The sequence below is a fragment of the Ricinus communis genome, chromosome 3 (assembly GCF_019578655.1).
Source record: "Ricinus communis isolate WT05 ecotype wild-type chromosome 3, ASM1957865v1, whole genome shotgun sequence".
NCBI classification, from domain to species: Eukaryota; Viridiplantae; Streptophyta; class Magnoliopsida; order Malpighiales; family Euphorbiaceae; genus Ricinus; species Ricinus communis.
The window spans coordinates 25,123,723-25,174,212 of NC_063258.1; the positions used below are offsets into that span (position 1 = coordinate 25,123,723).

Here is a 50,490-nt window from a genome sequence, read left to right on the forward strand (position 1 = left end):
TAGTACAATTTAATCAAATGGATAAGAAAATAAATATTAGTTATTATTATTTAATTTTAATTATTTAATAATTTCATTTTAATTGAGTTTGATATTATTAAATTAAACTTTACTTATTGATTAAATCCTTTAATTGAACTTTTACTTACTTTTAATTAAACTTTCACTTACTTCGCATGCTGCATTGAATCCAATCTCTTAATTTTATATAAACTGGATTAGCTACTTTCACCAAATTGAATGGTAAAATTATCAAAAAATTTAAAATCCAATTTAATTGATCATTGACACCAAATTGAGGAGGCAAATTGACCTTTAAACCTTAAGAAGTTATTATATGATTAAAGGTTATGAAGTTGGTAAGTTTCATATGATGAAATTGTATACGAAATACTGAAGAAGTTCGAATCCGAACACAAAAATATGAACACTATACAGAATGACCACATTAATAAATCTATTTTAAAAGAAAAAATCGAGACACTATCCAAATATCCTGTCAGTGCTGATAAATGTCGGACATGGAAATGTCATGGAATATGAGCACTGAACCTCTAACAGGATATATTAGCAATAAAAACATCTTAAAGTTTGAGAAATTATTGCAGGTGTAATAACCCCATTGTATAGCCCAAGAAGCTCAGCAGGGGAGGAGCAGGAGGTCAATGTTGCCTACCTGACTTTTCATTAATTTTCACTGAAAATTGAATGCCAAATCTGACATTAACACTGACAGCTGCTACAACCATTGAAAAGAGTAAAATTTGTACAAGAATCAAACACCAATAGGAGCAAAAAAAGAGCAACAATCAATTAAATTACACACCTAATTGAAGGCGTTATGATACAGTACTTATCACTTGTACCACATTTGCACCAACATCACGAAGCTGCAACAGTAGTACGACCAGTGCTCCGTCCAAGTCCAAGACCAAGACCCAAACCCAAGGGAGTAGTACTATCCGTTTTAGACTTTCCATGGTTACTATGGGAGCAATGGGAAGAATGGACATGACCCTGATGAATTTTGCCGTCTGAATTTACATTAATGGCAACATGCCCATTGCCATTCATGTGATGAGAGTGGGCATCCCCATTCTGCGAGCTTGGATTCCTTGTCATATGCATCAACCCAATCCCCTCAGAATGTGCAGAATCTTCAACATACTCAATATCTTCGTTGTAGCCATTGATCAAGAAATCTGAACAGTTCTTTCTGAGACCGTGATCATATGGGTTTCTAAAGCGACCGCCTGGGCCTCTAAGGTAGCTATAACGCATTGCATTTGCCATTTCATTTGTTGTTATATTGCGAGATATCTGATGCCACGAGACAAAAGCATTCAGCAGGTGTTGAAGTAATAATGAAAATCATATTAGAGTTGATAGGTAATGCGCAGCTTGCCCACAAATGCAACATTTTTACTCTCTCTAATGAGTTACCACAACACATTAAACAGCATAGTCCAGCAACTAAAACTTCAGTTACTGCCATATATAGCCCAGAGATGCAACTCAATAGTGCATCACATCAAACATGAAAGGACCGACACACAACTTCTGGTGATAAATTGACTGAGTTTGGTAGTGACAGGTACAGAAGAAAAGCACAGGTATCTATCTACATGACCAGCCATAAAAGAGGATGCTTGACATACCTGAGAAGCTTGCACAACAGTTAATACTGCCACACCAAAGAACATGAGAAAATCAACAATCAGAAATGAAATAGCTCCAACATGATGAGTCCCGGCGTGGTTTATCCATGCTCCAAATGTAGATGGAGCTGCTGGATCAGTCACAACTCCTACATCCAACAAATTATATCTATCAGCTAAGTAAATCAACTACCTCCACTCAACCAACCAAAAAAGGCTAAAAGATAGTTTTAAAGAAGGCAATTAATCACATACTTGTAAGAGCCACTGCACCAGTAATCAACATTGCTGAAACTTCTAGAACAAGAAACATAAAGAAATCCCATTTGTTTTTCTGCATCAGAAGCAGGGAAAAATCCATACTCATTGACACATTAATTTTGGATGAAGCATGGAAAAGTAAACTGATACAATCCTACCGAGGAAATCTCAAGACATACATGTAAGCAATCAATATAATCCTCCAGCCATAATTTTAAATTTGAAAATGACAACCCTATGTGCAGGAAGCAGTCTTAGGAAGAGTGCCATAATGAAAGTATTTAATTATTTCACATGCATTCCAAAAGGAGTACCAAAAGGACATTAAGGTTCTTTTCATCGGGTTAAATCCTATCATACTAATTGCCAGTTCAATCAAATGAGCCCCTTTTAAATTCCATCTCTTTGGTAGATGAGTTGTATATTCTCCTCATCAGTAAATAGCAGGTGGAAAATGTCAGATCTGATGTTTGTGCATTCACCTAACAAAAAAAACAGTGATCATACAATGCTTACGTACCTTGCCAATGCAATTAGACACCCAGGGGCAATGGTGATCAAATTGTTCAACACAACGGTCACATGTGGAACAGTGCTTTGCGCGGAGAGGTCTAACAATCTGGTTATAGCAAAATATGAAATGACACTAAGAAAACAAGCATAAACATGAAACAGTAGCACGTCTCATAAAATTAGACATGAATAAGCAGCCAAGATCAAACCTTGCATGTTGCGCACAGTTGAGACCAATTTCCAGCTAGCAAAGCAGGATTATTTATCTCGATCTTCAAAAGAGGTTCCTACATAAGAAATGGTATAAGAACATTGACATATATTTAGAGAAACAATGCCTTCTTCCCCTCTAACTGGAGGAGAAATGAAAAGACCAGCATGACTTGGATAAAAGAAAAGACTACAAGAGAATATAAGCATCTTCTGTGAAGAACGTGCTAATGAAGCTAATCCAGGAGTACATCATTTCTTGTATGAAAGGTGGATTGTGTGGTCGTGCAAAGGGGGGGGGGGGGGGGGGGGGCGAGGTTTGCGGGTGTGAAGAGTGCAACTTACATCATCTTTCATGTTTTCTGGATCATGCACATTCATTCTAATGTAACCTGGATCCTTCCTGCAAAGGAAAATGGGGAAAAAGACGAAAAGAAATAAAGTCAAATGACATCAACATGTGAATAAAACAATTTTTTTTTTTAAAAACGAAGATACGGGATGTACTCCCATCAACATTGTAATATCTGCATTGGGGTGTGGTGCAAGTATAAGGGATCAAATATAATTGTATCATTGACTCCAAGACATAGAAACCGCTTATGGCAAAATTTTAATAGTTATTGGACATTTCAATTGGAATAATATCTATATCAGCCCATGTGCAAGTATAAGGGAGTCAAATGGTGCACAGGAATGGCAACTGAATTTCAAATACTATGCAAGATTTTAATAGTTATTTGCATTTGCAGAAATATAAAACAATCAAGCAATTTCTTAGGACATAACAACGCAGGCATATATGAACTCAACTGCTCAACCATTACTAAAACTACTATGTAGGGCATACCTGCTACACCTATAAAACATAAATAGTCCAGTAGTTGCTAGGAAAACACCCAACCAGGCAAAAAGACCAAAGCCAGCTGTTAGCTTTGGTAGACTGGGATCTGCATCCATAAAATTAAAAAACAATTACTAAGAAATGGGACTAACAATTAAACTAAAAATGAAAAGCAAATGGGAAATGCAGTCTTGATGATCCAGGATGAGGAACTCTATCAAGAAAAGATAGAGAAAATACCCATAATGACAGAGTGAGTATAGGTCACCAACAGAAGTAATATTATGGACCAAAGTACAGGTGCAAGTCCCAACTTTGCTAGACGTCCCAGGCGGCTGTTTCCATCACAACGCTTGTCAAGCAACCTCCTCGCATTTCCCTAGAGAATCAAATCTATTTAAGCATCGAGTTCATAGAGGCTGAGTTTAACAACACATATTCAAAATTTGTTTAAAAGAGCATCGAAAATAACACTTCAAATGAGAACAGTACATTAGGGTCAGTTGCAGGAAAAATAAAATCAACAGGTTTTATATGCACAAATGAATCGTATAAGGGTGAACTGTATACAGAACAGCATGTTATTTTGCACTTTCCATTTCTCATCACAAAGATAGAACTCTACCCATATTATCAGCAAGGAAATGAGGGTGAGCACTAAAAGGAATAGAAGGTATTTGGACATATCATACCATATTGCTGAATCACAGTAACCCCTTGAGATAGGTGTACTTGGGATAGATAAAATAAAAGGTGCATCTGTCTCAAGATACATACCCATATTAAATACACATACTTAAGTCCAAAGAGCATGGACTGAATGCAATACAACAGAGACAGTACCAATGAGACAAAGGCACAGCTGCAAAGGCACCCATCCCATGTAACACCCTACTATTTGCACATGTGCCAAAACAACAACTTTCAGGATGTGCCTTGGTACAAACAAGTTGTGGCTTAGTCAAGAAATACAAACCTAAACTGACATAATAAAATAGCAAGGAGAGCAAGAAACCATTGTCTTAGTAACTACTAACCAATTTAAAGTATTTTGGTTATGGAGCACCTACAAGGAAAAAAGCAACTTGTCTGTGATTCTTGTCAGAAGCAAGCTGCGCTGGTGTAAGTCCAGTGTTATCAGTCACCATTAGGTCCTCTTTTTTTCCAGCCTGTACCAACACTGTACATGCCTCCAAGTTACCCCTAATTGCAGCCCAATGGAGAGGAGTGCAACCTAATATTCAAATATGCAAATATTGACAAGCGTCAGGATATAGGAAACTTCCCATGGAGCCACACAAGGATGATTCTTTTCCCCCTATGCTATAAACAGAAAAGTAATTTTATTAATATATATAACTTACCTTCTTTATCCTGGCGTCCCCTGTAAGCATCTAGAAACAATAGAAGACGTATACAGTCGGCAAACCCTTTATAAGCAGCCCTAGAAATTCTCCAAATGAGAAGCAATTGAAGGAAATAAAAATCATCATCTTAATTAAAGATAAAAGAAAGTGATAGAAAATATTTAGTCCAACAACAATACTACTAGATACAAGAAAACAACAAAAGAAGTAAAAGATGACTTGAGACTTAATATGTCAAGCAAGGAAACTAACTTGTTGATTTAAGCACATTACACCTAAATTTAATTTCAATGGTCCACTAAGAAAAAAGGGACTTAAGAATCATCAGCAGTAGGCACATCTAAATGGAGATAACTAGGTTCTTCAGAACATGCAGTTTATCACCAATTAAATGCAACCAGATAACAAGACAGCTGAAGATAATCAATTTATGTAGGATTTTAAAAATTAAAAAGGAAATAACTAATAATATAAAAGACAGCAAATTAACAAATTATCATCTTCATATGAAGGGAAGACATAACAAATAGAACTAAAAGTTATCCATGAAACACATGATATCTCACATATTAAGAAAATTACAGATAAAAATAAATGACCAAAATGCACAATCAAGAAAATTAATATGAGACGTTCACAACTATACGCACTGAAACCTATCTTTTAAAAGAGAAGGCAGAATGCAATTTAATGAGATACCAGTGTAAAGGGCTCCTTCCATCATTATCAGGGACATCAGGATCAGCATTCCATTTCGAGACAATGTGATAGAGGAAAGCTGTTTGACCATATTGTGCTGCAACATGTGTTGTCTGCATGTTTAAAAGAAAAAACTAATAATCAATATTATTTCTTTTTCAAACACATTTCTAAGTAGCAAACAGGAAATCAAGAAAAACAAAAAAGAAGACTTGAATCATGCATATTTAGACCTTCATGAAGTAAATAAAAATCATTTTAAAACAAAAGAGAAACAAACCTGATACCCATACATATCAGCCACATTAACTCTAGCACCTTCTTGGAGTAACAGCTCAGCCACTTGAATAGCACCGCGAACCGCACTCCAATGTAATGCAGTCTGTCCAGTATGATCTTTTGCATTCACATCCCCTCCATTCTAAAAACCAAATTGACATACATATATCAATCAGTTTAACACTAAACTCTTTTCAATTAATAAAAGAACCAAACATAAATTTGCTAATTTCAAAAAGAATACCTGAATAATGTATTGAGCAGCAGCGGTTCGGTTATTCAAAGCGGCCCACTGCAAAGCGTAGTAACCCAAACCATCGGGTTCGGAAACCGAACAACCCTCACTTTCAACCAATCTTTGAAGCTTCTCTAAATCTCCGTATGCAGCTGCCGTATATACATCGTTCCTTAAACTCTCCTCCCCAATCCCGCCATTAGATTCCCCTTCGTTGTCATTGTTGTATTGTGTCTGTGTCTCTTCTACGACCTCGATCTCCGATGACATGTTTTTTGCAATTAATGTTGTTCTTTGTGATTGAAAGGATTTGACTTTGATGAGATCAAATTTAAGAGAACAATAAAAAAATTTAGGGTTTTCCTTGGAAGGAGAGGGAAAATGGAGAGAATAAAGAGAGTAACTTTGCGTTCGTTTGTTTGGGTTTGGGTCGTTTAGCCGTCCGTGTTGACTGTTCTTTTTTCTTTCTTTCTTTTCTATTGTGATTTGATTAACTCCATAAATAATATCAAAAAAATTAAAAGATGCATTGGTATTTTCTTTTTAATGTTTTGCTAAAGATTCTAGAGGAACCCAAAAGAAAAAGAAAAGTCAATTCTTTTTTTGTGTCAACAACAATTGATTATGAAAGAATCAAAGCATTGAAATTTCCATTTCATTGTAATAAAAAGAAAATCATATGGTGTCACCAATATTCTCATTCATGAGAATGAGAATTGAAAATTTTTAATTTAGTTTCACCAAAAAAATTAAAATTAAGAATATTTTTATTCATTAATCATTAATAATAATATAATTAGATATGTAAAAAATATTTAAGAATTAATTTCATTTTAGAGTAATATAGAAAATTAACCAAATCAAGCGGAATAGTAAATTATCAATTTCACTTATCAAATATTTTAATTTTTAATTTAATTTAATTGATCGTTTTTTTATTACTAATCATTTTGCTCATTACTAGTTTGGTTTTTCTATTATCGTATTTTTAATTTCTTTTATTTTCTAATAAGAAATTGAAGTGATCCGGTCCAAATTATGCTTTTTCCCAACTTTAATGAATAAAAGAAATAAAAAGAAAAGGCATTATAATTACATTAAAACTAAATGAAAGAAAGGGAAAGGAAATGGCGAATCATTTACGTTTTTTTTTTTTAATTTAATTTTGAGGAAATCCGAATTGTATTGCTAATGAGTTTAAAAATGGTCAAGAAAAAGGTGCCATGCAAAACTTGTATGGGCCGACGTCTGGAATTTATAATAATTGCAAATTGACCAGATTTAAGAACAAATTAAAAAATGTCGAAACTAGTGATGAAGCTTATTGTAAAACTTATGGACGCAATATATTCACATAAATGTATATAACTTTTATTTGGATTTATTGAATTAACAAGTCAGAATATACCATGCTTCTCTTTCTCCACATGCCAACAGGTTATTACCTGACATTTTCTTTCAGAAAAATGGACAGATAATAAAAGCAAAAAGAGATTATATAATTTGAGGTGGATTTATGCGTTAAGAAAAGCATTTTGAGAGAAAGATTAAACAAAACAAATACATTGCCATAAAATGTCCAGATACTAAGTTGCCAGGCTTCGTTCATTTGATTTGATTTTCTTTTTCTTTTTTTTTTTAAAGTTATGCATATATATAATGCCACTTTCTTGGATCATTCTGAATTCCCACAAAATATAAATTCTGAAACAGCCTAATGATAATGTATCAGACTAAAAATGTAACCTGATTTGAGAATATAAAGGTTATTCATATTATTAATTCATCAAGCTGATGATATCATGGTAACAAGTAACTAAATCAAAAGAAACAGAAATAAACTAAAGCATCATACTAATCCTAATGATAATGATTATAAATAATAGATTAATTAACATCCTCCTTCAGGTTCAGGTGATTGTGCAGGACTGGATTCGTCGGACTCGGGGGCTGGTGCAGGACTGGATTCGTCGTACTCGGGGGCTGGTGCAGGACTGGATTCGTCGGACTCCGGAGCTGGTGCAGGACTGGATTCGTCGGACTCGGGGGCTGGTGCAGGACTGGAATCGCCAGACTCCGGAGCTGGTGCAGGACTGGAATCGCCAGACTCAGGGGCTGGTGCAGGACTGGAATCGCCAGACTCAGGGGCTGGTGCAGGACTGGAATCGCCGGACTCAGGGGCTGGTGCAGGACTAGAATCGCCAGACTCGGGAGCTGGTGCAGGACTAGAATCCCCAGACTCGGGAGCTGGTGCAGGACTAGAATCGCCAGACTCGGGAGCTGGTGAAAATATGGAATCATCAGACCCGGGGGCAGGTGCTGGTGCAGGAGGGTAATGTTCAAGTCCTGGTAATTCACTGGCACAATGTTCCTTCAAAAGAATACCGAAAAATGGGCTCTTAAAGTAAGCAAAAACAGGTGCAACGCAATCCTCAGTAATGGCCGAAACAGTGGCGCAACATTCAGGTTCAAGATGAAGCTTATGGGTGAAATATGAAACAATAATGTCATGAATGCATGTTTCTTCAATGTGAATATCTTTCAAGCAGCTGACAATTGTAGGAACAGCAGGAACAGGAGCAGAAGGTTGAGGTGCAGCAACAACATCATCATCACCAAATTCAAATGCAAAATCATTCAGCTGCCTGGCAGCAAGGCTCAGTTTGAGACATGATGATGAACAAACAATGAACAGCACAAGAAAAGAAGATAGTTTGTTCATCACCATTTTTGAGTGTTTGCTGTGTAATATACTATAGCAAAGACAGAAAGAATAATAAAGGGTTTCTTCCTCTTGAAGATGTGAGTGAAATCTACAGCAATGGTAGCATTTTTATAAGGGAACTAAGAGATGAGTGCCAGTGTAATTTTGATATACTTTCTCAAGTTTTTTCTTGTTTTCTTTTCGTTATCTGATCATTGAGATAATAATTATCTGCTAATTACAAATTCAAACTGTGTAATTCATTCTCTTTTTAGACTTAACAAATCCCAAATGGATTCAATTAATGTTTTCATTAATTAGCCTTCAAAGTCTACATTGATTTCTGTTACAAAATGAGCAATGCGTCCTGTTTTCTCTAATGTACAAGGGACTAAAAATTATTGGCATGGGACGTAAATTTTAAAATAAAACAAATTCAAGAACAATATAGAATACCATGTATGATAATTATATTTGTTTGGACCAACCTTTTGTTTTTTAAAGGAAAATATATAATTGTTATATACTAGCAATAATGAAGAGTAGATTATGCTTATTTTATTTTGTTATAGAATAATTACTAGGCTATCAAGATTATTTATTTATTGGATTAATTTTAAATTTACCAGTTCTGAATTTAATTCTCAATGATGAAACTTAAATTTTATTATATAATTTTATCACCCAACTCTAGTTTTATTATTCCATGTTTGTATTGCTTCAAATTCCAGGGAATTAGATTTCTAGAATGTTGATACGGGCGAAAAATTACTAATAATGAAACATAATTATAATATATTAAAGCTTAAGAACCTAAATAGAATTACTAATATGCAATTTAGTCACTTAGAATATAATTTTATGGCCCATTTGTCACTTTTTTCAGAATATGGTGAATTAGACCGCAGAATGCTAAATTTCAAAAAATATGTGATAGAATTAAATTTAAATGACAAATTGTGTCAAATTAAATTTAGTAAGTTAAGTAAAAGGATAAAGTTCAGTTATTAGTTATTAATGGAGTAATTAATTTAAAATTAATTGTTACAGGATAAATGATTAAATTTGTTACATTATTAATCCCAATCTGTTGGACTACTTATCTTTATGTTTGTTAGTTTACTGATACACATCGTTCCACATTAAGTCACTGCACACTGTATATAGACTCAATTTGCTTGTTATATATATATATATATATATATATATATATATTTTTTTTTAAAGGAGAATTTTTAAGAAATCCAATGAGCCGAACTGTACAGATGGAGCATATGGAACCCTCGCACTATATTTTCTTATAAAATAAGGAAAACTATTATTTTTTATTTTAATTTCTTTTTCTTTTTTAATACAAAGTCTATATTGGACCAAAAATAAAACATAATATAATTATGCATGATAATTATATATGTTTAACCACGAAACACGTGGCATGATATGATTTACTCAAATAGTACAGTCAAAGGTGTTCCATGACTTGACTTGGTCTTTTATTTATTTTTTTAGTAATTTTTTGTAAAGCAGTTTTGGTCTTTCCTGAGAAATAAAATAATAATAAAACGAAATTAAGTTGGAGTCAACATCTAACAATTTTTTGTAAAATTATAAAAAAACATAGTATCAATTCAACTATAAGAAACAGAAAGAGAACAAATTAAGTAACAAAAGACCATATAAGTGCAAAGGTATTCTTTTATTCATCTGAGAGGAATGTTTTTTTGATTTCTGCCTATATGGCAGTACTCTCTACTAAGAGAACATATTTATCCTATCTAAAAACCTAATCTAAGGACTAATTATGATAATGATGTTGATAATCATTCTCTAATCACTCAAATAATGACTAAGATCATGCTGATGGAGTTGCTGGAGCTGGAGCTGATGGTGTGGATGGAGTTGGAGGACTAGAGCAATGTTGCTTCAAAAGACCGCCGAAAAATGGGTTGCTAAAATGAGCAAAAATAGGTGACACGCAGTCCTGCTTAATGGCATCAACAACGCTGCAGCAACTGGCGTCGAGATTGATGTTATGGGAAGCATAAGAGTGCAGAATCTGGTTCACACAGCCTTGTTCGACATGGAAATCTTGTAAGCATTTTTGAGAATTGGAATCTGTGGGAGGAAGTTTTGGGTGTGGGAAGCCAGCAGGCAGTGGTGGAAATGCACGGCCATGGCCAATCCATGGGAATGATCGTCGAGGAAATGAAGGAAACGATGGTTTATTGGGTGATCCTCCATCGGAAGGTGGTGCTGGTGCGGCATCATCAGCAGCTGTTGCTGAGTAAACAATGAAAAGTAGCAGAATTGCAGACACTTTCTTCATCATTTTTGCTTGGTAGGTACCAACGAAATGCTTGAGTGAAGTGAAATGAGAAACTTGGTACCCTCTTTATAAGAGGTAAAGGAGCAACTCTTATTGTTTTTGGGATATTATGTTATTGGTTTATAGTCAGTTTCATGTATTTTTTCTTCTAAATATTTCAATTTTAGTGGTAATATCCTAACTGAGATGATTATTTCAAAGATAGATTTTAAAAGTTTATCTTCTAATTTTGCAATTTAGCACTTAAGGATTGAGATACTAGTGTTAGTGTGTACTATGTCCACCTTTAATAACAGTTTTACTTGCAAATAGAAATTAATAAAAGTTTGATTTTCTACGGCTTAAAAACACATGGCATGATATGATATGATTTACTCAAATAGTAATATAACAACTGGGAAGAATTTTCCATATACTAAACTCAAATAGTAATATCGACCTGAATTTGAATTAATCTCAATTACTCAAATATTTTTATCGAGCTAAATTTGAATAATGACGTATTCAAATCAGTTTGACTCTTTTTTTACTCTGATGTGTTTTATAGTTTTTTTTATAAATATTATATTTAAATTAAATAATTTTTTTAATTATGTTTCACATAAATTTTATATAATATATAAAATTTGATATGTATGCATTGCGCATAAATATTAATAATTAAACTTATTATTACTAATTTATTGTATATAATATTTCTCATGTAATTCTTATATGCATGAATTGGAAAATCAAAGAATGTTTTGTTTAGAATCATTATTATAAAAAGATTTAAAATAGTTTCAATTAATAATAAATATTAAAAGAAAAAGTAATCAATAAGAAAATATATCTGCTTACAGTGTTGACTTCAATTAGTTGAAATGATCATTAATAGAAAAATATGATAAAAATTGTCACGACCCCACCCGTGGGCCCGTGACCGGCACTAGGGAATGGGTAGGCTTAAGGCCACCGAAACCCGTAGTAAGCCTGACACTCACTGATTTAAACAAATCTCATCTCAAATTAATATTATTAAAACCACAAATCATCTTAATAGCTGCATTCTACATAAATACTTGGCCCCGAAAAACTAGGCGAGACCAAGCTCGAAAAATTTATAATCGATACATCTACTATTACTACTCATGGAGAATCTAAGATTTACCAATTTACATACCAAATCGACACGCCACCCGATGATGAAGGAGTCAGTTACCGAATAAGAGTCATGGAGAACTAACAAATACAAATCCAAAAATAAGAAAATGAGACTCACCGAGAGTGAGTTAAAATCAAATAATCCTGGGGACTATTGCATTCTTCTCGGAAAACATAGATTATTCAAATCAGATATCAAACCATACTATAATCATACCCTACTATATCCTTCACATAAAATATTAATCATTCGAATCAAAATATCAACCATGCACGTAAATACAATCCATATTATAATCATACCATAATAAATAAATAAATGAATAAATAAAAATATATTTTTATTTTTACGGGACGAGTGGCTCAAGAGAACCCTAACCCCAATTCTAATAGCCTTTCGGCTCTTAATCCAACAGTCCGGGCGCCCAGAGAGCAAGCTCGATCGTGGTCCTTACCTCCACCAACACTTGAATTCCAAATAAGCCGGCCAGAGAGCATCGCTCGATCAGGACCTTAACTCCCAGAATCAATCGAACTCAGCCCAGAGCAATGCTCGATCGTAAGGCATAAATCCATAATAATCTTATATCCATGATCATTACCGGCAGACGCTGTCCCGATGTAACCCATCAAAGTGGCATGTTCTACAAGCCACATTTCCCAAATCGCAATCACCACATTTAATAAATATCATTATCCGATGAACTCATCCAACACATATCGGAAATAAAGATTAAAGATTTAAGATAAAACAACGTGCAATTTGTGAGGAGAAAAATAATAACGTTTGTCTTATTATAACATACTAATAATAATATTTATATTATTTCAAATATTAATAATCAAGTGAAATCATTTATCTTGCGATACTAATAATCATATTAAGCACAAATTCTAAATAGCATATTAAAATCGGACTAGCAATAGCGCGAAAGATTAAATGACTTTAACTCATGTGATTGGGCGACCTCCTAGCTCTCGGTTGGAGCGAGCCGAATGTATGATCATCTAATCACGGAAAATAATTTATCAATACCGAGATAATCGATCATTAATCCTAGGTCTAGACTCCTAGATCGACTGTCTAAGAATCTCGACTCGGAGAATTCTACCGAACATCCCAGAACCTCCCCTACAACACGAACATTACCCCCCGTGAAAACGGGTCCAGGACCCGCCAAGGACACTTCCAATATCCAACAATTTAAACAACGGGAGTCGGGTCCCCAAACTTCACTATTTCCGACCCCGCCACACAAAGACAAAATACGAGGCGCATAAACCGACAGACAAATATTTATGACTCACAAATATCATCAAGTACTCAATATAATCCAATAGACATAATTAAACCAAGAATTTCTAAAATTAACGGGCCAAAGATAATTACCGAGACGCCGATCGCCGGCCGACTACTTCCACCACGGAGTCCGATCGACGATCCAAACACACCATCGGACTCACAACGACGCTACCGATGACGATCCCCGCCCGATTTTCCGATCCGACACCCGATCATCCGGAGAGATTTGCGAACGATCTCGACCGTCGATTCGCGAAATGAAGCCCGATTGCCACGAAACCAAAGGTGCCATCGCGAAGCTTGAAAGGCAGGAGAGTCGGGATATGTCCTCCGATCATCCATCCTCCGGCCGGAGCTCACGGAAAAGCCCAAAACGCCGGCCGCCACCATTATCTCTCTCCACCGGATCTTCCGTCTCCCGGCCACCACAGCGCCGGCCGCTAAAAGAAAGCTCGCCGTAGAGAGCCGATCGCCACCTAACTCGGCCGCCAACAACGCCGGAACGGAACACGCCGAAGCCGCCACACGCGATTTCGCCACGCTTATCGCCGCTGCCGCCGCCTGGCCAACAAGACGCCGCCGGCCGCCCACGCCCGACGGCCACCGACGACGCACGCCGCCTTCCTCCCCTTCTTCTACCATCGCCCTCTCTCTCTCTCCCGATCTACTTTCTCTATCCCCGATTTCTTTCCCTTCAATATCGACATTTGACCCCTGAACTTTTCCTTATTACAATTTGGTCCCTCAACTTTCTTAATTACTTACAATTTCATCCTGCATAATTCCAATTTGACCCCCAAACTTCTTTTTAGCCTTTCAATTAAGCCCCTAGCTATTTAATTTGGGCCAAATCCGAATTATTGAAAATACACAATTACAAAAATACCCCTGACCGACATATTTATTTACAAAAATACCAAGCTCACAAATTTCCATTAAAACCCCATAAAAATAACATTATACTTTCAATCCTTATTCCAAAATAAATTTCCAATTTAGTCCTAACACATAATTAAATTAAATAATCAATTTCCAACTTAAAATTTAATACTACTAATCAATTATAATACCAATTTTCCCAAAATTCTTTTATTAAAACACCCTTTATAATTTCTTCCAAAATTTTTCAATATATAATTTTACTTATATAAATGTGCATTTGGGAAAATTTGAATAACCAAAATATAATCATTTCTCAAATAATTTACTTGAATAATTTCTTAAAATTTCAAACTAATTGGGTATAGAAAATAACTCATTTATTTGATTAATATTAAATTTTTCATTAAATCATTTCAAATTAAACCCAATAATAATGAAGCTAAAATTAACTTAAATAAAAACTCATTATTAAATATATAAAAAAAAAATTCCGGGTGTTACAAAAATACAAACAAAAATATTGTATTCACAATATATTCTAAATAGATTAAATAATACTTTGCTATATTATTAAATCACATACTCAAATTATTTTAGAAGCTTATTTTTATTATTTAATTATAAATTTTATACAATTAATTAAAAATTAACCACTTTTATTAGTGACAACTTAGCACTTATAAATTATTTATTATTCTAATTCTTTAATTATATTTCCATCAGCCACTTGATAACATTGTACACTAATTGTAGTCTTTTATGAGCATAATGTACTATACAGTTTTCTCAGAAAGTTTGTTAGTCTAATTGCCAATCAAATGCTGCCATATCATCATGCTTCATGGATTCTAATGAGAATCAGTTCAACATTTGCAAGAACTAATTCATTTCACCCACTAGATGGACTCAATTTGTGTTTATAATTTTTTTATTTTAATCTCTAATATATTGCTAATATTTATTTATTTTTTTTCTAAATTCTTTTTACAAGAGGTCAGAATTTGCTTAAGGTTTGGAGTTCAACTTAGATTTTTTACTCAACGGCTCAATTCAACTCCCTGTAGTGCAGCTCGTGCCTTTTGCTAGAAAGTACAAAATTATATTTTATATTTAATAATAAATTATAATTTACTATAATATATATAGTATTATATATTTTATTAATATTATATATGTTATGGATTATACGATATAATAGAAAAGACAAAAGTACATATAAATCTTCAAACTTTTAGCCAATAATTACACTTTTAAATTTTGAAGTAATTCAATTAAATCTGTAAAGTTTAAAAACATAATAATTATATTTTTAGAGCTAATTTCTATTGGTATTGATTTGTCTTTATCATTATCATTTTTTTTCTTTTAGTTCCTATTCATTAAAAGCAAAGTTAATAATTTCTCACATATACAAAACGTGAGTTAGAAAAAGTTAAAACATTTTCTTTTAGCATTTAAAATAAACGAAAGTAAAATAAACGAAATCCACTTTAAAAATATAATTATTCTATATATTAAACTTTAATGATGTACTCGCTCTATTTTAAAATTTAGGGATTTATTTACGCTTTGACAAAAAATTAAGAGACTTATGTGTACCTTTTACCAATGGAAAATAATTAAAAATAACTTTTTTAATTTTTGCATATAAAAAGATAGGGTAATATTATATGTACATTTTTTCTTGGTAACCAATATAACCTATTTTTTATTATATTTTATTCAGGAGATCGCTCTTTCTTCTTTCCCATATTACTGTAATTAGTGCATAAACTGATAATGCACAATGGTGTTCCATGACTTGACTCGGTCTTTTTTTCTTTTTTTTTCTTTTCCTTTTTGGAAGTGCTGGTATTTTCCTAAGAAAAATTAAGCTGGGAGTCAATATCTAACAGTTTCTTTTGTTTAAAAAGAGAAGAAGAAAAACGTCATTAGCTTTAAAGGGATAAAAGGCAATGCCTAGTTTCTTCCTGTGCTGTGAATTTGTAATATTTTACTTTTGTAATATATGTTTAATTAAAACATAATTCTGGATATATGCTAGTTGGTGGAAATATTCGATAAATGTTGGAAATCTATATAAAGTAATTAAGGTTAACAGTTTAATTCTCCTAAATAATCTGGTTTTTTCTTTGCAATATTTTTCCAAATGATTCAAATATAAAAACAGAAAAGAAAAAAAAAAAAAAGAGAATAAATGAAGTAACAAGAGAACATAAAATGAAAAGGCAATCTTTATTCATCTGAAAGGAACATTAATTGATTTCTGCCTAGATGGCAGTACTTTTATCCTATCTAAAACTTAATCTAAGGACTAATTATGATAATGATGTTGATAATCATTCTCTAATCACTCAAATAATGACTAAGATCATGCTGATGGAGTTGCTGGAGCTGGAGCTGATGGTGTGGATGGAGTTGGAGGACTAGAGCAATGTTGCTTCAAAAGACCGCCGAAAAATGGGTTGCTAAAATGAGCAAAAATAGGTGACACGCAGTCCTGCTTAATGGCATCAACAACGCTGCAGCAACTGGCGTCGAGATTGATGTTATGGGAAGCATAAGAGTGCAGAATCTGGTTCACACAGCCTTGTTCGACATGGAAATCTTGTAAGCACTTTTGAGAATTGGAATCAGTGGGTGGAAGTTTTGGGTGTGGGAAGCCAGCAGGCAGTGGTGGAAATGCACGGCCATGGCCAATCCATGGGAATGATCGTCGAGGAAATAAAGGAAACGATGGTTTATTGGGTGATCCTCCATCGGAAGGTGGTGCTGGTGCGGCATCATCAGCAGCTGTTGCTGAGTAGACAATGAAAAGTAGCAGAATAGCAAAGACTTTCTTCATCATTTTTGCTTGGTACGCACGTAAAGATTGATGAATATTTATTATTATTATAGCTTGCAATGATTATGAAAAGCTTGATTGAAGTGAAATGAGAAACTCGGTACCCTTTTTATAAGACGTAAAGAGATATCATGTCACTAGTTTATAGTTATTTTCATGTGATTTTCTTCCTAAACATTTCATTTTTAATCATAATTATCTTAGTTGAGATAATTATATTAATTATCTCTTTATATAAGAGACTTTACGATATTTATGGTCTTCTTTATTTGATAAGCATTATCTAACTACTACTAATAATTTGGTTATGTATAAAGAGTATAATTGTATACTTTAGGGTCTCTAAAAATCAAAGACAGTTCTTTGATTTATTTCTATATAAAAATTGTTTGTATTTGAGTGAAACACAAAAAATAATGGATAAATATATAAATTTTTTTCGGATAATATTGGATATATTTTTTTAATGTTCTTATGTCAATTAAAAACGAACATTGTCTTTCTATATTCTTAACTATTCACGGCTTGACAGCTATGGTATATATATATATATATATATATATGTGTGTGTGTGCGCGCGCGCTTAATAGAAATAGATTAATTTTGATAGCTCAAATCTCACCAAATTAAAAGAAAATAATAATTTTTTATTAAACAAAAGTAAATATTTATTTACCCATTAATTGGAAAGTGCTATTAACTAATCGAATTATCATGAACTAATTAAAGTCCTTTAAACAGATAAAAGAAAAGGGTAAATGACATCATATTAGTCACAAGTGGGTATAAGAGTAAAACCCCAAATAATAATTTCATATTTTATAACTCCAAGTGGTAACAAATTGCAAAGTACTAAGAAACGTTAGTATAACACTTAAATCAGCTGTAAAATTGAAATGAACTTAGATGTTGTAAGATGTCAATTATGCATTCACTTTTATGATCTTCCTATTAGGATAACATTCTCTTGAACTTGCCAAAGTAAAAGTCATGTAAACAAAATTATTCTTGACCCAAACTAGAATAGGCTAGGAGCAGATGCCAGTGCAACTCCATTACAGAAACCCTTGAGTAGAGGTGCCAGGAAAGGGTGCAATGGGAACATTTGAGGCCAACAGTTGTCTTCGATTGATAAGATGGCATTGCAACAAGCAGTGCCAATTTCACCTAATTGGCCCTTAATAAGTGCCTCCATAACTTCAACAAAACATCCTTCAACTTTGAATATAGATTACCAACATGCTCCTCTTCCAGGTTGCCCCCCTGGCAATAGTCCTGGCAATGATACTTCAGGTAATGGACCTGGAAATGGTTCCAGTTGTGATAGTCCTACTGGAACCAAAGCTGCTATTCCTACAACAATGGATAGTAGCATGACTATGGGAAGTTTTTTGGATGGTAATGCTAATGCCATGAGAAATATAACAACGTAAAACTGAAATCGTGTTGCACTGACTAATTTTTTAGGAGTTGGAGGGATTTGGTTGTGGTTTGAGAAGGAACGAGGGATCCTTTTATGCTTGCCTGGGGGTTTGGAGTTACTGCAACCTTAGCTGATGCAGATGCAACAGTTTCATAGACTTAAATATATGAATTCGTCTTGATGGTATTAATGGTATATATAAACTGCTAAATTGAATGTTATTTATGTTCTTAACAAACACTAATGGCAATTAATCAAGTGCTAATTATTTCTGGGTTATGAATGAATATCTTAAATCAAAATAACAGGTTAAGATAGCCGTGTCTGCTCTGACCGAGGTTCTGATCGACACTTGTCTGGTTATCTAGACCATAACATGCCTGTTTTCTTGTGCTTGCATGCCAATTGTCTAGCTTTATTGTAGAATTTCCAGACAATGAAATTCACAGCATTATGACTAACCAAGTAATGATTAGAGATGTGGAATGATGTGGTGAAAGTTTAAACAGTAATTGAATATTTAAATCTAATCATTGATTTAAAGGGCTGGTCGTTTCATTTCTCCAATTTTGATCATCTTCAATGCCATTTTCTCTTTTTATTTATTTATTTATTTTGGGTGTAAGTGAGCTTTGTTGTCACAGAAGAACAACATTAAACAACAACGCATGAGTGAACAGTTACGCAAAAACCTTAACATGATTTTCTCACAAAGATTATATAGGAGCCAATGGCTTTTGAGCCAATCAGGCATGTAATTGAGAGCCGGGCAACAGTGGGACATTTGGAAATGCAATGCGACAATATTTGGGTCCATTAACCTTCCGACAATACGTCAATTCACTTGGAATTCTTTCAAAGGTTAAAAGACCTCAATTTGATTATCTTTTTTCTTCGACAAAATACGTTCAGTTTTATTTATTTCAATATAATTTTTATTTTATTTATTAACTGCTTCTTAAAATTTAGTTCTTAGAAAATATAGAGTAAGTTATATTTTAAATAAATAAATAAATTCTTTAACAGAAATAATAAAAAAATATAAATTTAAATACTGAAAAATAATTTGTCCTACGTTAATGCTAAACTGATCCTGTACATCAAAAAGATATATAATTTAGTAATCAAAACGAGCATTTATATATATATATGTTACATCAATTGTTAGTCCTTAACACATTTATATTTTAACCAATAACCAATGTTGGAATACTTTTGTTTTAGTATATCTCATTAGCTTTTGTTACTAATCCACATTGTATTTGACGTATGGATGTCTATTGGAATTTTTACTTTAATTGGATGAATATTAAAATTGCTAATAAATAGGATTTAGTGGAACTATATTGGATGAGTATTAAAATAGCAAAATAAATTTATAATGAATTTTATCACATCTAGATGACTGAATTAGTATTATAGTCTAATCAAACTGTGCTTTATGTATTCTACTATATAAGCTCACTTCTGCTACACCATCCATAAACAATAGAAAGTAACATTTCTTGAAACAGATAGAAAAAAGGAAATATGACAAGAATGATGAGGCTCTCAGCAGTTATTGCCATTGGAGTATTGTTTTTGTGTTCTGCATGTTGTGCAGAAACTGCTTCTGAACAATCTTCTGCTTCTGCTTGTTTTTGCTACCGTGACTGTCCTTCTGGTTCCCATCTTGTTAGACGGATTAATAATGGTGCAGGTTACAGCAATTGTGTATGTGACTGTGTACCCAATGATGCACCGTCAGTTCCATCACCGTCACCACCGAAACAAACCCCACAACCACCAAAACAGAAACCAGCACCACCACTAAAACAGAAACCAGCACCACCAAAAGAAAACCCAGCACCACCATCCAATGATGACTGTGCATCGAAGCTGCTGCCTCCTTTGGTCGAAGATCAATCGCCGATACTACTGAAACAAATGTTCGAATATGACATACAATGTTATCAAGCTCTAAGTCTGATAAGCCCATGCATCAATGCCGTATATGGAATATACGGTCCTTCTACATTGTATCCCGTTTGTTGCAATGCCTTCAGAGTAACCCAGACATGCGGTAGTTTCAACCCTGTGAACGCTGTCCCTCCAGAAGCCATATCCATATGCAATGCTAATAATTTTTAATTTTTGTTTAGTTAGTATTTTGGGTTTTCATTAGCTAGCTTTAGTGTTAGTTCTAGTTCTAGTTATTTTATTTTATTCTTTGTAGTAATAAATTGAAAGCAAACTTTCTTGTTTGATGTTTTACAATAAAGCAATAAAATATTTTTTGTGTTTCAGCGCTCCATAGATCTATTTACTGTATTAATATGTTAATGTATTTTTATGTTTGATACACTAATGAAGTAGTAGTATTTTCTACATTAGAATTTCTAATCCTGATAATCAGAAATGATTTTGCTTCGCAATTGACAAATAATGGCGGAATTCAGAGGAAGCTTTGATTAACAACAATATCAGCTCGTTGAATGAGCTATGCTAAACTCCCAGCTTTTTTCTTGGCCCTGTCGGTGCCACTCTCTGATAGTTCCTTCAGTGCTTCTTCTGCACCACTTTCCTTTGCTAACTTCAGCTACTGCAAATCACCAGCCTTGCCACCGTACTTCGATTTCTTAAAACATATTTATCAGCTGCATAGATAATTTATCTATTTATCTATTTATTGTTTTTATGTTTGATTATTGTTTTTTATTTATTGTCATTTGAAAGTATTCCCATACGTAATATACTTTTTGTATACGTATTGCCACGATCTTGATTTGGATTCTTTGCTCTGTTTTTCCTTTGTCTGGGATTTTTCTCTATCTGATCTTTAGTTGCCTCTTTCAGGTTCCTGATCAGTTTGCTAGTGTGTGTTCTAAAAACATGGAGAGAAGATAGTAGCCAATCTTTACCCAATCAATTCAAGTATGAAAAAAAAAATCTTTATCTGATCAATTCAGGTATGAAAAGGATATTGCAGGCCATGCAGTTCTGATCCTGAAAAATGAACTGCTGATATTTCTGAAGAGGAAGTGACATCAGGAATTTAAGTACAACTAGATTACTAAAATCTCAGGACTTGATGCTATGAAACTATCAATCTGCATACATTTTTAAGCAAATACTAAGTCGCTATGAAATAAGAAAAGTAATATAAACATGTGAGATTTAGAAAAATAAATTGATTGTCCTACACGTTGATTTAATTTATTTATTTCACGTTATGCTTTATACAACATAAAGCTGATAAATATTTTAGGGGCATGTAAGAGCTGATAAAAACTAATTAATTGAATAAATATATATTTATGCTCCTTAATGTGTATCTATTGAATATCTAAATACCTGTAATTTTCAATTTTAACCTAACATGCACCTAAATTTTATTTTTTCGTAATATTTAAATACTTTTGTACAATACAATATGGGCATATTAAATAAAGACATATGTCAAAAAATATTAATCTATCACAAAAAAAAATAAATTTATATATATGTTAAGTTAAAACAAAAATTAAAAGATTAAATTGACTAAATGACCAAAGTTTAGGAGTATAAATACGCATTTGGCCTAATTAATTTTATTAAGATTTATGAATTATACCCAACATAAGGCTGATGAATTTATTCAGGGGCATGTAAGAGCTGATAAAAAGTAATTAAACCTTTTTTTTTCTTTTCTAACATAATAACATTTTTAACATTATACAAACTTTAACTTCGATTTGTTTACTCAAATAGAAAACTACTTTGTTGTAAGATGCTAATTACGAATTCACTTTTATGATCTTCCTGGAATAACATTTTCTTGAACTTTCCAAAGTAAAAATCACGACAACATATAGTGAATTAACCATGAGAAAATAAAAACATAAAATGGAAAAACAACATGGCCACCTCACATAAGATATCATGATTTGACGCGAATCCTGAGATAAATTCCAAAATTATAAGAACAAATTAGAGTAAAAAAATGATATTTGAAATTTACTGAGCAGTATCAATGTTATGATTCTTAATTTGAATATTATTTATATTCTTAATGCTAATTCTTTCTGAGATTTGAATGAAAATCTTAAATCAAAATAACAGGTTAAAATAGTTGTATCAACTGTTTCTTGACAGACACTAATCGGTTCATCTAGACCAGCTTTTTACAGTGATCTAACAACAAAAAGTACATGCCTATATCTCTGTCATTTTTACCATATGTGAGTATCTTTTTGTGCTTGTCTGCCAAGTGTCTGGCTTTGTTGTAAAATTTTCAGACAATATAATTGACAACATTCATTTTGGATGATGTCATTTGCTGCCCTGTCCAAACACTTTGAAGGCAAAGACTAACAAAGTGATGATTAGGGATGTGGAATGACGTGGTGAATGCTCATTGAGAACTTGTGGAAGTTGAAGCAAGTACTTGAATATTTGAATCTAATCATTGATTTGCATAGAGCTTGTCATTTCATTCTTCAATTTTGGTCCTCTTCATTACTATTTTCCTTTTTATTTTTTATTTTTGTTGTGGGTGATATTTGTTGTCGGAAAAGAACAGCAATAACAGAACAATGTAGGAGTGAAGTAGCTATGCAGAACCTTAACATAATTTTGTCACTAAAATAAAAAAAAAACCTTAACATGATAATAAAGATTACAGAGAAACCAATGACTCTTGAATTTTGACAGATTATTGCTTTCACAAGACTGGGCAAGAATCAAACAACCTGCAACTTTTAGTACTAAAGAGTAGAATTGTATAATTACTTGCTTGGTACGTACGTTAAGATTGATGGGGTATTAACCTAGTAGTTGTTATTATTATTATTAATATTATTATTATTATTGTTGCTGCTGTTATTACAGTTAGAAATGATTAAGAAAAGCTCGAATGAAGTGAAATAAGAAACTTGATAGCCACTTTTATAAGAGGTAAAAACGTACCATGTATCATGTCATTAGTTTATAATCATTTTCATATAATTTTCTTCCTAAATATTTCACTTTTAATCATATCTATCTTAATTGTGATAATTATATATATAATAGACTTTACTATGATATTTATGATCGCACTGATCTAATAAGTATTATCTACTACTGCTGCTACTACCAATAATAATAATTTGGTCAGTATAAAGAGTATAATTGTATAATTACTTGAATTCTTTTATTGGGGTATGGATAAGTTCTCAATAAATTCTTTTGGATAAATCAGAATGAATTTTATGTGGCTTTTTATAAGAAATCAATTTATTATTTGCTAGTGAGATATAATTAATTTAAAATTTATTTCCATGTTTGTATTTGAGTGAAATAAAAAAAATAATGAATAAATAAATATTTTTTTGGGATAATATTGGATATGTTCTTTTTATGTTATTGTGTTAATTGAGAAACAAACATTGCCTTCATGTATCATTACCTATATTCACAGCCATTATAAGCTTAACCCTACTCAAATTACTCAAATAGAAGCTGATGCTACATTTTAATCTAATTAATGTTTATATATATATGAACTTTATACAAATAGATTAATTTTGACAAGGAATGTCACAACTCAAATCTCACCATAAGAAAATAATAATTTTTTATTAAACAAAAGCAAATATTTGTTTACCGATTAATTGAAAAATGCTATTAACTAATCGAATTATCATGAACTAATTAAGGTCCTTTAAACAGATAAAAGAAAGTGGGTATAAGAGCAAAACCCCAAATAATAATTTCATATTTTATAACTCCAAGTGGTAACAAATTGCAAAGTACTAAGAAACGTTAGTATAACACTTAAATCAGCTGTAAAATTGAAATGAACTTAGATGTTGTAAGATGTCAATTATGCATTCACTTTTATGATCTTCCTATTAGGATAACATTCTCTTGAACTTGCCAAAGTAAAAATCATGTAAATAGAGGATCATAAAATTATTCTTGACCCAAACTAGAATAGGCTAGGAGCAGATGCCAGTGCAACTCCATTACAGAAACCCTTGAGTAGAGGTGCCAGGAAAGGGTGCAGTGGGAACATTTGAGGCCAACAGTTGTCTTCGATTGATAAGATGGCATTGCAACAAGCAGTGCCAATTTCACCAAATTGGCCCTTAATAAGTGCCTCCATAACTTCAACAAAACATCCTTCAACTTTGAATATAGATGACCAACATGCTCCAGTTCCAGGTTGCCCCCCTGGCAATAGTCCTGGCAATGATACTTCAGGTAATGGACCTGGAAATGGTTCCAGTTGTGATAGTCCTACTGGAACCAAAGCTGCTATTCCTACAACAATGTACAGTAGGATGAGCATGCGATGTTTCTTTGATGGTAATGCTAATGCCATGAGAAATATAAAAACGTAAAACAGAAAAAGTGTTGCACTGACTAATTTTTCAGGAGTTGGAGGGTATTGCTTGTGGTTTGAGAAGGGACGAGGGATCCTTTAAGCTAATGCAGATGCAACAGTTTCATAGACTTAAATATAGGAATTCATCTGAATGGTATTAATGCTATATGTAAACTGCTAAATTGAATGTTATTTATATTCTTAATGAAGACGAGTTGCAATTAATCAAATGCTAATTAATTATTTGTGAGTTGTATATAAAAACTTTAAATTAAAGTAACAAGTTAAAATAGCTGTATCTGTTTGTTTTGAGAGACACTAGTCTGTTTATCTAGACCAGGCTTTGCATAGTGATCTAACAACATCTTAAAGGCATGACTAAAAAATGATTTGCCGAATGCTCCTTGAGAATTTGTGGAAGTACTTGAATATTTAAATCTAATAATGATTCGCCGAGCTTTTCATTTGTTTCTCCAATTTTGATAATTTTCATTGCTATTTTCTGTTTTATCCTTCTTCTTTCTTTCAATCGCTCTCTTCCTGCTGGTAATATTTAACTTTCAGTGTTTCAATCAGTCCCAAAATAAATCTTCACATTCTTCAGGAATGATAGGAACTCAAAACCATTGGTCATCTTTCAGTATTTAAGAACCTACCACTTCTTTGTTTTGAAGGACAATGGCGATTGCTGTTGAATCAAGTAGTTATCTTCCAAGTTTATAGACATTGCCATGGTCTTAGCTGAAACTTTGTGGTATGTTCAAATATTGAACTAAATAACACTCATCTGACAACATTTAAACCAAATCATCAATGATCTGTTCTTTAAAAATAAAAGCATCCAAGGTTTCAGAACAGAAAAATAGTTCGATGACCTCCAAGTGCACAAATAAAACAGTAAGCCCACATTTTCCTGCAACTTAGTTCCTCCATGGTTGAAGAGCCTACGTAGTATTAAGGGATGTCATTAAATCTACAAATAGATATTAGCTTCTATTCATTTTCATGAACTTCTTTTCCTTTTTCTTTTTTTTGGTGAAAATGAACTCATCTTTCTGTTCCAATCAAAGAGCATCCTGAAGTTCAAATTAAGTTAAACAAAATAATATAATTACACAATATGTAGAGAAATATAATAAACGGACCAACATACTAATTGGGCATACACAATTATACATCTAAACCATTACCAATTATAGTTCTCTTAAGATATTAATACTTTAACCAATATTGGCATACTCTGGTTTTCACGAAAGTTATATAAATATAGTAGAATTAGTCTTAATGGATGTCTATTATAATTTTACTTCAATTGGATGAGTATTACGATAGCTAATAAATAGAATTTTAGTTTAACTATATTGGATGAGTATTATAATAGCTAATAAATTTATAATAAGATAATTGAATTAGAATTTTATCACATCCAGATGACTGAATTAGTATTATAGTTTAATCAAACTATGCTTTATGTATTTTACTATATAAGCTCAGTTATGTTAAACAATTTATAAACAGAGAGCAATTGATTTTCTTTCTTGGAAGAGACATGACAAGAATGATGAGGCTCTCAGTTATTGCTATTTCAGTAATGTTTTTGTGCTCTGCACATGCAGAAATTGAACAATCTTCTGCTTCTGCTTGTTTTTGCTACCGTGACTGTCCTCCTGGTACTCATCTTGTGAGACGAATTAATTCTGGTGCAGGTTACAGCAATTGTGTGTGTGACTGCGTGGCCAATGATGATCAACATCCATCAGTTCCATCACCACCAAAACAAACCCCACAGCCACCATCACCGCCAAAACAAACCCCACAACCGCCAAAACAGAAACCAGCACCACCACCAAAACAGAAACCAGCACCACCATCCAATGATGACTGTGCATCGAAGCTGCTGCCTCCTTTGGTCGAAGATCAATCGCCGATACTACTGAAACAAATGTTCGAATATGACATACAATGTTATCAAGCTCTAAGTCTGATAAGCCCATGCATCAATGCCGTATATGGAATATACGGTCCTTCTACATTGTATCCCGTTTGTTGCAGTGCCTTCAGAGTAACCCAGACATGCGGTAGTCTCAACCCTGTGAACGCTGTCCCTCCAGAAGCCATATCCATATGCAATGCTAATAATTTTTAATTTTCGTTTAGTTAGTATTTTGGGTTTTCATTAGCTAGCTTTAGTGTTAGTTATTTTATTTTATTCTTTGTAGTAATAAATTGGAAGCAAACCTTCTTGTTTGATGTTTTACAATAAAGCAATAAATAATTTCTAATTTTCAGGTCTTTTAGATATTTTCAGCGCTCCATAGTTATATGTTTATCTATTTATTTATTTTGAAGGGTTTATAAACAAAAATAAATAAATAAATATGCTCTAATAAAATACTGAAATCTCAGGACTTGATGCTATCAATCTGCACTATAACAGCAAGCAGAGCATACAATTACCTTTAATTCTTTTTTATATTATATAAACTTTAATTTTAATTTGTTTATTCAAATATAAAAATAATTAATTAATTAATTAAACTTTTTGAAATATCTGATACACTTCAGCTTAGAAATTCTAATTTACAATTTATCCAAAAATCATTACTCATCTTTCCTCATTCCAGTGTTTGCGAGGTCAGTGAAGATACAAATGACCTCACCAATCAAATGAAGGAATCTAATGCAGTTGTCATAATTATGACATTGGGACATTTACAATCATGATTATCTCAGGGACACAAGATTACTTACTATGTTACAATCAGTTAACATGAATCGGTGGCACAAGATCCAAAGCGTCACCAGTCATAACTCCAAGTCACGAATTTTAATTTAATTTAATTTAATTTAATTTTTTAGCTAAAAAGTCAAGAGTGAAAATTTGAAAAGAAACAACTATTTCCAAATCCCAAATTGATCATGCCACGACACGTTGAGTTTAAAAACTTTATCAACTCTCGAACTTTCCAGTCTGGAAATAGGAGAAAATATATATCTGGAAGTATCAACTTTTATCACTCAAAACCCCTAATCGGACCAAATCCTAGGGTTTACACTAACCGGACCCAGACGGCCAGACCCAGGAACCCAATCAGGTCTCTCTCTTCTTCTTCTTCTTTTGCTCTCTCTCTTTTTTATCTTTTGCTTTATGTTTGTTAAATTCATTGACTAAGTCTTGTGTTTCTCTCTAATTTCTTTTTTTTTTTGGAAATTTTGTGTTTTTTTTTCTTTTTTTAGTGTTTGTGTTGCTAAAGATTGCAATGGAGGTGGGTAGTGTCACTAATTCTTCTGTTGAAAGGACAATTTGGGCTTGCTCTGTTGTGGAAGCTATGGTGGTTGAGACTGCTGTTTCTGCTTGGGAGTCTCTTGCTCGCTTGTTCTTTGTGGTATACTTCTCATTATTCCTCTTAATCTCTCAAAAAGTTGTCTTTTGTGTGTTGTTTGTACTTCTCTTTTTGTTATGCTTTTAGGTTTGGTAGTCTCTACACTGGATTTTGTAAATTAGGGTTCTTTTCCTTTTGGTTGAATGTAAGCATTGCTTTGTATCTGTGACTTTGACCATCCTATATACATAAATCTAACTATTAATGTGTTTTATGTTGAAGGTGTTGTAGTAAATCTTCACTTACACTGTGTTTTGGGTCCCCTTTTTCTTAAAAGTTTGAGAAGTGGGGTTTATTTTGAAATTGCAGCTAGTAGGTGCGGTTATTTCTTGTTTAACTGTTTTGCTCATGTTAAATCTGGCTTTTATGGAGTTGCCTTGATTGCTTGTAGTCTGCGATCTTACTTGCGCTAATTAGGCTTTATATTAATGGGGTTTTCCTGTCCATTGCGATCAGCTTTCCCATATGGTATCTCAATTACTCTGGCTCCTCCTCACTATTAGGAAATGATGTATGCTTGATCCTTACTAAAAAATAAAACTGGCTTTGCTTTTATAGTCAGTCTTGAGGGTTACAAATATATAATACTGTTCGATGAGAGGTCCGACCGATTTTGGTTGGTGTTTAGTTAGAATAGAAGTTGTTATATGGTATTTTTCTTGGCTTTTAATCTAATCGCCAGTGGACATTCCTCTACACTATTTGGTGCTTGCCCTATTATTTGCTATTTCCTTTTTTTTTTTTTTGTCCTACATTATGGTTGTAATTGTTGCATCATTTTCATTTGCACTTCCTCTGGACAGAGGAGCTTCAATTTCAGAGTTTCAGAGGACAAAAATGAGGGTCTGATTCACCTTATAAATAGAAATGCAGTCCTATGGACAGTATTTCAATATCGTACAGACTTAACTTTTATTTGGTGTTTGCTGTATCACAATTTCTTTTGCTGTTTCTCAGAGAATAATTTTAATCTGATACTACAATTTCTATATGTGGCAAGCCAAAAGGACATGCAATTACTATCACTTATATCCCCAAGTATCTCTCCTTTTTTAGATACTTCTTTGTTACATCTTTAAATGTTCTGTAAGCCATTTGGAAAAGCTATTGAGATTTCAGAATTTTCAGTGTTTTGGCATCTTTTAACACTTCAAGATTTCAAGCATTTTGGCACTCTTGCCCACAAAATTTCCAAGCAGATTTTTGTTCTCAATCTTGTTGGAGATGTCAAGGATACAAACTATTATCATTTAGAGTAGCCTTGGTTGCTTTTATAAGTCTGTATGTAATATTTGATTATCTGATTTATGGTTTCTCCAGGCTGGATCACTGCTGAATGATATCAATACATCATCAAAGCTGACTGCGATTGATGAGAGGTAAAGAAACAAAAAGAAAAATCTCCTGGCTTCATCTAACACCTAAATTAGTAGAGAGGGACTGGAATTAAATGGTAGGTGGAACTCCTTTTGTAGGTTTCCTTTGGATGAACTTTTCAAGAGGAAGCGCCCTGATGCGGAAAACAAAGATGCTAGTGATACAGAAGATGACGATGAGGATGATGATGATGATAATGCAGATCCGGATGATGATGCAAATGATGAGGATTTCTCTGGTGAAGAAGGTGAGGAGGAAGCGGATCCTGAGGATGATCCTGAAGCCAATGGTGAAGGAGGAAGTGATGATGAGGACGACGACGACGACGACGATGATGGTGATGAAGAGGACGATGACGAGGATGGAGAGGATGAAGAGGAGGAAGAAGAGGAGGAGGAAGAAGAGGTTCCCCAGCCACCAGCTAAGAAGAGGAAGTGAAAGTGATAGTAGGTCTTGTGTTTCCGTTTTGGATAGGTAGCTTTTAGTAGGGGGAGAGGATCCGGATTGTCAGTCTGCATAGAGTAGAATTTACCATATCCTTGTTCTGAATGAACCTCTTTCTGGTACCAATGGTGTTATGTTGCCAGAGAATATTGTGCTGTATAATGTTTATTTCCTTTTCCTTTTATGGAATTTAGTGGCCCCTTTATTTTAGTTAGTGGAACTAGTCATATCAAATGGAGTTCTTTCTTTTCCCCCCCTCTCTTTTCCCCCCCTCTCTTATGATGAATGATTTGGTGGTCAGACATGGTAGTTAAGCATGTTTCCGAGGAGCTACAGAGGGGTTTGGACCCATAGGCTGAAGTGGCAAATTTAGGTCAAGTATGTTTCTGAGGTGCTATAGAATATTATAGCTTAAGGAGTATTCTAGCTGCTTAAGCTCAATGTTTTGTGGTCCACCGACCAGCATGGATACTACTAACTATTGTTTTCGGCCAGAAGCTCGATTCAGCATGCTGCTTGTTTTAGTTTTAGTTTATGGATGATGGAGAATTATGCTCTTAGTTTCTAAAGCACTTCACAGCTTATGAATAGGAAATAAACTTAGTGCTGGTGCTGTTATATTACATTAAAGCCCTGTTTCCTGCTTATCTGAAAGGTTACTTACTTAGCAATAACTTTAAATCCTTAATTGAACTTGTACTCGATGAGAAACGGGCAGATGAGGCTAGAAAGAAAAGAAGCAATCTAAGCCATTGACACCGATCAACTGAACATGGGTAATTTCATAGAGTTTACAAGATAAAAATGCTACAAGAAAACAAAATAGTCTATTATCAATCGCCATGAAGAATGTAGGTGTCTCTTGAGCATACGCTGCACTGGAGGAAAGAAATTAATAGAGCTGTCATACTGTCTCTGATCTTAGGTATATTATCAGGATTCCCCAAGTCAGTGATATCAGGAACTCAGGATGACCTACAAAACAGCATGTTAAACATTTATTAGATCCATTATCATTGCAGTTTAGATGGGATTATAACCATTTATTCTAGAAACAGCTACAGCAATCAATGATATAATCAGGCCCTTCACAGTTACTTATCTCCATGTACCTAAGGAAAAGGATAAAAACACAGGGATGTCAAGGAAGAAAAAGAGAGAGCATGTTTACTACAATTCTTGAGATTCAATACTTACCAAACCATCCTAGGTGAGCAAGCTCAAAATGAGTATCATGAAATGCTTTAAAAAATATCAACTGCGCGAGATGATATTTTCAGAAACAAAACTGATGATAGAAGATTCTTTGAGATGGCAGGCCAGTAACTCAACCAGCTCATCAAGCTGCTAATTTGTTTTGGCTTCAATGCACGCACAGAACTTTTACTTCTTGTAAAATTAAATTAGCTCATAGGATCCTGAAAGCTTCGATCTAGCATCTACAAGGTCCTTACAAGGTCTTTTTCTTTTTCCACCTTGGTTCAAGGAAAGGAAAAAGAAAGGATAGATTTAAAACCCTACAACAGTGGCAGTAAGAGATAGGCACTCAATTCCTCGACTACTAGCTCCAGGCAGGTGCACAAGAAAGTTATTATAGCTGAAGGTAATATGAGAGAGCAAGGTAACTCCAGACATTTGAGACATGGATTCCGCAACACACAACAGATTTAATGCGCACATACATCACATTGCTGCATTGGCATCTTTGCTGCCAAGATAAAAATAACAACAAAATCTAATAGCTAAGGTCCAGTTAATGGCCTAAATGTCCAATTAAGTGAATATGATTATCAAGTGAAAGGCTTTAGAAGAAAAAAAAGGAGCTACCTGCGTGTGAAATTAACAGAAGTAATAGACACGCTATAAACAAGAAGTGACATGAACTACAAAACCAGCAATTAAGACTTCTACAAAGCAGAAGAAATGAATAAACGATGAAGAATAGTGATGTTAAGTTTCTGAGCCTTTTGCCTTAGGACTAGTCAGTTCTCTTTCTCAATGGGAGCAATTAAGTTTTGATCATTACCAGCACTAAATTTGTATCAGTATCCGTGTTATTTCCAAATCAAACAAACTAAATAAAAATATAATTTTTCAATTTAATCAGAAGGTACAACAGTGCTATACCAATTATTAAGGAAATAAACAACAATCTCCCTTATCAAATCCCAATTAAAAGATCAAAGATTGCAACTTGACTGGTAAATATTCAAAGCAACAACCATAATGCGCCAAGAACAACGACATAAAATGAACATCAATCTATTGCACCCATAATTAATAATCACTTCGAAATCCAATAAACGGAAATACTCATGATCCCAATTATTCAATTTAACTTACTAAGGCAACTTCCCAGATCGAAAAACAGCAAACTTTGACATCTCAGAGTACTTATAATCAATCCCATTTCCCTTCAAAAACTCTTCAATCTCTCTCTTAGCATCCTCAGGATCAGCAGTTTCACACTCAATCTCGAAAGAAACCCCAAAGCTATACTTAGTCTCATCAACCTCTAATTTAAACCCTTTCCATTCATAAACATCTCTGACATTCTCAAACCCACCCAAACACACAAAACCCATTTCACTCCCGACGCCAAATTCCTCTTTGCACCTACTTATAATCCTCGATTCAATCGAAATCAATTTCGATGGGTCAGCCACGCATTCACGGCCAATTGTTGGGTTGATTTCCTCTTCATCTTCCTGTACACGACTCACACCGTTTACAAGTAAAGGTTTTGCCTTTAGAGACAGGACACAAAGGGAATCATTGTTAAAGAAACGCATGCGAAGAACAGCAAGTTGAGAGGAAAGAGAGGAAGAGATAGAGTCAAAGAAGAGGTTTTGCTGGTTATGGGTTTTGATGTGAGAAGGCGAAAGAAGGGTTTTAAGGCGAGTGTGATTGGCTGCATCTTGAATCCGCAATTTAACTTCTACTTCCATGATCTTGTGCGTGTGTATGTTTCTTTTAAGAGGAGAGGCCGATACGGTTGGATTTGGAAGATGGGTTCGTTTGGTTGGTACGGTCGAGCAAGTGGAGAAGAGAGGTGACGGTGGAGGTGGTGGAGGTGATGGTGGTGGAGGAGGTGGCGGCAGCGGCGGCGGCGGCGGCGGCGCGTTTGCGGGCTTCTTCGAGTTCTTCTTTGTCTTCGATTTTGAGTTCGATTTTGGTTGGTTTTCTTCTCAGCATTTTGGCAGCATCCGATAAGGCATGAACGGACTTTGCTTTGCTGCAGGAAGAAAATGTTCTGAATTTTGATAGATGAGTAGAGATTTTTGCAACTGGGCCAAGCCCATCCTGGCCTACCACATATGCCCAAAGTGTTGCTCTTGCTCTTGCATCCTGGCAGATTGCTCGCTATATTTTTGTTTGTTTGTTTTTTTTTTTTTTTAAATAAGGACCAAGTATTGCTAAAGTATGAACTAGATCATTTAACCTTTTAATTAATTTATCATAAAACTTATCATTTTAGGATTAAATTAAATAACCTCTAAATACTTTTTTTTTTATCAAAAACAATAGTTATATTTTAAATAATATTGGTTCTGAAACACGCAAAAGTGAGAGTTAAATTTTATATAGTTTTATAACTAATATTTGTTAATTGAGTTCACTCATATTATGTAGTTTATAAGTTTTTTATTTATTCATTCTCGTTATTTATTTATTCTTTTTTTAGTTTTTTCACTCACTCATTTATTTTAATATTTTTTAAATATATTTACTTTTTAAATATTATTTATATAACACTTTTTAAAACATGATTAACTCAATTAATTTCTCGTAGCACCTAAATTATTCCCATAGAAATGGATGTTACATGTGTGTTTATCAAATAAAATACTAATAATTTAGCACTTTTAAATAGGCATAGGAAAGAGTTTATCAATAAAAATTAGACTAAGTTCAACGATTATCAAAATATAATTATTTAAATCATTAGATATTAGCAAATATTATAAGCTCTTTTGAACATTTTTATATTCTAACAACGTGAAATTCTGTAAAGAAATTAATAAATAAATAAAGTTGGAAGGCCATTATTGCACTCGATCAAACTTGTTGCTCATATATGTATATTACTATTACTCTTATGGCCAAGAAGTATTTCTAGCATCATGAATATCTTCCTATAAGAGCAAAATTAATTGCCCAATTTATGGATAGTTTAGAAGCTCTTTTGTTCTCATTGATTGCAAATAATTAGAAGTCTATGAATATTGTGAATGATAAAGCTTTTGTCTCAAAAGAAAACTAATAAGAAAACGAAAGAATAAAAAGTATAAGGACAAACTAGATTAATGAAATCATTGTCAAATGGAGTTTCTTGCTTCCCTACATCCCATTCGAATTTCTACCTCGATTTGAAATATGTATATTTATTATAATTTTATATTATATATGTAAGTATGTATATAATATTTTGGATAAAATTTAAAAAATTACTATGTAATTTGACGTTTTCTTAAGGAACGGAGATATATTTTGCATTAAATGAGTACCGCATGTTTTATTTTTTTAATATTTTTTAATATATATTTTATATTTTTATTATTTTTCACATAGTTTGCATGTGTTTAATATGAGCTTTATCCTATTATTTTTTTCTTTAGGTGTATTATTATTAATCAATCTTATTAGTCTTTTAATATTAATTACTAATATATAAAACGTAACACAAATATATATATTGGAAGATATTCTCTATATCTATGTTTTCGTTTCTTCCTAATTTACTTGTTTCCTATTTTAGCTATATTAGATAGTTGTACATGCATGATTTTAGGTTAATTTTATGTATTATTCTCTGTATAAGCCTTAACCTCCAAGGCTAGACCTTCCTATATATACTCTTGTAATCTGTATATAAATGATGAATAACATTTATCCCTTTTTTCTTCCACACTTTATTTTTTTTCATGGTATCAAAGTAGTGGTCCTACCTCTTTTATTTATCAATCATCCGTTGATCATGATTGACAAAGGAAGTAATGAATCTAATTCATCAAAACAGGTGGTTGTTGCCTTCTCTAGTGCAGCTGAAAGTGACGTTAACACTTCTCAAAAACTGACTTCTATCTTGTTAAATGAATTCAATTATCTACCATCGTCAAGGGTAGTCACTATTGCTCTTAGTGGGAGATCCAGATTGGGATTTATCAATGGCAAAGAAAAGGCTCCAGCCATTGAATCATCTGAATATGAGGCTTGGTTGTTAAAGGACCAGATGGTTATGTCATGGATTCTTAACTCCATGGAAAGAGGCATTAGTGAAATATTCAGCTATTCTGAGTCTGCCTTAGATTTGTGGGAAGCTGTTCGCGAAATGTATGGTAATCAAAATAATTATGCTCGAATTTTCCAAATTCAACAAAAGATTGCTAATCTCCATCAAGATGGAGAAACCTTTGTTAATTTATTAGACAGATTAAAAGGTCTATGGAATAAATTGGAGGTGTACCGACCTCATTCTATTGATTCAACTATTTTACAGAAAAGAACTGAAGAAGACAGAGTTTTTTAACTGTTGGCCAGTCTTGGTTCTGACTTTGAAGACTTTAGAAGTAACATACTAATGACATCAGAATTGCCATCTTTAAAGAGTATTTGTGCTTTAATTCAGCATGAAGAAGTTCATGAAAGGTTATGTCTCGTGAAACAATAAACAATAGCTCAAAGGTACATGCCTATCTTAGTCATCAATCTTCAAAATCAAAAGCTTACAAAGGAAAGCGTCCAAATTTAAAGTGTGATCATTGCAATTCTCTTGGACATACAATTGATCGATGTTGGAGTCTCCATCTAGAGTTGATACCCAATGCTTTAAAAGATAAGAAAAGAGGAAATTCGAAACAAGCCACTAACTACAAGGCTCATGTGGCTACTCATACAACTGATTCATTCTCTTCTAATCCTATTGCCTTGTTAAAAGATTTTGCTAGCTATTTATAAGAAAAACATGGCCAAGGAACAGTCTAAAATGAAACTATTAACCAGAAGGGGGATGAGTCTGCTACATCAGCTGGACTTCTCAGCAAATTTTTTGGGTTCTTAACTGATGCAAACTTTGCGAATAGCCAAGGTATTCTTACTACCTTTATGACTGCATTAGAAATTAATAATTTGCATGATTTATGGGTTGTTGATTCCGGTGCCACTAATCATATGACAAACATAGTAACTAAATTTTTTGATTTTTGCCCAATGTCTTCACTTGTTTCTATAGCTAATGGGAAAGGAGTTCCTATTAAGGTAAGGGAAAAATCAAATTGGTCTCAGATGTCATAGAAGCTGATGTTCTTTATGTCCATTCTTTTCCATTTCAATTGCTTCCTATTCTAAAGTTGATATCCTCCTTTAATTGTGAAGTTATATTTTCATCTGACAAGGTTATTTTTCAGGACCTCGTCAATAAGAAGACGATTGGTGAGGGATTCTTTTTGAATGGACTTTTTTTTCGTACCTGATTTTCAAACTCCAAAAGGTTTTAAGGCATTTTCATCTCCTGACAATGAACATCTTTTGTGGAACTGTTGTCTAGCTCATCCATCAAAATCTATTTTCTCAAAAATAAAGTTGGGTTTAGATAAAGGGACTTATGAGTGTGATATTTGTCATTATTCTAAGTCTACTAGGCTTCCTTTTACTTTATCTATTTCTAAATCTATTCAAGCTTTTGAATTAGTTTATTCAGATGTACGGGGACCCTTTTTTGCCTTTATTGATGGTTTTAAATATTTTGTAACCTTTATTGATGATTTTTTAAGGGTTACATGGGTATATCTCTTGAAATCAAAAAATGAAGTTTTTTATTATTTCAAGGATTTTCATATGATAGTTTCTATTCAATAATCAACTCATATTAAAATTCTTCGATCAGATAATGGTACAGAATATACATCTCATGACATGATAAATTATTTAACTTCTAATGGCATTTTGTATCAGACTAGCTGTGTTAATACTCCCCAACAAAATGGAGTACCTGAACGAAAAAACTGTGATTTGTTAGGAAAGACCCAAGCAATAATGATTAAAATGAATGTTCCTAAGCATTTATGGTCTTATAGAGTTCTCACTGCTACCTATCTTATAAATCACTTACCAAGTCGTGTGTTGGATTTTAAAGGTCCTTATGAGATTTTGCAGGGAAAGAAACTAGAATGATCTCATTTGAATATTTTTTATTGCACTTGTTTCGTGCATATAGCAACAAATCTCCATGACAAACTTGATCCAAGAGCAGTCAAATGCATTTTCTTGGGATATTCTCAAACCAAAAAAGGGTACAAGTGCTATGATGCTGCCAATAATAAACTCTATGTAAGTAGAGATATTCGTTTTATTGAAACCAAGCCCTTTTTTGAGATTTCTACATAGGGGGATATGATTGAGGATTTATTTCCATTACTAAATGATGAGTCTTGTCACAAGAGTTCAATTAATAGAGTTAAAGAACGAGATACTTCCATTCAATAGTCAAAAAATAATTCTTCCTCTCCTACTGTAAGTGTAGATGATGTTGATAATACCATTATAGTAGAATCATCAAATGCCCAAAATCTTTTTCCTCGGCGTAATCCCCCACGAGATCGCCATTCTCCCATTAAAATGAAGGATTATGTTGCTCATGTTGTCAGGTATCCTCTTGCTAAATCTTTGACTTATTAGAGGCTTTATCCTTCTTATGCAGCCTTTCTCACATCAATCTCTAGTATTCATGAGCCTAAGAATTTTCAAGAAGTTCGGTCCTAAAATATTTGGAGCAAAGCTATGTTTGAATAATTGGTAGATCTTGAAGAAAATAATACTTGGAGTATAGTCTTCCAAAAGGAAAACATGTAGTTGGTAGTTGATGGGTATTCAAAACCAAATTCAACTCAGATGGATCAATTGAGTGTCATAAAGCGCGTCTAGTGGCTCAAGGTTTTACTCAAAAATTCAATGTTGACTATAAGGAGACGTTTGCTCCTGTTGCCAAAATGACCACTGTCAGAGTTCTTTTGTCCATTGTTGTTAATAATGGTTGGTCGCTGTCTCAAATGGATGTCAAAAATGCGTTTTTACATGGGGACCTTGAAGAAGAAGTATTTATGAAGTTTCCACCAGGTCATCCTTAGAGTTGTGATTCTAGAATGGTTTGCAAACTCAATAAATCTATTTATGGTTTAAAGCAAAGTCCTCGGGCATGGCATGCAAAGTTGAGCTCTTGTCTTGAGATGCTTGGTTTTTTAAAGAGTACTGTTAATTCTTATTTATATGTTCGAACAGTGAAGGGTGATATATTTGTGGTTCTTATTTATATGGATGATCTTATTATCACAGAAAATAATGTTAATTCAATCGTTCAATTAAAGAAGTGTCTTCAACACTAATTTCCTGCGAAAGATCTTGGTCTTTTAAGGTATTTTCTTGGCATTGAAATGGAAACTTCAAGCAAAGGGCTGTTTTTAAATGAAAGAAAATATATCCTTGATTTACTTAAAGATGCTAATATGCTACATACTAAACCTGCTGCCACTCCCTTTGATAGTAAATTGAAGCTTCATTCACAAGCACCTGCTCTTGATTCACCAAGTTATTATCAGAAACTTATTGGAAAACTAATATACTTAACTATCATGAGACCCGACATCTCCTTTGTTGTAGGTCTTGTAAGTCAACATATGCATGCCCCTACAAGTTATCACGTATGTTTGGTGAAGCATATCTTGCGATACTTAAAGGGAACGATTGGTAGTGGAATTGTGATGACAAGTAATGGGCACACCAACATCATCAGATACTTAGATTCTGATTGGGCCGGTAATACACTTGATCGTTGATCTACCACTGGATATTGTGTGTTTATAGGTGATAATCTCATTTTTTGGAAAAGTAAAAAAACAACACGTTGTAGCTCAGTCCAGTGCAGAAGTCGAGTGCCGTGCTATGGCAGCAGCAGCTTGTGAGTTCATATGGTTGAAAAGTCTGCTGGATGATCTTCATTGTTCATATGTTACTCCTATGACTTTTTTTGTGACAATCAAGCTGCTATATATATTGCGACAAACCATGTATTTCATGAAAGGACTAAACATATAGAAGTAGATTGTCATTATATTCGTCAACAGGTTCAGTCTAAGCTTATAAATCTCTGTTATGTTAACTCTCATAATCAACTTACAGACGTGTTCACTAAAGTTCTATCTTCTGCTCACTTTCAACGACTCATGGGCAAGTTTGGATCCATCAATCCTCTGGATCTCAATTGAGGGGGAGTATTGGAAGATATTCTCTATATCTATATTTTCGCTTCTTCCTAATTTACCTGTTTCCTATATTAGTTATGTTAGACAGTTGTACATGCATAATTTTAGGCCTAATTTTTTGTATTATTCTATGTATATGTCTCAGCTCAAAGGCTAGACTTTTCTATATATACTCTTGTAATCTGTACACAAATGATGAATAATATTTATTCCTTTTTCTTCCAAACTTTATTTTCTTCAATATATATATATATATATATATATATATATATATATATATATATATATATATATATATATAAATTATGAAGTTTTCTTAATATTAATAAAATTATTCAAAAAAAATAAGGATTTCCATCCGGCCCTGCGAATTGTTTGCTCGGCCTCTCTAATTTTTTTTCTTTTTCAGAAAAAGGGATTAAAAATCTCAAAATCCACCCATAATACATTTCTTAAGTAATTTGCTTTTAGGATTTACATAATGTCTACTCGTAGCAATATATTTACAAAAAATATATTATTTTTTTCTCTTTAAAACTAAATGATGCGAATTGAATTGAACCAACTCAATAATGTACTTATAGGTTTGGCCTAGCTTGTACTTTTAGTCAAAACAAAAAATCTAGGGATTTGTAATTAGCCGATTTGGGTTTGTCTAAAAATAGTTATTGGCTGTGCTTAATATGCAAGTAGAAAAAAATATGCTAAGATTCAGTTTAACTTTATATCAACAACTTAATAATGTCAATAAAAAAGTCTCCATCCCCATTAATGAGTTACTCCCATCAAAAGTATTATAAAAGGCTCTCATATCTATAACATTTCCCCATAACAAAAACCACCAATCGCTATAGTTTTCGAAGCATTTCATCCATGGCAATATTAGTAGCTCAAACCCGTTTCGTCCTTTTGTTGGTGGCAGTTGTAAGCATTGTGGCTGCAGATACAGATGATTACTTCATATATCTGTCAAAATCCATCCCATTTGGAACTAATCAAATTCAAGCATCGACAATTCCAGTTTCATCTAGGCAGTGCTCAGCACCATTTCTTGGCTTTAGTGGATGCCGAAGTACCATCAAAAAAATTGAGCACTCGAGCACTATTGCTAGCAATCCAAAATTGGCTAAACTTATCCATCCTTGTTGCCAGGCCGTCAATAAAATCAGCCTGGATTGTTGGCCTTATCTCTTACCAAGTAAACCTGAAGTCGGCAAGCAACTCAAGGACATCTGTGCTGAAGCAGAGTCATCTCCGTCTCCAGCAGTCGCAAACTAATGTAAACGAAGCACTTCATTCGTTCCTGCTACGTACTAAAGTAAAGGAATATATCGTATGATGAATGCTTCTTAGTTATCCGTAAAATAAAAATGTTTTTGCATCTTCAAGTCCCAGGTATATAAGTTTACTGGGATTTTACATATTTAAGTGTGTTTGTCCAATGAAATTGGTCTGCTGTAATGCCAATAGCTATGCTAGCAAGCAAGCTACAAGGATGTTCTCAGTCCTCTAGCTTTTCTTAGGGTATCATTGCTTTATGTTCTACTATGATCTTATCTGCTTTTTTTAATATTTGTTAATTTCTCATACCGCTTCTGATGAATTCGATGGCTGAGTAGGGAAAAAAAGTTTATAAATATATAATAAATTCCAAATGTCCACAACTCTTAAAACAGGGATTAGTACGTTAGGTAAAAAAAAAAAAAAAAGGGAAATGTTCTTTTTATAACCATCAAAATAAAAATAATAAAACCATGCAACACGGCCTCGTTTTAACAAATCTATATACACTAACAAAACGTATAAAAAAGAATAAAATTAACTCCGTATTATATGCAAGTTCTTAGGAGGGGTTTTGATTTATCTCCCATCCATTTGGGGTTTTTTTTTTATTAATAAAATATCCAATATTTCGATTGTTAGAAAAGAAAAAAAACATATTTATATTTTAGAAGATTTTCTTTACTACCATATAAATTCTTAAGTCCAGGATTTTTATAGATTAGACGGACGTATTTAGTGGACTCATATTAATTTCATGCAAGTTATTCTCCATTATATTAATTTTTTTTTAAAACATAAAGTAAAAAATTCGTCTAAATAAAATCCTAATATTTGGGAAATACAGATAGGCGTTATTCATTCTACCATAAGAATTTAGGGATCTTTAATTACACGTGTAATTTACAAAGCATTCTTAAAAATATTTTCTATATATCTCTTTATTATAGAGATATTAAATTATAAAATTAGTTGCATATCCATACGATGTGCGGATTCTTTCTATTTATTTTTATTAATAAAAATTTAAAATTATCTCTCTTACTGTTATAGAATATACATAATTATGAATTAAATTATAATACATAACTAAATTATAGTTTTATAGTTCTTAAGCATTTCATGCTTTCCTTAAGTAGGTATTATATTTTAAATTAAGTATTTTGTTTTTATTTAGTCTGTTATGAAATAATAGTTTATCATAAGATAGTTAAATGATTTAACTTTAAATTTGTATAGACATCCTAGAGTGGCAAAGTAAGTATTTTAAGCTTTGAGGTAAATAAATGGCAACAAAAAGAATGTCCTTTTTCCTTTTTTCTTTTTCCCCCTGAAAAAACTATAAATTGTACAACATAAACAAATCTTACCAATCTTATCAAGATTTGAGTTTAAGCGAAATTTTGCAAAAGATATGGTGATGATGTAGAATCATTAAGGAGCACAATGCACATCAACACAAATTAATCATGGATCCACTTTTTTGGGAATATGAGTCAAAGCAGTAACAAGAATATTTATAGTGGAACATCTTTTACAGTCCTGAAGAGATAGTTTACTAATAAATTGAGGAATAAATTATTCGCCTCATTCACGTCCAGATTATATGAATGTTTGGAATCCATATTATGCAAAGAACATTGTTTTTGCTAATTCGAATTGAAGAGTGATATAAAATTGGTCTATTTCCAGCATCATATTCGTAGTTAATGCATTCATTTTAGTTAGAAACTCCAGTTTCGTATCAAAGTCATAGTCGATATCATCACTCACGTCAATCTCGTCACTATCATCACTATCATCAATAAGAAAACTCTTTAGGCTTGTTAACCAGGAACTTATTTAGAAATATTGTAATGAAAGAAAGATAAGAGTTTATCGCTAGGTATTTAAACAAATAGGATCGTCCAGTCTTTATAGAACCTATCATTAAAATACGCCCTCTGTTGTCCAAAAAACTCCACCTATTTTATTTATTACAAAAAGCTCAGGAACGAATATTATATGGAGTAGAGATATTCCAACCGCCCAAGTAAAGAATTGTTACAAATAATAAAAAAACTCACATGGATTAATGTTTTTAATCATGGGAAAATATTATAATCTATCATTTAATTCACTTTTTTTAAAGATATTCTATGCATAAAAGAATATTTGTAATTACAAAATTCTATTTAGATTTTAATTAAAACAATTACTTATATAAATTAACTAATCAAATTTGTTCCATATCATTGCAATTGAAAATAGAAAATAAAAATATTAATAAATAATACAAGTAAATAGAAATATGAAATAAGGCTTTTAATTCACAAATAACTACACTTAAATAAATAAATAAAAATAAATGTACAAATTCAATTATTATTTAATTTATTGGACTGCCAAGTCTATTTCATTAAAAATAGTCCTAATAAGAACGTCTAATTCTGAGACTTGAGTTTATGCAATAAAAAATTAAATTGCATTTGCTTGTATTTTAATTTTGCACTATCAAAATTTATAAGTAACTAGTCATTTATTTTTATGTTACACGACCAATATTATTATTACGATTATAAAATCAAGTTTATAAATATCATTTAATAAAAATTTTAATGTTTAAAATTAATTTATAATATTTTAGAATAAATAGCAAATTAACTATTTTTAAATGTTCAATTATTTTTTAAAATTTTAAAATTTTATTAATGCAATAATATAAGAATTATCTTAAAATATTTATTAATCAATTCTAGTATTATATAAATTAATATTATCAACATAATTTTATATTACTATTTTTAGAATTAAAAGTTTATTATATAATTAAAAATTAATTTATTATTAAATATAATATTAAAAATATAAGATATTATTTTTAGAATTAAAATTATTATCTAATTAAAAAATTAATTTATTAGTTACTATAATATTATTATAAATTAATACTATTTCTTAGGATAGAATTAGTATTATTATCTTTTTAGAAAATTATTTATTAATTAATATAATATTAAAAATAATTAATTTGCTATTTTTAAAAATTTGAATTAATTTTTAATTAGAAATATAATTTATTAATTAATAAATTAATATAAAATTATAAAATTACACATTTCATGTGTAAAAAATAAGTATGCATATCAAATAAAAATTATATGTATTAAAATTAAGTACATAAATTAAAAAAATTAATCAATAAATTAATAAAAAATTTAAAATTATATTTTAAAAATAAATACATATAAAAAAATTTTATGTATTAAAAATTATACACATATATGAAAAGAATTTACACGTAAGAAATTTATATATATATATATATATAAAGATGGCCATATTTAAAACACGGTGCAAAATTATTATCCTTTGCGTATTGGCCAATTTGAAAATTGTATAAAGAGATTTGAGGTACATAGGCTCTATAGCAATCGCCTTAACTTGGAAGGTGGGGCATGTGTTATTGCCTCCAGCGTGCGAAAGATGTGCCGAACAATCCTTGCTTGATTTCTGGATTTTGTACTGTTAAAGGCCACCACTAGATGTCTTTTCTTTAATAAAAAATTTAATTGAAAATATAAATTTATAGAATTAGAATCATTCTAATTAAAAAGATATATTATTAATTAATATAATATTATTACTTTTAGAATTAGAATCATTGTTTAATTAGAGATGTAACTCATTAATTAATAAATTAATAAAAATTATAAAATTATATATAAATTTAAATTCTATATGTTAAAAATAAGTACACAAATCAAAATTAAAATTTTATGTGTCAAAATCGTGATATATTTATACTTCTAATATTGGAGAATATATATATATATATATATATATATATAATATAATATAATATTAATTTCTAAAACTTAAATTTTTTGGCATAGGTGCTTAATTTTTAACAAATAGAATTTTTATATTGACATGTTGTACTTATTTTTGACACATGAAATTCAAGTTTTTATGTAATTTTATATTTTTTCTATTAATTTAGTAATTAATAAGTTACATTCATAATTAAACATTGATTCTAATCCTAAGAAATAGCATATTAGTTATATTTTAATATTATATTAACTAATAAATAGATTTCTAATCAAATAATGATACTAATTATATTCTAAAAAAAGCATATTAATTATATTTTAATATTATATTAATTAATAAATTAGTTTTCTAATTAAATAATATAATTAGATAATTGCTTGTTCTATGGGCGGTTTAATTTTAATGTCAATAAAAATTATATAGTCACTAGAAAAGATTTAGCAAAAATACTAAAAAAATTTAATTAACTATATAACTAACTGTATACTTTATGTTGAATCTTTTATTGAAAATATAAATATGTTATATATTTTAAATTTTTTATATATTTATTAATTTTAATGATGATAAATTCATTCGCTAAGAAATATTTATTCTCTCTTTTACATTATTTAATAATCTTTTCTACTTTAAACTCTTTAATTTTATTTTACTATACTTATAATGTCTATATGAAATTAAATAAATAGATGTATTCCATAAAATTAAATAAACTAAATATTTTAATAATACAAAGAATGAAATTAAATTATTATATATTTTATATGTTTTAAGTATATAATTCAATAATATTTTCTTACTTTATATATATAAATGTAAAAGTATTTTATGTTATTTTTTAATTTACTAAATTATAAAAAATCTAACCTAAAAGTTAATTTTTAATTAATTGAATTCTTTACTTGAAATTAAACCATATCAAAATAATTTTATTGGAATACATTTAAGATAGAATGCAATGAGAGATAAAAGATGTAAATAAATATAAACATTATAATTAAAAGATAGTTCTTTAATTGATAAGAGAATCATTCAACTATGAGAATAGAAATCTTAAAAATCTAATCAAAAATTAAAATTATAAAAAAAATGAAGAAAAAAAGGACTATTAGATACTTAAAATTTATAATTAAAGGAGATTATTTAAAAAGTGAAAGTTATAAATAAGAATCTAGAAGGGTATAGAAATATGTATAATTAAATATCCTAATTAAGATGTTGGAAGGTGTAACATCTCTTTAAGATAATAGAAAAATATATTAGAATAGTTTAATTTTTTAAAAATTAAAAGAAAATAGTTTAAAAATCATATAACATTGCCATGTAGGATAAAGAAAAACAATAAAAGATATTATTCTCATATATATACTAGACGAGTGCTCGCCTTCTGGGCGGATTAAAATATTATTAAATAATATGAAATAATTCTAGTAATATATTTATATAGATATTAATGAAATATAATAAAATGTTAAAATATAAAATAATTATATATCATAAAATTATTAGTTATTAAGTTTCATTATAATTAGTGTTCTATGGAATATTGAAAATTTTAGTATTTAATAATCTCTGCTTTAATACTTTTTTTTTTAAATAAAATATTCAAAAGAAATCAAGAAAAGTTTGAAAATTTAAACTTACATGGTCAAAAGTAAAGGAGATAATAATATGAATAAACAGATGAAGGTTTTAATTAAATCATTAAGAGAAAAAATATTTAAAAAATACACTAAATCAAAAGAAATATCTTCAAAAAAAATAAAAAAAAAGGTCATGTAAGAAAAATAATTAAAATATTCGATAACAAATTTTAAAAAATATATCAAAATGTAAATAAAATGACTTTAGAAAATAAAGAGATACATATGAAAAGAAAAAAATATATCTCTTAAAATACACTTTTTAAATAGAGAGACTATTGATTTGAATTTAAGTAACCTAGCATAGAAAAAGCAAAAAAGAATAAAGATAAATTTGATTTTACATAGAAAATAAATCTATAACAAACATAAAAATAATGAAGAAACTGAGTTGAAAAATATGGTAGTAGCCTGTGAATAAAATAAAATAAAATAAATGGCACAAAGAGAAAAATTAATAAATGAAATATAAGGATTAAGAGTTTTTATATTTCTTTAGAATTAGGAGAATAAGAGTAAAAAAAAAAAAATCCATAAGATATATATAAGAAATGCGAAGTTTTCCCATGAGTTTCTATATGGAAAAAATTTTATGAAGTCATGTCATATTATTTTTCAATGGGAAAATGATATATGGCACATTCATAGAAATATTAACTTATAAATATTTATAAAAGAATTAATATGAAATTAAATAATGCTAATAATAAATATGGTATTTATAATTTATTTAAATATAAAATTATTATATTCTTAAAACAATTATAATAAGTATAATATTTAGTAAAGGTACTATACATTAATAATAAATCTTATTATTTTTTCAATAAAATTTATGTTTATATTCATATATATTTATATACATATAAATAAAAAATTAATAAAATAGTAAAAAATTTAAATTTAAATTTAGATCATAAAAATATTTGAAATAAAATTTGTGACATATTAAAGAATCTAATAGGCCAATACAATAAATAAAAATTTAATATATATATATATATATAAATAATGTGATATCAAAATAATAATAATAATAAAAAGTAAAAGTTCTAACAATTTTATTATTAAAAATAGGTATTATATATGAAAATTTATTAGTAAAATAAAATAGATAAAAAAATTAAAATTGATAAGTATATATATTTTCTTATGTTTATTTACCTTAGCATAATATATATATATATATATATATGTGTGTATATAGGTATTATAAAATAAAATAAAAATTTATTTCTATACTATATAATTATAAATTGAATTATATAATGCATATAAAATAAAATTTTAAATAAAAAATAAATAAATAATCATACAATGAAAGAAAAAAATTATAAAAGAAAGAAAGTTAAAAGATTTAGATATAAGATCAATGAAAAAAAATTAAAATGTTTAGATGAAATAAAATCTCCTAAATATCTCATTTTAAGAAAAGAAAGAGGAAACTTAAGAGAAAAAGAAATAATCTCTAAGAGTAATTCATGTAAATCAAGAAAAATGTCTTAAAAAATAGAGAAAAAATCATATAGAAAAAGACAGCATGTTCAAAATATTACTTTTCATATATATATATATATATATATATATATATAGATATAGATATAGATACAGATAGACATAGATTTATTAAATTGCAGAAAAACTTAATTTAAAAATTACTTATTTATTAATACAAAATTTAATTCTATTAACAAACTCCTTTTACTTGAAACTAAATTCTGTTAAAATATTATCAATAAAATATATGTAAGATAGAATGAAAAGAAAAACGAATAGTATAAATGAGTACAAATGTGACGAGTAAAAAAAAAACTTAATTAATAAGATAATTAATATAATATGAAAATAAAAAATTAAATGAAAAATTAAAATTATAAAAATAATTTTTTAAAAAAGGATTATAAGATAATTAAGATTTACAATTAAGTTTTTTTATGTTATAATATAATATTTAAAAAAATTTCTCCAAAGTGGAAGTTGTGAAAAAAAAATTCAACAAGGTGAAAGAATGTGAAAGAATTATATCATAATTAAGGTGTTAAAGCTGTAATATAATACTTTATATGAAATAGTAAAAAATATTAAAATAATTAATTCTCTAAAAATTAAGAAAAATAATTTAGGATTCATATAATATGCTATGTAGGAAGGAGCAAACACTGTTATTGCTTTTATATATATATATATATATATACATTTTAAATTAGAGTTTTTAATAAGGAATTAATTTTTTAATTATATAATAAATTTTAATTTTAGAAATAATAATATCAATTATATTAGTAGTATTAATTTATATAACATTAGTTAATTAATAATTATTTTAAAATAATTTTTATATAATTACATTATTAAAACTTAAAATATAAAAAGATTAAAAGGACATATAAAAATAATTATCTTATTATTATTATTTTTTAAAATGTTATAAATTAAAATGAAATATTAAAAATTATATTAAATTATAATTATCAATTTAATTTTATAGTTCAAATAATAATAATAGCTGTGGAAAGCATAAATTATTTTGTTAGATGTGGTTAATTGTGAAAGAAAACCAATATCATAATCTGTATTAACTTATGAAATAGACTTTTTTGATATCATTCTTTCTTTTTTCTTCAAAACTAAATGATGCTTATTTAAGCACTAACGCACATAGCTCAGGGCCGACGTATTTAGTAGACTTATATTAATTTCATGCAAGTTCTTCTCCATTATATTAACTTTTACAAAATAAAGAAGAAAGTCATCTAAATAAAAACCTAAAATCTCACATATGCTCATGAGTGGTTTTATTAGATTAGTAATTATGAAAAGAGACCAACATCCTAAACTGTATTAACTAGTAATTATGAAATAGATTGTCTTTTGATGTCATTATTTATTTTTTCTTCAAAATTAAATGATGCTTTTTTAAGCCATTAATGCACATAGCTCAGGGCCTAGTATTTGGCAGTCCATTAAGTGACTCGGAATTTGGAATTTGTGAAGCCCATTGAGCAACTAAATTAAAAACATTAATCTTGAAGTCAACAAAATTATTATTGCTGTATTAGATTTACAACTTTAACAATCATAACATTTAATATTATTAGGTTTCTATTACAATTATTGACATATATTATTATTTTCATTGATCAATTTTTACTTATAATTAATCAATAATAATCATCTCAAATAATATAAATTTAAACGTTTTCTAGATAATCTAAATTAGGGTTTTCAATCATTTAACCACAGATAAATGCCAAAACAAAAATTCATGATTTTTGTATAATTATTTCATATTTCATTGTGTATAAACGTGTGAATATGAGCTATTTGCATGAAGAGAAGCTTTTTCTAAGGAAAAAGAAATATAAACTTGCTATAGCTAAAATGTGAAAATAAAATAATGAAAAGAATTATAAAATTATAGCCGATCATGTAATAATTAATATATTTATTAAATTAAAAATGATTAATTTATTAAATTTATAGAGATAAAAAGCTATATAATTATTTATGTAAAACAAAGTTAATTCTTTAAGATTTATTAATTAATAGAATATGAAAAAATAAACCGTATAAAACACAATCAAATAAGAATATATTTATTTATTAAAACGCCTAAATTATTTAGATCGTATCAGAACATTAATATCAGCGTTTTTATGAATGTTATGTTTTTCTTTTTTTGCCCTCTTGAATTTTGTTAGAACTGGTAAAATTATAAAATATTTGTTGAAAATACTATAACATTATTAAACTTTAATAATACAAAATTTCTAGCACTTTTAAGTATAATGAAATTTGGACATTTAATTATCTATTCAAATAAGTATTTTTCTCTTAAAATGAAGTTTATCCATCTTAAATCAACAAAAGGACATTCTTTTCTTGAAAGGCAATAATATCTAAACTGAATTAGTCACAAAATAAAATGGTATCATTCTTGCTATAATACCATATAAAAATAGATACAAAACAATTAATGAAATTAACATAAGTCATTACTAGAATGATTAAAACTAAGTATTTTCATGATTAAATGTTAAACATTTGTTAACATTTTTATACTATTAACATTTACGAGATCCTCTGACAAATGTTGCAAGGCCATTGTTGAACTCAATCAAACTTGTGTGTGTATATATATATATATATATATACCCTCTGACATGGGAGTTTCCTCCTGTGGCAAGAAGTATTCCCAGCACCAACAATATCTCCATATAAATCAAGCAAAACTGTTACCAACTTATAGATGGTTTGAGAATTCTTTTG

General features: G+C 30.7%; 5 protein-coding genes across 5 annotated transcripts; 1 reads left to right on the forward strand and 4 right to left on the reverse strand.

The window, feature by feature from the left end:
• Positions 1-602: 602 nt before the first annotated feature.
• On the reverse strand, positions 603-6,539 carry LOC8268269 (protein S-acyltransferase 24). The gene is made up of 13 exons (XM_048371958.1): positions 6,076-6,539; positions 5,833-5,973; positions 5,553-5,665; positions 4,851-4,930; positions 4,557-4,720; positions 3,727-3,865; positions 3,493-3,592; positions 2,988-3,045; positions 2,642-2,719; positions 2,440-2,538; positions 1,914-1,992; positions 1,659-1,807; positions 603-1,320 (listed from the first exon to the last, which is right to left on the reverse strand). Exons 1-13 carry the CDS (start codon positions 6,334-6,336, stop codon positions 883-885), a joined length of 1,899 nt encoding a protein of 632 aa, XP_048227915.1. The 5' UTR covers positions 6,337-6,539; the 3' UTR covers positions 603-882.
• Positions 6,540-10,447: 3,908 nt separating this feature from the next.
• LOC8268270 lies at positions 10,448-11,166 on the reverse strand. The gene has a single exon (XM_002532270.3). The coding sequence runs from the start codon at positions 11,097-11,099 to the stop codon at positions 10,623-10,625; it is 477 nt and encodes a 158-aa protein (XP_002532316.3). The 5' UTR covers positions 11,100-11,166; the 3' UTR covers positions 10,448-10,622.
• Positions 11,167-16,795: 5,629 nt separating this feature from the next.
• Positions 16,796-17,272, reverse strand: LOC8268271. Its single transcript, XM_002532271.3, has one exon. The coding sequence runs from the start codon at positions 17,270-17,272 to the stop codon at positions 16,796-16,798; it is 477 nt and encodes a 158-aa protein (XP_002532317.2).
• Positions 17,273-27,959: 10,687 nt separating this feature from the next.
• Positions 27,960-30,438, forward strand: LOC8268276 (nucleolin). Its single transcript, XM_002532276.4, has 4 exons — positions 27,960-28,115; positions 28,258-28,406; positions 29,724-29,782; positions 29,879-30,438. Exons 2-4 carry the CDS (start codon positions 28,281-28,283, stop codon positions 30,216-30,218), a joined length of 525 nt encoding a protein of 174 aa, XP_002532322.1. The 5' UTR covers positions 27,960-28,115; positions 28,258-28,280; the 3' UTR covers positions 30,219-30,438.
• Positions 30,439-30,949: 511 nt separating this feature from the next.
• Positions 30,950-33,506, reverse strand: LOC8268277 (triphosphate tunnel metalloenzyme 3). The gene is made up of 2 exons (XM_015727292.3): positions 32,568-33,506; positions 30,950-31,199 (listed from the first exon to the last, which is right to left on the reverse strand). Coding segments are annotated over exons 1-2 (606 nt in total). The 5' UTR covers positions 33,173-33,506; the 3' UTR covers positions 30,950-31,198.
• Between the last annotated feature and the right edge of the window lie 16,984 nt (positions 33,507-50,490).

Coding starts and splice junctions, on each gene's coding strand:
- LOC8268269 (XM_048371958.1), bottom strand. CDS start 6,336: ATGTCATCGGAGATCGAGGTCGTAGAAGAGACACAGACACAATACAAC. Junction 3,593..3,726: donor TACTCACTCTGTCATTATGG/GTATTTTCTCTA, acceptor TTATGGATGCAG/ATCCCAGTCTACCAAAGCTA. Junction 2,539..2,641: donor AACTGTGCGCAACATGCAAG/GTTTGATCTTGG, acceptor TGCTATAACCAG/ATTGTTAGACCTCTCCGCGC.
- LOC8268270 (XM_002532270.3), bottom strand. CDS start 11,099: ATGATGAAGAAAGTGTCTGCAATTCTGCTACTTTTCATTGTTTACTCA.
- LOC8268271 (XM_002532271.3), bottom strand. CDS start 17,272: ATGATGAAGAAAGTCTTTGCTATTCTGCTACTTTTCATTGTCTACTCA.
- LOC8268276 (XM_002532276.4), top strand. CDS start 28,281: ATGGAGGTGGGTAGTGTCACTAATTCTTCTGTTGAAAGGACAATTTGG. Junction 28,407..29,723: donor TTGCTCGCTTGTTCTTTGTG/GTATACTTCTCA, acceptor TGGTTTCTCCAG/GCTGGATCACTGCTGAATGA. Junction 29,783..29,878: donor CTGACTGCGATTGATGAGAG/GTAAAGAAACAA, acceptor CTCCTTTTGTAG/GTTTCCTTTGGATGAACTTT.
- LOC8268277 (XM_015727292.3), bottom strand. CDS start 33,172: ATGGAAGTAGAAGTTAAATTGCGGATTCAAGATGCAGCCAATCACACT.